The sequence below is a fragment of the Pelodiscus sinensis genome, chromosome 1, assembly GCF_049634645.1.
Source record: "Pelodiscus sinensis isolate JC-2024 chromosome 1, ASM4963464v1, whole genome shotgun sequence".
Classification (NCBI taxonomy): domain Eukaryota; kingdom Metazoa; phylum Chordata; order Testudines; family Trionychidae; genus Pelodiscus; species Pelodiscus sinensis.
The window spans coordinates 86368673-86440583 of NC_134711.1; the positions used below are offsets into that span (position 1 = coordinate 86368673).

Consider the following 71911-nt stretch of genomic DNA (forward strand, 5'->3'; position numbering starts at 1 on the left):
GTCAGGATTTCCAGATGAAGAAGAAACTGCCTACTTAGGGGTTCTTGGATTTCCCCCGAAGCAGTTGGTGCTGAACAGGATAGACAGATGCACTAATCTGGTATGGCAATTTGTGTGACTCCAATTTCCTTTATCCGCACAAAGAGGGCTGCATATACCATAGATCTCTCTGCATGTCACTTCCCACCAGCATTGGCGACTGGTGCCTGCAAGAAGAGGGAGGGTCACTCAAAGGGACAGGAAGGAGGTACGTGGGGGCACCTTATTTACCAATTAAAATTTTGGCCAGGGCATAGAGAGGCAGTGCAAAGAGTCTCCTATGGCCACCAGCACCCCCTTCTTTGCAACTCTGGTGTCTTTGAGAGGCAAGCTGGTTCAGCACTGTCTCAGAGAAGCCATGGCACAAGCACATTGCCAGCTGCCCGATGGCAGTCATCCAGGCACTTGTAAATCTCTGGGTGGGGTGAGATGATTCAGTTGTCAAAGAGTTCTATACTCTAGCTCTCTGATTTATGACCATGTGCGCCAACCCCATGCTGAGAGAAGCATCACTCACTCCAGCAACCAGCACAGGGAGAGCAGAGGAAGGCTGCAGGAGCGACTCGCCAAAAGCCGCTATGGGGCAGGGAAGGAAATGTACCTTTCACTTCTGCTTTCTGAGACTACTAGGATATCACCAACAGAGCAGGGTGAGCTAAGGCCCCTTTAGCCTTATGTGATAGCTAGAGGACAAACCCCTGACTCCACTGAAACCAATGGCAAAATTCCCATTGACTTCAGTGGAGCCGGGACTGCACTCGGAACATGTGAGCAGTTCTCACTCCTGCCAACTGCAGTACGGCCCCATTTAAACTGGGTGCTTTGCTCTAAAACTCAAGGGAGGAGGGATCACAGGAGAGGCAGCATTGCCAGACAGAGGGAGTAGCCTGGAGAAACAGCCAGGATTTCTTTTCACCAGCTCAGACTTCAAAAAGCACCTTCTTCCTTTTTAAGAGAATACGCCAACATCCTGGTCACGAGAGATGGGAAAGCCTTCTCCAGTCATCTTATCTGTCACTGTTCTGCTCCGCAAACGCAGGCTTATTCCTTAAAGCAGAGGCTCTCCAACTCTTTCATAACGGGGCCACATTTTCAACAGAGATTGTACGGGTGCCATCCTTACCATCTCCAAATACCAAAGCAGCCAGTCAGCTACATTCCACTTCCTTGAACTGGGCCTGTCCGCAAGCTTTCTAAACAGAGCCCCAGCACACCTCCACTGACAGTGACAGCACTTTGTGGTCACGCCCTTGGACTGCTTCCGACTGCAACAAGTGGAAGGTGCTGAAGAGAAGCCCAGCGGGTGCTAACGATGCTCCTTGCCATTCACCATCACCCAGACCCCTCTACTTCCCCAGACTAACTGTGTAACAGCACCAAGGCAGCTCAGCCATGGAAAAGTGTTCCTGTATTTTTGGATGTCTTTAGTGTGATGAGTGTATTATCCTCAGTAAGCAGAACCTCAATCTGTCTCCATGTTTTAGTTCTCCCTCTGGCCTGCTCTGTCATTCTTGCCCAGAGACAAGGAGGCAAACCACCCCCATCAGAAAACAGGTGTTCACTGCTTCCAGGACTGCCATTTGGGGATTTGGACTGGATAGTATAGTTCCAAAGGGCTCGTCCAGTCTCATTCTGCAGGAGTGATCCGTCTTCCTTTCCTCAGTGCCTGTCAGAAAGCCCTCCTTCTCCTGAAGGTGGCAGAGGGGTGTGGTGAGCAGTGACTCACTCAAGCATTGCCACGCCTTAGGCCGGGGCATTTGTTTGTTTGTTTGTTTGTTTGAGTGCATTGTATCTTTTACCACACTTGTAACTATAGATTTAAAAAAAAAAAATAGTAACCAGAAGTCCATTTTTGTAAACAGCTGCTGTTTGGGCGCCTCCTCTTACTCATCTGGATGAGTGTCGTTCCTTTTTCCAAGCTGTGGTCTCTGGACTGCACTGAGTCAGACAGAACTCCACAAGAGAGCTCTTTGAATTGCTGGTTTCCTCCCAGTGACTCTTGACATGCTGCCAAGAAAGCAGGGCGTAGCTTATTAATTTTTTTTCTTTAAACTAGACTGATTCATAGAAACTCCTTTAAAACGCAGTGAAAAGACACCACCCCATTGCACATCCTGACACAGCAGCAGAGGGAAACTTATAACTCCTGGCAGGCAGGGCACTCCCTCCACTGCAGTGCTGTACGTCGAGAAGGCAGGACTCAGGCAAAGCAAGCTCCTTCTTCTAAAGGTGCCAGAACCAGCCCCACGACAGGGTAAGACCGCTTCACAGAATCCTTTGCAATGCCTTCTCTATTCGGTATCATCCATTCCTTTGCTCTAACAGCTCTGTTTTTCACTTTTACCTCATTCCCATGCTTCTCTATACCTCCGAGTGGGACCCACTCATGGCTACACTTTAAACCTTTATATTTTGCTTTGCAATCCTACTACACATTGTGCCAAGGCACCAACAGAAAGTATTACAGGGTCTGAATGCAATTGCACACCATTTGCTAAGGTAACGCTATTCTTGCCAATTGCCTTGAGGGTGTGTATGTGTGTGTGTGTGAGAGAGAGAGAGACAGCGGAACCTTCTGTGCAGTGAGGAGAAAGGGAGTTGCTTGCACATTTTTGTGCAATGACACATTTGCAAGTTTTGGAGTCGAGGGCAGGTCTCTGAAATCAATGTTGCTAATTCAGATTTACACCAACTCGACTCGGATCAGACTTTGTCCTTTGATATATTTTTTTTTTCAGATTTCCCTCCTGCGTTTGAGTATGTCAAAGCTCTCTCATTTCATTGGTGGCTAGCAAGTCAGTGGTTTTAAAACATAATGAAAACTTTTAAGTCTGTGAAGGCAAAAGAGTTGGCACAACTCAAGTCAGAGCTGGGAGGGGACATCTTAGAATCCTAGCTAGTGAGAGTGAAGCTTACCAGAAGTTCTAACCAAAGACATATGAACAATGCAATTGCATGTTACGTTACACCTTCTTGGCAGCCAAATCCTTGAGGTTGGGAGTAATGAGAATAAAAGCAAGAAAGACAAGGGAAGTGTTGCAAACAATAGGAGAGAGACACAGAAAAGATAAAGGGGATAAATGAGGGTGGAAGGCTATTGGTGGGAAGTAGAGTGTTGTAGAAACTGGCAAATTTCCCACACCTCCCTCCTCCCACACTAAGCGCCCTTCTTCAGCAATTCTCTCATTTCCCCATAAATATATTTCAAATCTGCGCTACTCCCATTTAATTCTCAGCCTGTCTGCAGAAGGTTGGCATTTAGCCCATTGATGTGCACATTTGTAACTGTTGCCTTCCACCCAAGAGGCAGCTGCCTTTCAGTGGAGGGTGAAGTGGCCAAGAGAGAGGGAGTCTATAGAGTTCTTACAGAGCCTTCCAGGGGAAAGGCACTTTTGGGAGTGTAAGTGCAGTCCTTTGGTGGTGTTAATATTAAAATACATGATTTGAGAAAGTCTGCAGGAAGGAAACAAAAGCTGAAGAGCCTTTTGCTGGAGGGCACTGGTACTCCCTGCACAGGCGCTTGTGAGAGTGGCTTTGTCTAGGCGTGCCCTATTTCAACATCTCTGCAGTGAGGCGAGAGAGGGTTTTTTTCTGAACACGCTGAGAAGGGCGTGGGACATGGTGTGCCTGAAGAAATGGGGCCTTGTTCATCCCTGGAGTAGCTCCATTGTCCCCTTACGTGTCCTCCACAGCAATCGGAAATGTTTGCCAAAAAAAATTTCAAATGTGCCAGACTTACCCTCCTCCTCCCACCCACACACTTTGCACAAACACCTGCGAGGTGTGGCGGGTAAGCACTAAGACTGAAAAGAGGTCTTTCCTGTGCTTCAATGCAGATTATTTCACATGACAATGCAGAGCAGCCCTGCTGAAAGATACCGAATTGCATGCTGCTGGAGTGATGGCCCAAAATAGGGTAGTAATGCCACTGCATGCTGTAGTGTCTTGCAGTAATTATTATTCTATTATTGTAATGCCTAGAAACCATAACCAACACTGGATCCTGGTGTGCTAACCACTAGACACAATCCGTGACCAGTGCCTGCCCCCCAAAACCTTATAGTCTAAACAGACCAAGGTGGGCAGGAAAACAAAAGAGATTATACCCATGGTCCCAGAAATGCCAGATCTCCAAAATGGCAGCCTAGCCTTTTAATCCCTGAACAACATCCCCTCTTGTAAGAGACCGTCTACACTCAGCGAGGGAACACAAGTGAAAGGAATGAATCCTGCTTGTTTTACTCTTCCAGAGGTCCTGTAGGAGTCGCCTCTGCCTAGGTTGTCCTGCAGAATTTTTGTACAGTTTCTGTGTGACCTGCAGCACATCAGGTGGGACTGACCAGGGAACAGTCTGTACCTTTTGTTCATACAATTTCAGACCTCATAAGGAGGGGAATTGAGCCCCTCCCATGGAAAAACCTGAGGGAGGTGGGCCCCACAGAGAATCCTCTGATTTTGGACAAGTGGGATACAGTGCCACAGAGGTGGCTGACACCCCACTTCTCCCTCTTTGAGCAGAGTGAGCTGTGCACACAAGGTCTTCTCAGCTTGTGTAGCACCCGCCAGGAGTATCTTTGGGGCCTTCCACTTGTTCCATTCAGAAGCGATCCAAGGGCGTGACCACACAGTACTGTTGCTGTTGGCGGATTTGAACTGGAGCATGGGCTCTACTTACAAAGCTGGATGACAGACCCAATTCAAGGAAATGAAATGCAGCTGATTGGCTTCTTTGGTATTTCGAGCAAGGCCCCGAGGAAGGGAGCTCAGGGTATGTCTGGACAGCTGCCGAGAAGATGCTTCCTGGCACATGAGAGCTCTGCTAAAGCGAGCATGGTAAAACCAGCAGTGTGGACGCAGCAGCAGCTTACGCTCGCTGCACGGGGTTGGGCGGCCAACTCTCCCAGACTGGATGCTATTGCCACAGATGTGTCTGGTCCATCTGGTCCGGGAGAGTTGGCGGTTCTCTGGGGGTCAGGCAGGATTGTACTCAAGGGACTAGCTCCAATGGCCTCGCTGCACGCTGGCTCCAGCAGCGCTCGTGCGTGTCTCTCAGCCACTGCCAGGAAGCTGTCTCCAGCTGCCATCTAGACATATGTTTGGCTAAGCTGAGCCAGTGCAGGGACATTCTGACCTAACTCTGTCCTTAACTTTGTCCACGAGGCGGCTGCAAGTGTTGCATGACTCCATGGCACTGCGGCCTGGCAGCCAGCCAGAGCCTTCCTCGATATGTGTGCCTGAATTTCTCCATACTGAGGACAAGTGAGCTCTGTGCTAACACTGCCTCCCCTGCGGCCACGTGTCATACGTCTCTTGCACAATGGCAGATTTCCAATCCTGCCCTAAATTCCCTCTGCTTGCTGGGCAGAAACTATCTTCCAAGCATTGTACCCAATGTGCAATGTGCTAAGAAACCAGAATGGGCATCCAAATGGTGGGCGTTTATACTAAAATACCCATGGGGGGCCATCTCCCACAGGCTGGCAAACCTAAGACTTTCTCAACAGTAGATACATTTGCATTTATGTTAGTGTAACCTTGTACCTGAATAGCAGCAGAAGGAAAGGCAGGCCAGTACTAAGAGAATTTCATTCCCTACTTTTCTGTCTTACTTCTGTTCTTCTGCAAAGAGGCTAATTAATGCAAGGCAGGTCACAGGAACTAGTCTTCCTACTTTTCCAGCATTGCAAAAGCCTGATGGCAGGAGGGATCCAGAGCTGAGGTGCTTTACCTCCTCCTGACCAAGGTAGAGGCTCACTTCCCATCCCAACCATTCGAAGATGGATCCCTAATTTCTCAAGGATCTTCCCTGCAATTCAAGTGCTCACAGAAACAAACAAGAAAGTGCTGAATGAGCTTCTTCTTCAGACATATCACCACCATCTTGCCTGCTCGTGTGAAGTTCCTTTCAGGGCACAAAGCATTCCCGGTCACTTCTTTTCTGACAACGCTTGTGGCTCTGAGACTACCTTTGGAAGGAACAACAGGATGAGATGGCAGCTGCTGGCTGGATTTCTATAAATCTTGTTGTGAAAAATGCCTCATAGACTAATGGTCTTTAAGGTCAGAAGGGAGTACAGCCTGCCTCCCTAGATATCACAGGCCACCAGTAGGACCCAGAACCTGCTCACTAATGCTAACCACCAACATATTACAAGAGACTAGACTATTACATGCCACAGGCAGAGAATAGGAGAGACCCAGGTGCATAAATCCCAGAAGCCCCTGAAATTATTAAGTGAAAGAGATCTAGATAACCCTGGCAAGTGACCTACACCCACATGCTTCAGAAGAAGGCAAAACAATGCTCCTGGTCACTGCCATTCTGACTTGGGGAAAAATCCCTTTCCAACCCCACATCTGACAATCAGCTAGACCCTGACCACGTAAGCAAGAATCAGCCAGCCAAGCACCAGAGAGAGAAAATGCTCAGAGCCACCTCTGAGCCCTACTGGCTCAACCTATCCCGTGTCCCATCTTCAACCAGAACACCTCTAATGCTTCAGAGGAAGGAGGCAAAAAAATCCTCCCCCCCCCCCAAAAAAAACCCCCCAAAAGCCCAAAACTTAAAACTCTCCCAGAATACAGTTGGGTGAGACGGAGGGAAGGCAAATCCCTTCCTGACCCCAGTTGGAAACCAGATGAACTCTGGAACCATGAGCTTTTGGAACATAAGACAAACTCAGCTGCTATAGCAACCAAGATGCAAAACACTAACTTCCATGATGCATTTGAAAAATCCTCCGCAAAGCTGTAGCTTCATCCACATTGGAGCAGAGGGCATTCTGAGAGCAGCTTTCCTACTTTTATCAAGTGTGGCCTATTTTATTTTGTTTCACTTTCGTGGTAGAGAAGGACTGCAGGCCAGATGAAGAAGATTCAGCCTCTTCCCCTCCCCCCGCCTTTCCCACTCTACCCCACCCCTCTTGAAGGCATGGTCCTGTATGTCAAGCTGCAGTCTGAGGTATAGGATTTTCCCCACCAAAGAGGAATCCTGATTTGTGCAGCAAAGGAGACAAGAGCCCCACAGTAAGAGTCTAATGCTGTGGTGTCCAACCAGTTCCAAAGCAGTAGCCACTATAATGGTTACAGCTATAGCAAACTCGCCACACTCAATTGGCCAAATAGTCACATGTGGCTAGTGACTAGCATGTTGGACACCACAGGTCTAAGGAATCGTTGAAGTGCATGATTGAACCATGACATTCCGGGGATAGATGCAGAATCAATGGGCCATGCTTGCTCATGCACATTGCTTTATTTTGCTGGCAAATCAATTGGGAGGTTTTCTGGGACCTCATCATCCAGGTGCCCACACCTTGTTTTACTTTCAAGCCTCAGTGATAGCTCTAGGGAGGCTGCCCTTGTGATTATTTTGGTGCTGTAGGAACACACCGGAACACACCTTCTGATTAGAAGGTGCATGAGCCAAGCACCTTTTCTTCCCCACATTGCTCACTCAGGCCAAAGTCTGCTGGGGCATTATTAAAGCAACACCTTTGGAGTCCAATGTCCAAGCACTTGTCATCACTGAGTTATATCTGAGCTGTGCCCCTTTCAAGGGACAGACTACGCCACATGGAAGGAAAGGGGGGAGCAATCAGGACAAGGGGACTGAAGTGCAAAAGAGTCTCGGGAGGGGGACAAAAAAGCCACAAGCCGATCAAGGGTTTGGTAAGGTGCGGCTGCCTTCTTTGGCAATCACCTGCAGTGCTGAAGTCTGCCATTTGACTGCTAGTAGTTTGCACCAAACATCCAGGTGCAGAGCATTTGCCATGTTTAATCAGACATGCCACAAATTCTTTCCTAACCCTTGTGGAAATCAGTTTATAATCTGGGAACAGGAGATCTAATTACCTTTGTTACAAATAACTGTGCGTGTTATTATTGTTCATGACTCCCAGCCCTCTTACAAACAGCATTTATGACCTCTTGCAGCAGTGACATATACGCTGCATAATGAAGTAATGCACTTGAATTTGTTCTAAACTAAATCACCATTCGTTTCTACATGTCCCCCTTATTCTAACATTGGGGGAGGATATTAGAAAAAGAGAGGGCTAGCGAACAGTTTGCACTTTAGCCAGCACAATCTTTCCTTAGCTAGTGTTCAGACTCAGCAGCTCTTGAGGGCACCATATCTAAACGGGCACGTGAGGGCAGGTTTTCTGGTGACAGCAACAGTTTTCACCTTTTTTTTAATTTGCAGACCTCTAAAAAATTTGTAATAGAGATGTGCTCACCCCTTTGGAAATCACAGGCATAGTCTGTGCACACTACCCTGGGCTCTGCAGGCCACAGGTTGAAAACCACTGTTCTGTGGTACCAAGAACCTTCCATGGACCCCTAAGACATGGGCTTTGTCTACACTTAACAGTTCGAAGCACAGCTGCAAGAGCACTTTAAATGAAAGCATGACCACAGCAAGAGCTCTCCCAGTGCTCAATGTAAACTAACTCCATGAGAGGTGTAGCTAACAGTGCTGTAGCCTGGTTCACACTGGCGCTTTACAGACCTGTAACTTGCTGCACTGGGGGGAAGGAGGATGTTTTTTCACACTTCTGAGCCAGAAAGTTACAGCACTGTAAAGTGTCAGCGTAGACTTGGCCTTAGTCTGACACACTTTTAAAAGTCAAAGGGCCATGCCCGCCCACTTTTTAACATGGGCATAGGAGCCTCGGGGAGGGGCTGCCCATTTTACACAGATTCCAGCACTCCTGCTGCAGTGGCTCCCAAATTGCCCAGGGCACATGTGTTACTCTACAACTGAGTCTATGGCCCTCCAGAGATCTGGAAACTGTTGCTGTAGTGGGGGAAAGGAGAGGTCATCTGACCAGGATACAGCACTCTCATTCTCTCTCTCTCTCTCTCTCTCTCTCTCTTTCAATTCAGTTTCTTTGAAGAAAAGTTTCACAAAGATCTTCCCTATTAGACCAGGCTTTGCCCTCACGTCCTCCTACCCCTTTTTTCCCTTTTTTTAAAAAGAGGAACAATTGGAGGGAAAGCTACCCACCCCCCTCCGGCTAGAGGCTACAAAACAGAATGGTGTTCCAACAGGCTTCGCTCTCAGTCTTTTGATAGTAGCGTACTGTACTATAACTCATGGACAGTTTAACGGGATCATGACTGTAAACCATTTTCTACAATACATGCACTGACATACACACCCGCATGCAGCAAAATTCAGATACACTCACACAGATGGGCTTGTATCAGCTGCTCAAGCGAAGTTCCCTGTGGGGCACAGAGCACGTAAAAAATAAAAAAAAATTTAGAAGACACAAGCGAGTAAGTTCACAGACACACCCATAGAGAAGTCATGCTAGATACACACACATGCAGTCACAAGCAGACTCACAGAGACACATGCAGAGAAATAAACATGTGCATGCCAACACACACACACACACATACAGCCTCCAGCCCATCCATTGTACACGTCTAAACATGCTCGTTTCTCTCTGTGTTCCTTTTCATTATTTTAGGATAAGTTCCAGGCTCTCCCAACATTTTACTGTTTTAATTAACCAGTTTTAGGAATAGAAAGCCTGAGACTCTTAACGTAGTGCAGTGCATAATGCTCCAACCCATATTTCCCGAATTCTCTTGAAGTACCAGAATGGAATGTCTTACTTTACCACTCACTAAGCCACTGAAACATTCACTCTGGTTTCTCCTTACACCCCCCTAGTCTTTCTCCTTTCCCCTTTCAAGCACTCAGCCCCTCCCTTTCTCCTTACACCATTTTCCTCCAGCCCTGGCTGTTGGAAGCCTGCTAGACCTCAGGCAGCTTTCTCTCTCTATTCCCCTCCCTCCTTCCGAGAGAGCTTTGGAGTTTTTATTGAGGGTGTCACATGGGTTGACGCTCCAGGGCTTTTTTTTCCTGAGAAAATGCCAATTTCTCAGCACTTGCCTTCAGCAGGGAGAGGTTCACCCACTCTCAGATGAATCATAAACATCACACAGAGGAAAAACCCTGTCAGATCATCTTTGTTATTCTTCCTAGTCTAGGACTGTTCCCTGGAGTCATTCTCCAAGGCTTTGTCCAGTCCAGTTATAAGTGACTCAAGCAATGGGGCTTCCACCACTTCCCTTGTGAGAATACTCCACAGCCTAACAGACCTCACTACTAGGAAATATTTCCTCATCCCCAGCCAAAATATTTGTTTGCTTAATTTCATCCCATCACTCTCAGTTAGAATCCCTTGGGCCATGCTGTGCAATTCCACTCTTTCCTTTATGTTTACACCTATCAGATAATTGGAAGTGGCTGGCATATCTCTGCTAGTTATTGTAAGGCCAACCTATGCAACTAATCAGGCTTTTTAATCACACCCCTTAAACCAAAGTCTCCAAAAGCACATGTACAGACAGACTCCCAAGAGATCTCTCTGCTGGGAAATCTGGCAATGGACCCACATCTTAATAAAAGGCACCTGATTTGCAAACTGAGCTAAGCTGGTGAATCACAAGCAGAATCTCAAAGTCTGATTTGTGCATGCTACTGTAACCCACACATCTTCAGGGTGTGGTGCACTGTCCCATCTAGTGGCTCCAAGACCACTATAGCCTTAGCTAATAGAAAGCTGGCTTTTAGCTCCTGCAGTAAAAGCTCATGTTCTAAACTCCAGAGGTCCAAAGTTCACACAGACGAGTGAGGGTCTGTCAGCATTACACTACCTTCACATAATGATGTATAAGCCCTGTGTCAACAGGGCCTCTGGCTTTACTTAGATCTGAAACAAGAAGCAGACCAGAGAGAAAAATGGATCCTTTATGACGTTTAACCTTGTAATCTGTGGAGCCACCAACTCTTTCAGTGGGACCAAATAATCATCTCACCGAGGCAGGATGACCTTTGCATCTTTGGGTCACGACAACTGAGTCTATCCATTGTGAGACAGCATGTGAGCATCACAGGGCCTGACAAAACAGCCTGTTGGGGTGCTGAGATATTAGGTAAACCTACAGTAGGCCTGTGCAGCAGCTCCACGAATCTGCAATTGGTGATGCTCTATCTTGAGCCCCCTGATTGTGGTGATACCCTAACTAGCACTGCCCAATGCAGATCTGCTTTAAGTGATGTGCTGGTGCCAGAGCTATTCCTTTGTACCAGCTGTAGGGTGACCCATCCAGTTTTCTGATGTAGTCTTCAGATCTTCACCTTCGTTACCAAACACTCCTGGCCTTGATTAGTGCCATTGTCTCTGGTATCTGTCCCTTTGGTGTGCACTCAATCCAAGGCGGCAACTAGTGCTGGTTGAAAATTTTCCATCCAAGCTATTTTGCCAGAAAGTTGGGTTTGAATTCAATGACTTTTCCCCCAAAAGAAGTGTATGCTCTCTGCAAGTGACTTTTTTTTTTAAGGTAAAAAAAATCTAATATGATTGTCTTCCCGCCTTAAACTGTTGTGTAGCAGTGCTGTGTGCTATGAACCAACCCCTATGTTCTCCCTAGAAGAAGCTATCTTGCAGCAGCTGGTGAAATGATCCCCATATGGACAGAGTTTGTAAAAGCAATTTAGGATCTGTCATGACAAAAAGTGCTATGGGAATATCAGCTGTTGTTCAATGCTATGCATTGATAGCATTCACTCCATCCATGATCTTGGAGAGGTGGCGTGGGGGAAGCTCTTCATCTACCATTGCCAGTACTAAGTCTCTCTTCCGTCTCAAGCCATCCAATGCGAAAGCCAGGCAGGTGGGTTCATGTCTTCTCTTTTCAAGTCTGGCGTCTTCCTGTAACCATTCTACCCATTCACCTAGGCCCAGGCCCTGATTTCCCATCATAAAAGGTCTGCAGGGGGCTGCTGGAGGGTTTCCTGAGAATTTCACAGGCTCTAGTTCCTGGGTATGACACCACCCCAGATCTCAAGAGGCAGCACTGGAAAGGACAGGCTCTATACAGAGCAATTGTAGGCTTAAGTCATTGAAGTTTTGAATTCTTTCGGATGAGCCAATGGAAAAACTGGCAACTCCAAGAACATTGGAACTGAACCACAGCGCAATAAAAGCCGGATAAACTCCAATTCCAGTTGCAACCAGATGGGGGGGAAGGGAGAAGGCTATACATGTGTTGCTCTAGCAATGTGACCCCGCCCTGCTGATGAGACATATGCCTCACTCCTGCAGAACAACCCAGGCACTTTCTATGGTGCCTTGAGAAGAAAAGCACAGGTAGCACACTCAGAAATGGAAAAGACCTTTTATTTTGCTCTCCCCTATCCCCAGAGCTCACTGTATATTGAATGGGCCACAGGTACAATGAATAGAGAGGATGGTCATAAAAGACTGAAAGCTAAATACAAATTGACATTCCCCGAGGAGCTCACATTAGGTAGCATGTCTAGTGATAGTAGCCATCCTACCTGGGAAACAGGAATGCTAAAAGTGACCTAGCCAGGACTAAGCATGAGCTGCACACTAGATGTGAGTCGAACTGGTCAGAAAAAAGAAATTCACAACAAACAAAAAATGAAAATTCCCAAATCAATTTTTGTTTGACTGTTTCATCAGTGATATTCTTTTGGGGTAGGGTGGATTGGGTTTGGTTGGAGGGTATTTTTCATTTTGGGTGGAACATTCTTATAATGGAAAGGTATCGTTCAGTTATTTTCAAGATTTTACAAAAGAAACTTTTAAAATGAATATTCTACTTAGCTTGGTCAGGTGACATTTTTTTAAAAAATTCCATTTTAAAAAATTATGTCCTTTAACAAATATAAACTTGAAAAAAAAACTTTCCCCAAAAATATTTTAAATTATATTTTCCAATGACAAATATTTTCTAGTTGAAAAAAATGTGAAGACCTGCAGTAATGACTTCCTATGTGTTATGGCAGTAAAGAAAACGAATGCAGTTTGGATCACCATACACAGATATCTGAAATCAGGAAGCAAAGAAGCTATGATTTCTCACAGCCAATAGCACTTGGGAGTCCATGTTCTTTTTTCCCCAGTTTCTGTAATTCTGGGATTTCCTGTTGGTTATGAGCTAATGCCGATTTTGGACAAATGGCAAACAAGTCGGAAAGTTTGGCAGCCCCGAGAGAGTGGGAAAATTGTATCATCACAGTGCAAATGCCACCTCGTAATCTTTAAAAGCAGCTCTCTCACGCACAAGGCTGCAATTAGGCAAAGGGGAAGACGTGAGGAAGGTGGGGTATATGAGTAATGCATGCCATTTGTGTAACTCTAAAAAGCCTTTCTGTATGACAAACGTTATTTAAAAAGATAGCTGCCGTGTTCTATATTGCCTTGTCACTGCTCCCCTCCAGAAAGCTACAGCTGAATTCTTCACCTGACTCACCTGGCCCAGAGTAACTGCAAATACAAAGCAGGTGTTTGACACTGCTCTCACCTAGCAACAAGAGAGAGGGAAGGAAGGACAATAATTTAGTCCATTTATTTAACCTCCACATTTTCAGAAGCAGTTCTACTGGCCAAAGAAGATAAACGAAAGGGCCCAACACATTTTTGCTGTGTCTTATTTCTGTGGCTCTAATTACAAAATACTGATAAATGCCTTGTCTGTAGGTTAGACTGAAATTCTAATGCTCTGCACTTGCCACTTCTGTCCTCAATATCATGCTTCTGCCCCTTGATTTTATTATTTCAGTAAAGAAAACAGTAGCCTGGTTTACAGTAGTCTGAACCCACCAATGCTAATCCTTAAATCTCTCTTCTTTTTAAATCACATATTCATTAGAAACACGACAGAGTGTCAAGTCTTTCTTGCATATAGGGGAGCAAAGCAAAGGAATCAGAGGCATTACACATGAAAGGTGTCTTCACACAGTACTATATGGAGCAGATTTCTTTGAATTTAAAAATAAATCAGGAGCAGCCCTACTACAAACCAATGCTTGAGGGGCGGCGGGTGTTAAGGAAATGGCAACCATTTCCATTTTAGGAATAAAGGATCTGAGCAAAGCACTCCAGCTCTTCTTAGCATATGCACACCATGCTTCTGGTGGCACATGACCAGGATTCATCACCGTTTTTGCTCCCTTGGTTAAATCATTAACTTCCCCAACCTGGGCTGGGTACTGATGAGTAGCATGACATGAATGCTGATCCATTTACCCCGTCATTTACCCATCCTTGCTCACTGATTCCAGTTATCCCATCTCCCACCCTATCAGATCCAACCAATAAGCCACTAATGCAGCAGTCTGTTTTCTTTCCCTCTAGAGCAGCCCAGAGGTTCCTCAATTCTGGTATTCTCGTTTAACAAAACAGATCAGACCACCAGCCTGCATAGTCCTATATTCCCTCCAAAAGTGCCCAAAACAGCCATGTCAGAGGAAGACAAATCTCTGCCCTTACCAACTCATAACACACCAGGCTAACCGACTAACACTATTGTCGGGTGGCGGATGAGGAAAAGGAAATCCTTGCTGACGTCTATGGCTCCAGAGGGCAAGATGATCAATTTCCTGGCATGTGAAACTGGAGTATCACTTTTCCCTGCACTGTACCTAACCTTATTAATGGTCAGACATATATTCCGCCTATTTTAAATAATTACCCACAGTATTTTCAAACCCTGCTCTGCATTTCCCACAAGACTGGCTACAGAGCCTCTCTGACTGCTCTGGCTGATTTGCTTGGGGGACAGGCGGTGCTGTGACCAGCATTTTTAGAAACATTCTTTAACACAAGGCCAATGTTTCTGAGGTGGGTTTAGACCAAACCTGTCTACTTTCTTAGCCATGTAAATACTGGTTTATTGTTACAATAATCTTGATTCCAGCACCCACCTTTATTTCTTCTCCAATACTTTTTTCCCCTCAGACTCATCTGCATTTGAGACCCTCCCACACACGACTGAGAAGCCAAGATGTTGGTGCTACTGGCTGGTATTTTTGTGGTCCACATTGCCACTGTGATCATGCTGTTTGTCTCCACCATTGCCAACGTAAGTAATCCTGCTTCTGAACAAGATGGTCTGGTTGGAGCTATCTCAGTCTCTGTGCAACTGGAAAATTTGCCTCACCCACTAACAGAAGCTGAAGATATTATCTCACCCACCTTGTCTCCCAGATAGACTTCAGATGCCGAACATTCAACTCTTCCACACGGAAGGGTGTGTCTACACTACAGAGAAAGATCAAAGCAGCCACTGTCAATCTTCCAGGGTTCGAATTAGTAGTCTAGTTAAGACAGCTAATTCCAAGTGAGAGGGGCACTCCGGTCCTGCTTTCACAAGGAGCGAGGGAAGTCGAAGGAAGAGTGTTCTTCCTTCGACTTCCTGCTCTGTGGACAGCGCCAAAAGCTGAGTTAAGGTACTTTGACTTCAGCTATGCAATTAATGTAGCTGAAGTTGCATTTCTTAATTCGACTTTGTCCTATAGTGTAGACATACCCTATGAACCTCAGACACCATTGAAAGGATCTGCCATAGAGTTGCCAGATTTAGGGAGTACCATGGCAAATGTTAGCCAGTGGGGACATGGAGCCTCTGCCCAGGGGCCCTGACAACCAGGGAACTTTGGAAACATGGGTGTCCCACCTCCAGCAGGCATGGAGGGGAAGTAGCACCAGGCAGCAAGGGACGCCCCAGCACCTGAAGCCCAGCTGTAGCCCAGGACTGGAGGATCTTTGGCTTCCTGACACAACTTCGGGGCCAGGTTGGAGGAGCTCTCACTCCCTGCTGTGGCCCTGGGACCTAGTGGTGGGAATGCCAGAGCTTCTCTGGTCTTGAGGCCGCACTGGATGGGGGTGGGGAGGGAGAAAGGAGCAAAAAGAGGGCTGCAGACAATGGTGGTGGGAAGAATAGGGTGGGACCATGGGCGGAACAGGGGGAGGACCACAGGGGGAGGGGCAGAACAGTGTGGGCTGTGGGTGGAGCCACAGTCAGAAAGTGTAGAATGGGGACAGGGCCTCAGGCAAAACACATGAGGAGGCACCCCCCCACACACACACTTGCTCTGGCCTAGAGCCCCATGAAACCTTAATTTGCCTCTAAGGGATTAGGACACCCTCTTTCAATAAATCATAACATGCAAAGGAGCAACTCAGAAACCATAAGGAGCCTGATTCATGGCTGTGTTACTCCAATTTGATGGTGGGGTAACTCCCTTGAAATAAATGTATCTCTGAAAAAAACAAAACAAAACAAAAAAAAAGCCACTTTAATTTAGATGCCACCCTGTGAACAGAAAAGCTCGTAGGCTTGAACTCAAACAAAGGCAGCTTCAAGGTGATATTTCCACTCCCATAATTTTTAGTAGGCATTGGGAACACCCGTACACGCCCCACTCAAGAACTAGTTGAGCAAGTGAAATTAATGGAGGATAGTTTGGAGCTCAAATTTATCATCCCATCTGCCAGACAGTCTGTTGTATAATTATAGGGTGGGTGCTTGTCTCTTTCTGAAATTAAAAGGTGTTTTATGAGCTATCTGAGAAAAACTAAATACAGTTATTGGTAGCATTCATTGCTAAAACACTACACACAACACAAATAAGGACCGGTCCCTGCCCAAACCAAAAGCACTTTATAGCAACAGAAATATGCAACTGATCTATAAACATACTGCAAAATTGCAACCACCAAAACACTCCCACCCCAAATAGTGAAAATGGACTAATACAGTTCATTCCACATTCCCTGACACATAATGGCATCTCATTTAAAAGAAACAAAAATAAAGATTCTTTGGATAATACTCTAATCTCATTGGCTGCACCAGTTTTACATGTTTCGGAGCAGATTAGTGCCACCTATGGCCAAGGAATAGGTATATTAAGTTGGCTGCATTCTGCCCTCACGTAACTTCATGCAGTGCCACCAAAGTCAGCTGGGCTGTGTGACTATAACTGATCACAGGTGACTAACATTCTACAAGGTATTATAGCAAACCTAGGAGAAAAAAAAGTTATATAACACATGTAGTTCATCTCCTGCCAGATTACAGTAGTTGGCAGCCAAAAGTTTATGCACTGAAAATTCCCCAGATTACACAGAGCATGTGATCCAAAAGTATATCCATACTGCACAAAAAGGCCAATTATTGCTAGGGATTTGTGATTGTAAATTGTTGGGCTAATGGCCAAGTAACTCACAGCAGTGTGAATACAGAAAAGATTTCCAGGGGAGAGTTTCTTGAGCTGGAAAGAACTGATAAAAATTCTGCTTGGTGTCAAGGTACTACTGTCGAGGTAATTATTCCCAACATGCTCTTACTCACTAAGTCAAAAAGGAAAACTCTTTATTTGAGTGAATTTTTTTTTAAAAAAAATCCTTGTTAAAGAAAAAATACTGTCACATTAGTGCAAATGGGGATAGGAGTGCATTGTGTCCAGTGCCCTGTAATACCAACAGAAACAACCTCCTGGGAAAGCCCAGTGCTCCATCTTGTTGGGCATATTGTCTCAAAAAAATGTTCATTCATCGTTCAAAAGAAAGTGCAAACTCCATATTGGAACTCAGTGTGCAATCCTGTCTCACAAGGGGAAATTTCTTCCTGACACTGCCAGCTCCATTTCAAATTTCAGAACCTAATAAACGTGACGAGGTTTCCTGACTTTCAGAGACTTCACCTGCACAGGCAACAACCACCATTTATGTAACACAGAGCTGGTTCCTGTGCTTTAGTTTATGCTGCCCCTTTGTGGCAGCTCCTGTCTGAACATTAGAGCTCCCAAACGACATGGAAAGGGCAGACTTGAAAACCAACAAGACAGAAGACACAGAGCTTAAAAGCACAAGAAACCCCAGTGAACTCTCAGTTTATCCTGCCCCCCCTGGTGGTCAGGACCCCTCTTTGAATGGGTTCGCCAGGGCTGGTTTAGATTTGCTGGGACCCAGGGTGAAGCCCAAGCCCCTGGGCAGTGGGGCTCAGATTGCAGGAGCCAGCCTGGGGCTAAAACCTTTGAGTGTCAGCTTTGGCCCTCCCTGCCCAGAGCGGTGAGGCCCCCACAATGGGACAGTGGGACTTGGGCAGGTTCTGGCTTTGGTCCCTACTCCTGGGGCAGTAATTTTTGTGTCAGAGGAGGGCTGAAGTGCAATGAAGTTTGAGAGCCTCTGGTCTAGAGAGGCTGGCCCAGCAGAACTAGATAGACAGCTCCACCTAGTAGACTCTGCAGCCAAAAGAGGAGTTAGGATCTTTAATGAAAGAAAATTGGACGCATTTTAAGAAGTGTGCAAACTTATATGCAAAGTCTAGAGTTCCCTAAGGAGGTCATCGTACCAATGACAAACTCAAAGCTTCACGCTTCAGTGTGATGCTCCTGACACATCACGGCTTCCAGCTAATTGCCACCTTCAATCAAGTGTCCACCTATTCTGAGGACACCTCCATTTGTGAATTAAGTCTCCATTCAAGACACTGAAACTGCTCCCAAATGGTTTCAAAGCCAACACAGCTGCAGCATGTGTGAGCACCCACTGTGCAGTAAGGATGTTAAGGACTAGTTGACTATCGATAAGTCAGTCTACTAGTTCAGTGTTTCTCAACCTTTTTTTTTTTAAAGAAAATACCCCTTTTCCAATAAATAAATAAATACCCCCAGTACCTATAGTTTTCAGACACACACAATTTTTTTCTACCATTGTAACACATTTGTTTAAAAAACGTAATCATAGCCACACATTTTTGGGTGTAAAAAGTACAAAAACAATAAAGCGCTGTAAAACTTAAAACAAAAATTCAGTTTTCTCCAAATTTCAGTTGTGTTGATGTACACCCTAGATTTCTCTTGAGTACCCTTAAGGGTTTCTGCCTGAGAAAAACTAGACTAGTCGACTAGTCGATCCCCCCTTCCCTTGCTGCCTCTATCAGATAGAGGCAGCAAAATGGGAGGGAGGGGATACTTCAAAGCGGCAGCGCCACACAAAGCCAGTATTCAGGCTCTGTGCGGCGCTGCCTCTTTGAAACGCTGCCACAGTGTTTCAAAGGGGCAGCACTGTACGGAGCCCAGGGTCAGCTCCATGTGTTGCTGCTTTGAAACGCCAAGGCCCCCGCTGACTCCAGGCACCATGCTGGCACGTCTGCTTTGAAATGCACAAAAGCCCCCGCTGGGACTAGCCCTGGGCTGCACAGGGAGTTCCGCATTCCTCCTTTGAAATGTACAAGAGCCCCAACGGGAGGAATGAGGAAGGAGGAATGAGGAAGTGCCTATCGACTAGTCGAGTAAATTAATCGTTAGTTAACAACCCCAATGTGCAGGTGATCACAAAAGAGATGTACCCCACTGCATATGTGCTTTTCTCTTATCATCTTAGCTGCCTTAGCTAATAATACAGAAATGTGAAATCATCCAGGCCTTTTCAAAGTTCAGCCAATATTCATCCAGTGACCTCATGTGACTGTGAGTTCCACAGGTTAAATATTTCAATATGCTATTTGTTCTTAGTGTACTTCCCTTTAATTTCATTGAGTGGCTCCTTATTGCCACATTACAGGGCAGCACAGAAAGGAACCTAAGATCAATTTTCACTATATTTTGGTAATTAAGTCCCCCTCTCCCACCGCCTCAAAAAAACCCCTCTCTTTTTCATCTAACGATCTCAAGTCTTTCAGATCTCTTATCCCAGACTACCTTAGGTCTTTGTTGAGTTCCATGCACTCAGTCAAGGTTTTATTGCTACAGAAGCTTCCAGCAGTCATTGTTCTTCTTAGGCCAGATCAGCTGATAGGCTGGAACAATCATTCTCAGAATTGTCAAGAGTAAAAGATTGACATGACTGTTTTGTTCCATTTCAGGTCTGGTTGGCAAATGCCAAGAACTCAACAGGACTCTGGCTAAGCTGCACTGAAAGTCGCTGCTCTCCAGTATCATTCAATGAAGGGGATATGTGTAAGAGATATTTTCTTTAGGTCGTGATATGACGTGTAGTTTGAAGCCCTATAATACATTGTGGTACGGTTATTGATAGTGTTTTCACATACACACTCTTTCTTTCTCTCCCCACAACCCTCTATGTTTCCAGCTTACCTCAAGGCAGTGCAAGCCTTCATGATCCTGTCAATCATCTTCTCATTCATCTCATTGGTCATGTTTGTGGTGCAGCTCTTTACCATGGAGAAAGGAAAACGCTTCTACATCACCGGAGCCGTCATGCTGATTTGCTGTAAGTCCAATCTCTGTGTGTCGTGTTACTAAAAGGCTTAAACATTCATGTGGGTGCATAGGTAACACACACCCCTTTCCCTCCCCATCTCCCACACGGCAGCTGCTGGAGCCAGTAGTCAAGTGACCTTGAAAGCCAGGTGATCTGGGGATTGCATGCAGTGGAGAGAGGCAGGAACAACGGCTGGGCACCACAGGGAAAGGGTGTGGCTTTCTGGGAAAGGAATCTGAATATAAGGGGGAGACCTGCCTACGGTAGCCATGATTCAAGCTATTTGAGGGCATCCAAACCTTTAAACTGTGCCTCCCTATTATCAGGCTATGTCTAGACTGCAGGCTTCTTTCGGAAGAAGCTTTTCCAGAAGAGATCTTCCAAAAAAACTTTTTCTGAAATAGTGTATCCACACTGAATGGGTGCTATCTCGCATTTAAGCTGTAATTACTACGAACGGAGAGGCCACCAGGAGACCTGTGCTTTTTCCTCTTCCCTCTTCTTGTGAAAGAACTCCTTCTTCCCCATCCACACACACCTTTTTCTGAAAGAGCTCTCGGAAAAAGGCTTCTTCCTCATAGAAAGGGGTTTACCAATGTCGGAAAAACCCCTCTGTACTTTCGATTTTTTGTCAAAAGAACGCAATTGCAATGTGGATGTAAGTGAAGATTTTTCAGAAAAATGACCGTTTTTCTGAAAAAACTGTAGTGTAGACATACCCTCAACATATACTGTTATTTTGGGGGAGAGGCAACAACTCTCATAACTCCCCAAAGTTGGCCCATTCTTATGCAGCTGGCTGAAAAAAAGTGTCCCTCAAAACTTTTCTAACAAAAAAATAGCTCTTTCCTAAAAGGAATTTTTTGTTGAATGTTTTCATTTGAAGTTTTCTAGTTTTATACTGAAAAACTGAAAATTGAAACACTTTTAGCATAAAAAATTCAGTTTTCAAAAAACTGAAAAAATCAAAATGATTACATTTCTTTTGCAAATATTTACCATTTTCAAACTAGTCATTGTGCATGTGCACATGCGTGTGCATGCACACACACACACACACGCACACCAGGGCTACGTCTAGACTGGCATGATTTTCCGGACATGCTTTTAACGGAAAAGTTTTCTGTTAAAACCATTTTCGGAACAGAGTGTCTAGATTGGCACGGACGCTTTTCCGCAAAAGCACTTTTTGGGGAAAAGCGTCCATGGCCAATCTAGACGCGCTTTTCCGCAAAAAAAGCCCCGATCACCATTTTTGCGATCGGGGCTTTTTTGCGGAAAACAAATCTCAGCTGTCTACACTGGCCCTTTTGTGCAAAAGTTTTGTGCAAAAGGGACTTTTGCCCGAATGGGAGCAGCATAATATTTCCGCAAAAAGCACTGATTTCTTACAGTAGGAAGTCAGTGCTTTTGCGGAAATTCAAGCGGCCTTGTATAGACAGCTGGCAAGTTTTTCCAGAAAAGCGGCTGATTTTCCAGAAAAACTGGCCAATCTAGACACAGCCTATATATATATATATTAAAGCAATCAACCCTACTACTGTACCAGTAGAATGCTACTGGAATCAATGGTAGTATATACTGTCTGGGATGGCCGTGTCCATTGTCTGCAAACTGCTTTAGTAAACCTCCTTCTGGATTCAGTGGGCCCTATCAAAATCTCTGAAGGTTTTATCACTGACTCCGCTCTGGGGCAGAATGGTCTCCACTGCATAAACCATACACTTCCAGAGTATCTTGCTCCACAGTTCAGTAAAATTCAAAAAGGTTGTTTCAGAAACATAGTCACTGCCTTGGTTATTCACAACCCATTGTCTGGAGCACAACAGGGTCTTTCCAAGAAAGAACAGGGATCGGTGATAATGTTTTCAAACTGCCAATACCCTCAGGTGGTGAAAGGGGAAGTCCTCTTATCCTGCTCCCGCTCATCCCTAATACTTTTGGAGGCCGAGGGCATCAGACATTTACATAAAGTTTAGATGCACCCAGAGGCAATGTAACTCTCCATTTCAGATTACAGTTTGGTTTATTGCTCTGCACTGCTTCCCGCAGCTCCTATTGGCCAGGAACGGTGATCTGTGGCCAATGGGAGCTGCGATTGCCTGTACCTGTGGAGGTGCAGATAAACAAAGCGCCTTGCAGCCAGTTAGTGGCTTGCAAGCCATGACTCAGCCACGACCCAGAGTTTGAAAACCCCTGCACTAGTAGGTGCAGCTTGAGTACTCCTGAGGGAGCCAACAGTAATAGTCCAGCAGGCCTACCAACAGGGGGGGCAAAAGGAACAGTTGTCCCAGGGACCAGAGATTAAAAAGGCCCAGGGTTCCCAGCCACTGCCGCTGCTACTGCAGGAGCAGCAGCAGCTCCAGCCCCAGGCCCTTTGAATTGCTGCTTGAGCGCTGTGTGGAGTGGTCCAGGCAGCTCTAATGGCTGGGGAGGAGGGACCACATTGAGCTCCAGGTGACCTTAAATGCTGGCTGCTTTCCAGCCCCACCCCTTCCACTGAGGCCTCACCCCTTCCAGGAGCACAGAACCAGGTTCCTACATTTTGCCCAGAGACCGGCAAGTCTGACAGCACCCCTGTACACCAGAAGCTGCATTTTTATACCATTTCCCACAACTCTGGAATCTGAATAACTACAGTAACCTTAGCATATCTCCAGCTTATACTCCACAGAAACCGTCCAGTACCAAACCAGGATGCACAGTGCCTGTGCTCTTAAGAAACCCTATGCCAAAAAACTAGCATACAGTGCTAACGAGCAGTCCTACCACAATGCACAACCGTGGGCTCCCACAAATCCCACAGTAATAAACATAAGGAGGGCAGCTTCATCAGGCATATGCCACAATATCACTCACTGCAGTATCTGCAATGTCCTGAAATGATTCAGGTTTTCAAATATCTTCCAATTCTTTCTTCCCTCCTCTTCTCCTACAGGGTTGTCCATTTTGATTGCTGTCTCCATCTACACCGCCCGATTCCCACCGCACTTCACGCAGCCTGCCTACCACCATGGCTACTCCTTCATACTGGCCTGGATCTGCTTTTGCTTCAGCTTCATCATTGGCATCCTTTACCTTGTCCTGAGAAAGAAATAAGGCTGAGAGGAGTTCAAGGAGTTGGGGGAGGGTTAGAAATTGGGGATGGGGAAGATGAGGAATCAATCAGCTGGAAGAACTGTTTGGCCAATAACACCAAAAAAAGCCCACCACAAATGAATCCACCAAAGAGCAAGAAACAGCTCCTGTCTAGCCAGCACCTCCTTGATCCTGAGCCTTAAAGTTACAGTCAAATGGCCTTGTCACCAGATGCTGCTCTCCTTCCTCGCAAAGTTGGGCTGTGCCTTAAGGAACCACCAGACTCCGCATCACCAACTTGGCAGCACATCAAGGAAATGAGAGCTGCATCTTCCTTCCTCCCCCTTCCTCCCTATTTCTCCATAGCATGTGTTGTGGGTGGGGCAGTGTGGGATAAGACATTTTGCCTAAGAGAACAATGGGATAGGCCCTTTTTGTTACATTTTTATAAAGGTTAAAGACATTATATCTGGAAACAGCCCAACTAGACTAAACTTCAAATTTTAACAAATATTATCATTGCAAATTTATTGCCATCCTGTTTCCTACTTAAGAAAGAAACTAATTCCCATGAATAAATTGGGGAAGAGGTGGAGGGATGGGAGGAGAGAGGGAAGGAAGGAGACAGGCAAGGATTATAGTAACAGAGGATGCAGTTATAACTCAGCGGTATCCACCCCAGGGAGTAATCTGGTGGGGTGGGGGGTGTCTCTCCACTATAGTTGGCTGTGTATCTCTTAACACAGCAGCATGATGAAGAACTCAGGGAGTCCCTATGAAGCCATGAACAGCCAGATTTGTGATGCATGTGCTCTATAAGCCACGGGACTGAAGGGGCTTTCCAAGCTGATCCCTGGGGCAGCCTGTTTAGGCTTGTGGGATCTCACTGTTCAACACTGAATTGGGTTTTTATAACTATCTGTAGGTAATAGATTTTTCCTCCTCATTGTATGGGTCATTAATCAAACCCCACTGTGTCAATGTCAGTCACTTCAAAGTAAGAGCCATTTAATGGCAGAAGAAATAAGGCCTAATAGTTAGAAGGGGAGGAGAGGGAAGTGGGGAAATTGAGAATCAGGAATCCAGCATTCTGTTCCCAGCTCTGTCACTTTACCTGTTTGTGACTATGTTCTTCCATCTGTAAAATGATGTTAGTTATTCCTACCTCCCGGGGGTGTTGAGAGGCTTCATTAATTAATGCCTATACAAGGAAATCCTCACACAAAAGGCTGTTTGGGAAAAAAATAGCATTGTTGTGTCATAATTGCAGGAATAGAGTTACTGTCTGCATCAGGGTATCCAATCCAAACATTTCTGTCCCTTTGGAAAGCTTAAATAGTAAATGGAGATTGCTAGTGGCAAGGCCTCAGGACTCACTGTGGTTATGTCCACAAATTAGAGCTCGGTGGCAACAAGAAATTCATGGGTGCAGGGTTAGTTGGAACAGTATTTTCTTTCACGCTTTCTCTGTTACATTCTCTTTCCATATAGACTTTGTTAATTCGGTGGACATATTTTAGTACTGTACGCGGCTGTTTCTTTGACAGAGTAAGTGTTTATTTCTACAGTCATTGTAAATATTTTGATACAAATGTTTCTAGCTTTAGGGATATAAAATACAATCCAATTCCCTTTATTTTACACATTTTTGCCTCTTTATTATTATTTTTTTAAAGAAGTGCTTGAGAGGATTAATGAAGGTGTTGCTCTTCCTGCCAAAGAAAGCTCACTCTGCTCTGATGCTGAAAAACGACCAGATGGTGGCTGGTGCAGATTATACAATTTCTCTTTGGGTGTATGCCAGGCTATTGTTTTGCAGGTTCTCTGCAATTCAAGCAGACGCCACTGTACTTGGCTATGCTTGGTTCCCATTTTCAAGCTTTCTTCATAGCCATGAGAACTGGATACTTAGTTACAAAAGCAGAGGTTCTGATACAGTCCCATGACTCCAGAAACTCACACTCAAGGCAAGAGCCCCTCGTGCTTATGTTTCAGTTTCACCCTGGGCATGAGTAGGACCCAGTTCCAACACCAGCATTGTAAAGATTTACTATGTACATCTTTATTTTGGAAGCTGGGCAAGATGACTGACTGGAGCCCTGTCCACCTTCAACTTCCATGATTTAATGCCTGGTCAGGTCTAGGACATAGTTAGAGTGTGGTACATACTCACAAACGGGCTCTAGGAGAAATCAGCTTTAATGGTCTGTGACTTCTGCTCCACAAGTATAAATTGGCTGAAATATCGCTATGGGACATGAGAACCAACTGGAAGGAATACTTGCTCTATGACTGGGTGTTCAAAGGCTTTTCTCACCTCTTGGAGAAGCCCCATTAGCCCTACAGTCTGAGACATGCCTGGGAGGAGGCTCTGCCACCGCAGCTCAGGAGGCTGTGAGCTAATTCTGTGTAACTCAACCCGTTTAGGCTCAACACCTGTAAAAGGAGAAGGCCGTTGTTAATAGCTTATTTCAAAATAGCGCGTCTACACTGCAGGGATGCCTCAAAATGAGTCCGAGGCAGGCTTCCCCAATGTAGACGTGCTATCTTGATTTAGAGCCCCAGGAGGAATAACTTAGAATGGACCTGATGAGGGGCTATTTCAAAATAGCAGAAGTGGAGCATCTACACAGCCCCTATTCCGAAATAATGATTTCAGAATAAGCGTTATTCTTCATAGAATAAGGTTTACAGAAGTCAGAAGAAGCCATCTGTTACTTCAAAATTATTTTGAAATAACGGAATTGCTGTGTAGACGCTCGCATAGTTATTTCGGAATAACAGCCATTATTCCAGAATAATTTTGCTGTGTACACACACCCTCTGAGTTTAGTGATAGAAATGTAGCCGTGTTAGTCTGGGGTAGCTGAAGCAAAATGCAGGACAATGTAGCACTTTAAAGACTAACAAGATGGTTTATTAGATGATGAGCTTTCGTGGGCCAGACCCACTTCCTCAGATCAAATAGTGGAAGAAAATAGTCACAACCATATATACCAAAGGATACAATTTAAAAAAATGTATCCTTTGGTATATATGGTTGTGACTATTTTCTTCCACTATTTGATCTGAGGAAGTGGGTCTGGCCCACGAAAGCTCATCATCTAATAAACCATCTTGTTAGTCTTTAAAGTGCTACATTGTCCTGCATTTTGCCTCTGAGTTTACTGCTTGGAAGTGGACTGAGTGTAACTGAGGGCTTTCCCTAGTTGGTGCCAGTTTGGATTAAACCAAAGTCACTGCAATGTAACCCCGTCCAGAGGGGGGTCTCTCTATTCCAAATACCTGAGTCTCACATCTGATGAACCCTCAACATGTGGAAATGAAGAGCCACAGACTCACCTAGGGAACTGGATATAATACATCTTGTAAGATATGTCACAGATATACGAGTACTGTACCTGGGGGAAAAAAGGAAGCTGAAAAAGTGAGAAACAAGCAGTATTACACGTCGTCTGGAAAAGCATGCTTTATCAAATTGGAACAAATGCCCACTGAAGGTTAATACATTGGAACACAAACTTTTGCTGGTAAGGCATTAATCTAGAGCCTATTGAAAGTCCTTCTGTTGATTTCAATGGACTTTGGATCACACCTTAAAAAGGCTAAGAGAAACACTGGCCTAAATAGCTAACAATATGAGAATAAACAAGGAATCCTTTAAACAAAACTGTAAGCCAGATGAAGCCAGCAGCATCCATGGTTGGATTCAATATCTAGGGGTTCCTCTCCATCCAGCCAACACAGAACTGGCTTGAGTCCCCACCCAGGAACCTGGGAAATTCACACACCAGCCTGGGTGCCTCTGAGAGGCAATGCTTCCCTACTCCCAAGCAGAGTCTGAGTGTAGAAAAGAAACTTGTAATAAAAGGGAGGGAAGTAACTTGGCATTAATTTGGGAAAACACCACAGACAGGGTTCATAAACAAAACCATGAGTAACAGTCCCACCTCAATAGGCTGCACAATGTCCTTTTCCTCTCAGATTCTTAAGTCCAGTAACTCAAAAGTCCCCTTCACATGTCCAACTCTTCTCTGCATCCCACTCGCAGTTGCTGTCCTCCGTCAGTGCAGACCCAGAGTTCAGAGGTGCAGCCACAGAGCTCACTTGCCATCCTGGGGGGGGGGGGGCGGGATTTCAACGCACCTTATTCACTCTGCTGTTTGGGCACCTGCTCACTGCTCCTCGCTGCTAGTCACCTTGCTGGTCACTCACTGGTCACGCCTGCTAGCTGCCTGCTCACTGCTCTCACTGAGCCTCTTCACCACCATGCTGCCAGCCACCTCCACACCAAGCTTCTCCACCAGCCGTTCTGCTGGCTGCTCACACTTCTCTCTTGCCATCCTGTTAGCCACATGTAACATCTCTCCAGCCACTCAATAACCAGGTGACTGTCAGTCACCTTCTGGTACCACTGGCCTGTCTTCTGTCACCTTTGCCCATCAGTCACCGGGTCACCAGCTCTGGGCAGAAACACAGTCTCACCACAAGTGGTTGCAGCTCTCAGTGATTTCCAGGCAGGGTAGAAACAGTTTTATCACAAGTAGTTTCAGTTCTGATTGAGCAATTTAAAATAACAAAACAGGCTCCTGATGAAGTCTATTTAGTTCTAGTCTTTGAACAATGGGGAGAAACAGGCTGAACAACTCTTACAGAGGCCTCTTGTTGAGGGTGTGCAGGCAGGCTCTTAGCTAGACTTGTCCCCACCCCTTTCTTCTGCAGTGCTCTGCCATTCCAGCCCTTGTCTTACTGAGTTTATTTCAACTGAGAGTGATCCCCTTCCATGGGACAGGTTAAGCAAAACCCTGCTTTTCTGTATTCCCGCCATGGTGGATAAAAATAGATTATTTTAAAAAAATGGATTTTTTAAAATTTAAATCACTTTTTTTTTAAGTTTAAAGGATTTTAAAAAAATAAATTAAAATAATCAATAACCTGTTGTCATTTTTCCCTCTGTGTGTGAGACTTTGCACTTTTATTTTTCATCTCATTTATATTACTCCAGTTTTGAAGGTCATCCAAATCTTCTTGTATGACATTCCAGTTCTCCTCCATATCAGCAATACCCCTTACTTAGTTTCATCTGGAAATTTTATTACCACTTTCCCACTTGTGCTAAAATCATTAATGAAAATGTTAAATAAGATTGATCCCAAGGCTGAACCCTGAGGAACTCCACTAATAACCACTCTCTAGCCTGACAGTTTACCTTTCATTATGACTCCTCATTGACTCCCCTTTAACTGGTCCCTTGGCCTTGACCCACCTTTCAATTCTTGTGCTAATCCACATTTTGTCCAATTTAACTAATAATTTACCATGTGCAATGGTATGAAATGCTTTAACAGAATCCAGGTAGATTACATCTACTGCATTTCCTCTGTCTAAAAACATTAATTATCTTCTCAAAGAAAGTGGTGAGCTTGGTTTGGTGAGATCTAACTTTTGTAGAACTATGTTGTATATTATCCCACTTTCCATTTTACTAACTTACTTTCTGTTTCAAAAATTATTCTAAGATTTTGCATCCAACTGAAATCAAACTAACGGGTCTGTAGTTTACAGATCACTTCCCGCCCCTCCCCCCTCATAAAAATAGGTACTGTAATAACAATTATTCGGTCATAGGTACAAGCCCCAAGTTTATGGATACATTGAAAATCCTTGCTGTCGGTCTTGTAATTTCATGTCTCAGTTTCTTTGATAATCTTGGCTGGAGATTATTTTCCTCTATCTCCCCAATTCGGTCCCATTAAGCTGTTAGAGTTTGACTTCCACATCTGAAGTGGTAATTTCTACTTCTAATTCCTCAGTTATGTTCATCTCTACCCCAAGCTCCTTTCATTATAACAAGTATCCATGTTAGTCTGTATCTACAAAAACAACAAGTAGCCCTGTGGCACCTTAAAGACTAAGGATATGTCTACACCTGCTCCCTATCTAGAGATAGGGATGCAAATGTGGTGTACCGGAATTGCTAATGAAGTGCGGGATTTAAATATTCTGCGCTTAATTAGCATAATCGTGTCTGGGTGATGAGAGAAAACCCTTCTCTCAAAATAACTGTAACTCCCCATAAACTGTTATTCCATTTTATGAGGAGTAACAGTTATTTCGAGAAAAGGGTTTTCTTGAGGCGTTTTATTTTGCAATGACACGATTTCAAAATGGAGCCTGGACGCGATTATGCTAATTAAGTGCAGGATATTTAAATCCCGCACTTCATTAGTAATTTCGGTACACCACATTTGCATCCCTATCTCGAGATAGGGAGCAAGTATAGATGTACCCTAACAGATTTATTTGGATATAAGCTTTCATGGGCAGGCTTGCTTCATCAGATGCACCCTAATTGCAGAGCTGTTCTTGCTTATCTTTCCATTTAGTTTAAACTGAATTAGCTCATTAATTACTTCAGGGTTTGGCTTTGGTATCTATTTAATTGCTGTTTTAAAACAAGAAAAAAGATTATTTCTTCTTAGAATGCACAGTAAACTTGTGTAACTGCTTGCCAGACTATGTTATGAAGGCCAAAACTATAGCAGATTTTTTTTTAAAAGAGTGAGATAAGTTAATGGAAGATAGGTCCATCAATGGCTATTAGCTAGGATGGGAAAGGATGCAAAGCCATTCTCTGAAGTATCCTTAGCCAGAACACTTCTGTTTGCCAGACCTGTGAATGTGGGGCAGGGAATGGATCGCTTGATCACCTGTTCTGTTCATGCCCTCTGAAGCACTTGGCATTGGCCACTGTCAGAAGACAGTTTACTGGGCTGGATGGACCATTGGTCTGACCCAATATGGCCGTTGTCTTCTACAAACAGTACTTCTAGGAGGCCCTTGCTTCTTACCAATACTACATCTAAAATGGCATCGCCTCTTGTTGGTTCAGTGACTCTTTCATGAATAAATCTGTCAGCTACCACATCCAGGAATAACTGGCCCCTACCATTATTAGTAGCACTTGTCCTTTAATCTATATCTGGGAAATTAAAGTCTCCTATAATCACACAATTCCAAGTAGTGTTTATTTAACTAAAATATTAATGATGCCTCTGTCCATATCTAAATTGGATCCTAGGGGGTGTCTGTTGCATACCCCAATCACTATCCCACTTAGAGCATCTATTACCTTTCTTCCACCAAGTTATTTTGACCCAAGCAGATTCTGTTTTATCCATTCCATTACTTCTAATTTCTTTACAGACTAGCTTGTCACTAATATACAATGTTGCTCTGCCATCTTTACCCTTATTTCTGTCTTTCCCGACCAGCACATACCTTTCAATACCTGAACTCTAGGAACTCAGCCAAACTAAAAGTCATTTATGAGAATTCCTTTGATAAAGTCTCACAACAAGCTAGAGAAGGACACGTGGGGCATTTCTATCCTACTCTAGATATTGTATGACAGCTAGCCAGGACAAATCAGACTAAATAGCAACTTCTCAATATCCAAAGAAGTTAACATCATGGGATGTCCCAGGGACTAGAGCAAAGAGCATAGCTGTATTAATAAAATGCCAAGATGAGAGATTATTTTATTAGTGCACACTAGGGAGGACTGGGAGGACCTTTGGGAAGATCTGCAGAGATGGATTAGAGTTATAACAGCAGGCTGACACTGATCTTAGATGAATGGGCAATGCACATTGGAAAGAATAGTTCAAACTGTGTGTACTCAGGGATGGGTTCTGAATTATTTGTAAACTCTCAGGGAAGAGATCTAGGCCCTGTTGTTGACAGCTCGATGAAGATGCCTGCTCAATGTGCAGTGGCAGTTCCAAAAATATGATTCAGAGGCTGGGCTGTATTTATCAGGGGATTGAGAATAATACAGAAAATATGACAGTGCCATTCTGTAAAATGATGGCCTGCCTTCATCTTTAATACTGTGGTCAGCGTTTGGTCACTTCTTAGCCAAGAAGACAGCAGAAACAGAAAAGGGGCAGGAAGGGGTAATGGAAATGATTAGAGGCGCAAAGAGCTTTTATCTGAGAAGATATTAAAAAAGCCTAGCAGCTAGATTCAGGCCTGGAGTAATTCTGCTGTCTAGTGGAATTACACCTGTGGCGAATTTCACAGTAGAACTATTCAGAGGAGGAACATTAGAACATAAAAATAAAATATTGCTCCATGCAAAACACCCACAGCCTATGGAATGTCCTAGCCTCAGGGGCTACCAAGACATTCTTGTTACTTCACAGAGTTTTGGAAGAGGCAAGTTTACGTTCATAGTCATACCAGTTAAGATAATAAGAACACTCAGGGTCTGTGCTGATTGCTTGAGGAGTCAAGAAGGAATTCTACACCCACTCCCTTTTTACAGCACTGCACAGTTGGCAAGGTGTATTATTGTGGGTTTTTCAGTTCCCTTTGAAGCATCTGGCACTAGACACTGTCAGAGAGATGATACTGGACTAGACGTGCCACTGAGCTGATGCGATATGACAAATCCTATGTTCCACAACTCACCCAAAGTACGTGGGTATCTAGGATAAATATACACCTTGTCATTTGTTATATTGCTTAGAAAAATGACTGCCTTCCTGCTCGACTGCTGTGATTGGCATGGATGGTCATAAGTAGCAGCTCTTCCCCATTCACCTACTCTAAATTTCACAGGCTTTTATTGTGGTTCAGACTATGCAGAAGTGGGGAAAGTCAGCCCAAGGGGAGACACTGTCCTCAACAAATACTTCTTCAGAGGTGAAGGGAGAACATGCTTTTAAAAACTGACTTTGGGGACACCTAACTACTCTGTTTTAACCACTGGGCCCCAGACACTGACCATTACCAGGACTCAGTGTTAGAATTTGGATGGGAGCCTAACTTTTGGGGCTCTTGACCGAGTTTGCTCCGAGAGTAGTTTTTCAGTTTTGCAGAGCAGCAGAAGAAACATTTTTTTCTGGAAATAATTCCCGGTCTGAGGTTTTTGTTTGTTTTTTTATGCCTGACAAAGAAGCTTTCAGTTACCACTCTGATATTACCCTGGGCTAAAGGCTTATCTATTGGTTGATTCACCATCCCTCCCAAATTTTAAGTCAAGATTGGTTTTGTCTAAAAGATATGCCCTAGTTCAAACATGAAGGGATTCAGGGAAATCTTATGGCCTGTAATGTACAGGTCAGACCACATGACTACTGTAGTTCCTTCTATCTTTTAATCTATAAGGGTATGTCTACACTAAGCACTAATTCAAACTAACTTAGTTCGAATTAGTTAATTCGAACTAAGCTAATTCAAATTAGTACATCCAGACTTAAAAACTAGTTCAAATTAGCTTTTGGCTAATTCGAACTAGCATGTCCACACTGAGTGGACCCTGAACCGAGGTTAAGGCTGGCCGGAAGCAGTGCCGGCAGGGCATCAGCTTAGGACTTAGAGCATGGAGCTGCTGCCTCAGGCTAGCCGAGGGCTGTGCTTAAAGGGACCCGACCCCCATCCCGGACAGATAGTTCTCAGGGGTGCCCCGCTTGCAAAGCAGTCTTGACTTGGAGTGCCCTGAGTGACCACACTGGGCACATCACAGCACTCGGCCATCAGCCTGGCTGCACTTGCCGCAGGCTGCCATCCGGGGAGAGGGAGCAATTGGGGGGCTGCAGGAGAGTTTCCACCCCGAGGAGCCCGCAGAGCCACCCCAGTCCTCCCCATCGGGGGCTCGTACCCCATTCCTCCCTCACCTCCTTCCACTTACCCTTCCCTAGCCCCCCTTCCTGATGTACAAAATAAAGGACACGTGTGTTCAAAAATAGAAACTCTCTTTATTGAACAAAACTCGGGGAGACTGGGAAAAGGAGGTGGGAGAGGGGAAGAGAGAGGGTGGGAGAGGGGAGGGCAACTAAAATGATCAGGGGTTTGGAACAGGTCCCATATGAAGAGAGACTAAAGAGACTGGGACTTTTCAGCTTAGAAAAGAGGAGACTGAGGGGGGATATGATAGAGGTCTATAAAAGCATGAGTGGTGTGGAGAGGGTGCATAAAGAAAAGTTCTTCATTAGTTCCCATAATAGAAGGACTAGAGGACACCAAATGAAATGAATGGGTAGCAGGCTTCAAACTAATAACAGAAAGTTCTTCACAAAGCAAATAGTCAACTAGCAAATAGTCAATAGTGGAACTCCTTGCTGCAGGAGGCTGTGAAGGCTAGAACTAGAACAGAGTTTAAAGAGAAGTTAGATAAATTCATGGAGGTTGGGTCCATGGGGTGGTATTATCCAGGGGGTAGAAATGGTGTCCCTAGCCTCTGTTAGTGGAAGGCTGGAGATGGATGGCACGAGACAAATGGCTTGATCATTGTCTTCGATCCATCCCCTCCAGGGTACCTAGTGTTGGCCGCTGTCGGCAGACAGGCTACTGGGCTAGATGGACCTTTGGTCTGATCCAGTACGACCATTCTAAGCTCAGGGCTCAGGGTCGGGGGTCTCACTGGACCACCTTGATTGTCATGCACACCTGCTCCTGGGTGGCCAGGCTGGCAGCTCTCCTGCCCTAGACGGCCACTTTCCTGTGCCTAGTGCGGAGGTCATGGACGAGGTCCATGATGTCCGCACTAGACCAGGTGGGCGCCTGCCTCTTGCGGCCCCGGGCAGGCTCCTGGGAGCCGCAAGCCTGGTCCCGGGAAGAGGCGGAGGGCTGGGTAGCAGGGGGTGGCTGGCTCGTGCCGTGCCAGGTGCAGGGTCTGCTGGCTGGGTGCTGGCAGGCTTGCACCTGGCATGGGCACCGTAGCCAGCCCATGCCCCTTTAAGGGCTCCGGGGCAGGGAGGGGGGCAGACGAGTTTCTCTGGTGGTGCCCAGAGTGGCCACCAGGGAAAGCTGGGGAGGGCTAGCCTCCCACTAGTTCGAATTAAGTGGCTACACAGCCATTAATTCGAACTAATTAATTCGAACTAGGCATTAGTCCTCGTAGAATGAGATTTACCTAGTTCGAATTAAGCACTCCGCTAGTTCGAATTAAGTTCGAACTAGCGGTTTGCATGTGTAGCGCCTATCAAAGTTAATTCGAACTAATGTCTGTTAGTTCGAATTAACTTTGTAGTGTAGACATACCCTAATTTCACAAGGAATATAGGCAGTTCTTAGGGCTTATGGGCATGCCGAAAGTTGGACCACTGGGGCCTTAAAATGGGGTGCATAGCCATTCTAAACTGGACTATATATTTAATATGGACCCTTGTGGGTGTGGAACTACAGATCCCACAATACCTCGTTGCAGAGGAAGGACCCAGTGTCTGAACTGATGTGTATAAGAAGAATGCAGATTAAATCATGCAATATGATGTCATCATTTCCATAGAGCCATAATTGTGTGCTCCAGCCATGCACAAGAACACTTAGCCATACAAGCACGAGGCTCAGTTCTGCAAGGTGCAAAATATCTCCTTTGAGATAGGGAGGTCATTGAAATCTGAGGGTTCTCAGCACCTCATAGGAAGCACCAACCAGGAGTGGGCACAAAGTCCTGGCCCAACAGAGTTTATAGAATCAATGGGTGGGAAGGCGGGGAAATGCTAACTAAAAAAAAGTCAGGTATCGTCTTTACAGCTGGAACCCTTCCCTGAGTAGGTGGGTTTTCAGAAGTTCTTCTGAAGGAGAAGAGACTTAGTGTACATTAAGTGGAGGAAACTGTTCTGACCATACTACATGTCCTGCCACCTCTTGGCAAAACATCACTGCAGCCTTTATGGGAAAATTGTGAGCAACCCCGAGAGCTCTGGATAGGGCTCAAAAGCATTACATGAGCAGGAGAGATGCAAGGGAGAAAGAAACAATTCTTCAGCCAAGGACATCAAGTACTCAGGGCTAACATGGAAATATGAAGGTATTGTCTGTCAAGTGTCCAATTAAACACTGTTCTCAAAATCCAAACGACTTGGTCTGTGATACTAAGCATTATGCAACATACCTTTCAAACCAGATTGCACAAACCACTGGTGGAGAAAATGTAGGGAACCATCCTGCCTGGGGAGGAGGAAAAAATCAACAAGTAAGCTCTTAAACATCTGCAAGTATCTGAAAGTCAGAAACCCAAAAAGGGGATAAGAAAGAAGCCAAGATACAAGATCTTAGAAAACTGTATTATGAATTACTACGCTACATTGTACATAATGACTCTCATAGCTATAACTAATATAATGGAATCTAATAGAGCAAAGGTTTGTAAGTCAGGGATGTTTTATAATGGTGAGAACTGTTAAGCTGCAGGGGTAACGGCTAAAGTCCCATTGCTTGACACCAATGAATATAAGACTGGACAAAAGCTCTGGAAAATATATTGAAAGGAGTGATCCCGAGCTGCTCAATGTAGAGACGAACTCGCTGATCTAGTAACTTTTGTCTAGAACTAATTTTTATGGCTTCACTTTTCCCTGAGCTCATCAAGGTTGGGTGTGAAAACTGCTGTTTTATAAATTGCCACTAGAGGCCAGTGAAAGACCAATAATAATTTGCTGCCTCCTACAGCTCGGCAACCAAGCTTTAGCGATTTGGCTGTCAGAAGCTGATGAGCATTGATCTGCAAATCATGGCAGAAATCTGAAATCTCTTCCCGGAGTGTCACCCCCACTAACATTGCACAAGTCCTCCAGGGTAGCATGGAACTGGACTCAGTGAAGAATGGATGTGGCTGCTGTTCCTGCTGCCTGTGGCTTAGTGGGAGGGAATTGCCCTAGGAATGTGTTGAATATTCTCAGTAGAACATCCTTGCAGTTGTAAAGGGAAGGTCAGCTCCTTATTAAAACTCAGTGGGGGGTTTTGGTTTGTTCACTCCCAGTATCAAAAGGAAGGGAAGGGTCTTTGATAAATCAGGCTCCTGAGACAGACAGCCCCCAGGAAAGTAGGAAGATGCCAGTGCTACAGGTCAGCCCGATGACAGAGTGGGCAGGCCAATGAGGGAGTGAAAAGGCTGGGGAGAGTCTGGTCTTCTGTGTCAGCTACATTTCCTGGGTCTGACGGAGGCTGAGCTAAGGAGAGAGCAGGGCCCTGAGCTGAGCTGCGAGGAGAGCCTTGCCAGCCAGATAGCAGCAGATCCATGTTGGAAGCAGGGCTGCAACCACAGAGCTAGAGGGGCGAGAGAAGCAGCCCAGGAGCTGGAGGAAGCACAGCAGAGAGTAGGGCTGGATCTGGAGCTGGGTGTGGTGAGCAGCAAGGGAGAGCAAGGGAGACCCTGGGTAGAGGCTCAGTGCAGGGCAACTCCACCAGTCAGGAGGCCTAACAAGCCAGACTGGGAAGGGGCTGATGCTCGGGAGAAGGCTCCTGCCACCCAGAGCAATTGTCTGACCCACGGCATCCCTGTAGCACAGCCAGAGCCTGAGGAGACGGCCTGGGACCTACAAGGAACAGACTGAACTGTCCTTACACTCCAGAGACAGGGTGTGTGAGGTCTCCATGCCACAGAGTGGAGCAACGTGTCTTCCAGTGACTATTTCCATTTTTCCCGATTCTTTCTTTTTTTAATTGATTGTTGTTTAATAAACTGTATTTGCTTTGAACTGTACATAATCATCAGTGGTCCAGGGAAGCGTTCAATGTGAAGAAAGCACCCTGGAGTGGGGACACCCTAGCCCCTACTCTAGATGATTACAACAAGGTTAGGGGTTGAGCCCTGTGACAGGGTGTGCATACCCTGCACTGAGACAGGAGGGGTTAAAACACTGTGGGCAGAAGAAGTCCCATCCCTCCACCCCGACTGAGTATGCTCCAAATCAGGGCTACTCAACCCACGGCCCATGGGCCACATGCGTCCCATGGCCTGTTTGTTTGCAGCCCGTGGCGCATTTAGGTTTACGCAGGGCTCAACACGCAGCCCACAAGTGGGATCCTTTGAACAGGGCCTCCACTGGGAACACGCTCCATAATGGCGAGTCAATATAATGGTCTTCTGTTGATATGAGTTTTAGTAGTTAAATTCCTAGACTGTCATTGGTCATTAAAAGTGCTGTCATATGGTGGAAATTGGGTCAATATTGCATTTTATTAATATCAGCAGAACTGACTTAAATGGGGCCTGCGTGTTGTGTAGTCTTGCCTTAATCTTTGTATTCATGCCCGTCAGTGTGAAAGAAGCTATTTTCATATATTTGCATATATATTTGCATGTATATGCAACCACACTTAAGTTATGGCCCTCTGTATGTGCTGTGAGTATCATTGTGGCCCCCGGGGCTTCCAAAGTCGAATATCCCTGGCTTAGAGGGAACACTGGTCATGGCATAGCTTCAAAAGAGCACCGCCTGGGTTTGTTGCCTGTGGGTGGGGTGTTGGCCACTCTTACAGTTGAATCAGTGTTTCTCACTGCTTAGTGAAAGCCAGTGAAAGTTTTGCTATGTGATGAGCCGCGATCCTGAAGAATTTTCTATAGTGTTAGACTTGAAAAATGTTATAAGAGGTTTTAACAAGATTGTAAAAGAAGAATCACAAGTACTTGTAAGATTACGATTGTGTATTTATTTGTGTATTATTGTTAAACTAATAGTAAAGCCCTGATTTTCAAACACTGGACTACTAATGTTAACAAATACCACATAGCATATACATTCCTTTCCATTGTAATCACAGTAATGTTCAATAATAATAGGAATTCTGGCCTTCTGTGTAATTTTTTAAAATCATTTTAAGTGAACATTGAAATGATAAAATAAATTATATTTACCAGACTTACATTACTATGATACGATCACATGCGCAATAACTCACCAAGAAAGGTTTCACTAGGTAGAGAGCTACCATGCTCTATTGTTTCATTGCATTGAAATTAATGTTGGAGGGGGAGGGGCAAAGTCATAGTTTGTGTAGGGCACCAAAAACCCTTGAGCTGGCCCTGGTTTGAGGTAAAACATTTTGATTTTGTTTCATTACTACAATGAGTAAGGAAGGAAGTTTGGAATTTGATTCCAATACATATTCTTTCCTCGAGTGCAGGAGAGTGGATTAAAGGTTTTCAGTAGGCTCCTTCCAGTCCGACAAGTCTATGATCCTTTAGACTTTGGATGACAAAATCTGAAACAGGCTTGGTTCCAGTCCAGGATCCATTTCAGCCAAGCCATCAAAGTGTATAGACTTTGAGTAAGAAGTCTCTGGTTCTGGCCAGGCTGTATTCTAAGAAGAGCACTTGTGAGCATCACCACAGTTGCCCAACAATTTCCATTATAGCTCTCTGTTTTCAAACGCTTATTGCTTTGACAAGCTTTTCCCATCTGGGCTGAGCTTTTCCATGCTGGTTTAAATAAATAAATACAAGTGAGCAAAAATAGTTCATCTGTTTCCAAGCACAAGGTTACAGAAAAAAAATGGTTTTATTCATGTTATATTTTCTCACCATTCATTCCTTGAACAGCTCTGGCACCATCACACTATGAAGAAGGTGGTGAAACCTGGAAGGAAAGTGGTCCTGGAGTCAGACAGGTGCCTTTTGCTGTTCTCATGAAAAAACATTCAGATTTGCTCAAGTCATATGTTGCCTAAAACCACAATTCTGCACGTATGCTATAGACATGATAAGAGGCTTGCTCTTTATTTTCTGAATGTTCATACTGCCCTGCATACAGCTCCCAGTGAACACTCTTGTGACAATACATGCACAGCACAGTACAGCACTGGAGCACCAAAGAGAACACAGGCAAACAGACAGCAAACAGAGGACAGGCAAACAGGAGTTTGCCTGGGAACAATCCGAGAGAAACTACAGTGAGTGCTGCATTGGGGGAGCTGTGTTTTGAGAAGGTGGGGTGAATATGCAGGTGTCTGTCTGCTGTGACCATTATTTGATGGAGCTAGTTGCAGGGATTGTTTGTTTGTTTGTTTGTTTGTTTGTTTGTTTGTTTGTAAAGTGGGAAGTGGGAATGCTTTGTTCCAGGTGGGCCTTGAGTGGTTGTTTAGAGGGAGGGCTTTGGACCAGGCCAACTGCTTTGTAAAAAACAACCAGTTGCAAAATGAGGGTACATCTCCACTGCACACTTATTTCAAAATACACTATTCCAGAATAGTTATTCTGAAATAGCTTTCTTCAAAATAGCACATCTACACTGCAGGGAAGCCTCAAAACTGGTCAGAGGCAGGCTTCCCTAAGGTAGATATGCTATCTCGATTTAGAGCCCCGGGAGGCACTAGGGAGGAATAACTTACAATGGCCCTGGTGAAGGGCTGTTTCAAAATAGCAACAGTGGAGCCTTATCTACACACACCTTATTTCGAAATAGCTATTTCGGAATAGGCATTATTCCTCATAAAATGAGGTTTAAAGATTTTGGAATAAGCCGTCCATTATTTCGAAGTTATTTTGAAATAATGGAATGGCTGCGTGGACGCTCACATTGTTATTTCGAAATAATGCTAGTTATCTCAAAATAACTATGCAGTGTAGACACACCCTGAGAGACTGGTGAATAGAGGGCAGGCAAGCAGAGGGAGTTTGCCTGGAGGAGCTCCTCACAGAGTGGGGTTTTTTTTCCTTTTCGGATTCTGTGAGCAGGAAATACAACACCCAAAGAGGCTCCTAGCAGGAAGGCAGTGTGGATAGGGAGCAATCAGCTGTTGTGACCTTCACGGGATGTTTCATGTTTGTCTTTCTCTCAGACGAAGTGACTTTGCCTGTATGAAGTGCAAGCTGGTCTCCATATTGAAAGAAAAGGTTACAGGACTCAAGGCCCAAGTACCTACCCTGCATTACATCTGAGAAAATGAAAACTTTCTGGATAGAAGTCAGCGTTTGCTACTGAGGCACAGCATGCTAAAAACTCAGAAGGGCACCACACAGCAGAAAAGAAAATTGGCAGCATTTGACCTCCAGAAAAGAGAGAGGAGAACTTACGTACCTCCTATGCAGATAGAGGAGATAAGCAATTTTTTTTCAGACTCTCTGCACAGGTACTACTTTGAGAATGGTTTGGAAGAATTATCCATAGAAAGGAATCAGAAGAAGATTATATTACCTGGAAGGCCAGGGATGCATTGTCCTAAGTCTGGGGGGTTCTACAACCACCACTTCCAAGAAGAGGAGATGAGTGGTGATGGTTGGGGACTCCTTCCTAAGGGGAGCAGAGTCATCCATCTGCCTGTCAAACCAGGAAATTCAGAAAGTGTGCTGCTTGCCTAGAGAAAGAATTCAGGATGTGATAGTGTTTGGTGAGACTGATCAAGCCATCAGAGCATTTCCCCTTTCTACTTTTCCGCATGGGCACCAATGATACTGCCAAGGATGACCTTGAGTGGATCACTGCAGAACTGCTGTCTCAGGGAAGAGGAATAAAGGAGTTTGACATTCAAGTTGTGTTTCTCCTCCTCTGTCCTCCCTGTTGAAGGAAAAGGCCCAGATAGGTACCATCAAATGGTGGAGGTAAATGTGTGGTTGCACAGGTGTGTCAGAGGGTGGGCTTTGGATTCTTTGACCATAGGATGCTGTTGCAGGAAGAAAGATTGCTAGGAAGAGATGGGCTCACCTAATGAAGATAGCATCTTCACAGGAAGGCTTGCTCATCTAACGAGGAAGGCTTTACACTAAGTTTGCCAGGGGATGGTGATCTAAGTCCTGAGGTAAGTGAGGAAGTAGGATAATGGGAGGAAACCCAAGGAAGAGGGTGCAGTTGGGGAGGGCTCCTGATTCAGACTTGGAAAGCAGGACAATTGACTAGTTATCTTAGGTGCCTGCACATGAATGCAAGAAGCCTTGGAAACAAAGAGGAAAATTGGAAGTCCTGGCACAGTTAGAGGTGAAAATAAGGGATCGTGCCCCAGTGCTCCGCTATGGCAAGAGCCAGCCCAGAGTGTGCTCTTTAGAAAGCTGTCCTACGGAAGGCACCTTAAAGAGCTGGGCATGGGGGGAGAGAGGGAGGGGCAGAATCGGCCCTTGTTTGGTTGCAGATACAGCAGTTTGGCCCCAGCCATGATCCCATGGTCTGGCCCCCATCTGCCGTAGGAGGGGCTGGCAGCGGCCCCCATTGGCTATAGCAACCTGTCCCTGACCTTGCTCCTGCCTTGGCGGGGGTAAGAGGAATGGTGGAATTGGCCATGGTGATCTTAGCTCAGCCCCTGTCCAGCTGCGACAGCCTGGTCGCAGCCAGGTAAGCTAACCCTGCCCCAGGGCCCCACACATACTCTTCCCCCCACCCCAACATTCTGCCTTGACTACTGCACCCCCCCCATGCCCCAATCCCTGCCCTGAGCCTGTCATACACCCCAACTCTGACTCCTGCATCCCTCCACATCCCCAGCCCTGTGCCCTGACTCCTGCACCCCCCACACCCAACCCTCTTCCCTGAGCCCCCCACATACCGCACTTCATCCCACACTTACATTTCTTACAGATGCTGTTGTATCACAATACCCCCTTGCCTGAGGCACTCCCAAAGGTGATAGGATATTACCTGTAAGAATTTAAATTACTTTCATCTCTATCAACTATGATGTGATAGAGACTTGTGGGGGTAACTCACATGGCTAGAGCACTGCCATGGATGGGTATAAATGTTCAGGAAGGACATGCAGGGAAGAAAAGGTGGAAGAGTGGAGCTGTATGTAAGGCTTCGTCTAGACTGCTCTGCTTTTGCAGGCTAAGGGGTACCCCAGAAAAGCAATGTCACATCCAAGGAACACGTCCACCTTTTTGGACAAATTTTTGAAAAAGCAGATGCGCTTTCACCATCTCAGTAAACCTTGTTTTACAAGGAATAAGGGATGTGATGAAAGAGCACTTTTTTCCAAACTTTGGCTCTGTGCAGATGTGCCAAATTTCAGAAAAGCCTCTTTCGACAGCAAAGCAGAAAAAGATACGCAATTTGCATCCCGCAAATTGCGTTTCTTTTTCCAACTTACCATTGCAATGTAGACCTAGCCTAACAGAGCAATATGATGGCTCAGAGCTACAGTATGAAACTAGACATGTGGGGACGGGGAAGAAGGGTTTTTTTCTAAAGAAGAGGCCTCCAGGAAAAAGCACAGGTGTCCAGGTGGCCACTCTGTCCACAGCAATCAGAACTTAAATGCGAGATAGCGTCCAACGAATGTGAACACTGTCTTTCGAAAAAGCACATTGCTTTTTCATTGTGCTTTTGCTGCATAGATACTCTCTTTCGAAAGAAGTTTTTCTAGAAGATCTCTTCTGGAAAAACTTCTTCTGAAAGAAGCCTGCAGTCTAGACATAGCCTTGGAGACTTCCTGATGCAAGTGCTGGAGGAACCAACTAGGGGTCATGCCAGGGGAGGATGAGAGTTTTGCGGAGCCCAGGGCATGGGGCCTATTGAAGCACGGGGCCCAGGGCAGCCGCCCCGCTTGACCTACCCTATATCCGCCACTGGGTCATGTTCTTGTTGACCTACTGCTCATAAATAGGGAAGAATTGGTAGGGGAAGCAGAAGTAGATGGCAACCTAGGCAGCAGTGATCATGAGGAGAGCAACAAAATACAGACCCAGGACTTCAGAAAAGCAGACTTTTGACTCCCTCAAGGGTCTGATGGACAGGATCCCGTGGGAGGCTAATATGAAGAGGAAAGGCGTTCAGGAGAGTTAGCTGTATTTTAAAGAAGCCTTATTTAGGGCATAGGAACAAGCTATCTTAATGTGCAAAAAGAATAGCAAATTTGGCAGGCAACTACCTGGCTTAGCAGACAAATCTTTGGTGAGCTTAGACACAAAAACAAAGCTTACAAGAAGTGGAAACTTGGACAGATGGCTAGGAAGGGGTATAAAAATATTGCTTGAACGTGCAGGATATAGTCAAGAAGGCTTAAGCACAATTGGAGATGCAGCTAGCAAGGATGTGAAGGATCACAAGAATGGTTTCTATAGGCATGTTAGCAATAAAAAAAAATGTCCGTGGAAGCGTGGGAGCGTTACTGAATGGGCGAGACAACCTAGTGACAGATAATGTAGAAAAAGCTGAAATATTCAGTGCTTCTTTTTTTTTTTTTTTTTTTTTTTTGCCTTGGTCTTCACAGAGAAGGTCAGAGAAGGAGGTGAATAGACCTCGGGGTGAAGTAATGGGCTAGGGACTGTTTAGAAAAGCTGGACATGCACAAGTCAATGGGTGCTGATGTGATTGCAGAGCCATTGGCCATTATTTTTGAAAATTCTTGGTGACCACGGGAGGTCCTGGATGGCTGAAAAAAGGCAAATGCAGTGCCCATCTTTTAAAAAGAGAAAGAAGGAGAATCCAGAGAAATACAGACCCGTCAGCCTCACCTTTGTCTCTGGAAAAATTATGGAGCAGGTCCTCAAGTAATCTATTTGGAAAATACTTGGAGGAGACGAAGGTGATCAGGAACAGTCAAAATGGATCCCAGAGAGCAAGTCATGCCTGTCCAACCTGAATGCCTTCCATGATGAGATAACTGGCTCTGTGGATTTGAGGACAGCAGTGGATTGTTTGAGTTTAGCAACACTTTTGAGACAGTCTCCCACACTATTCTTGCCAGCAAGCTAAAGAAGTATGGATTGGATGAATGGACTACAAGGTGAATAGAAAGCTGACTAGGTCACCAAGCTCAGTGATGAATGGCTCCATATCTAGCTGGCAGCCAGTATCAAGAGGAATGCCCCAGGGGTCAGTCCTGGGACTGGTTTTGTTCAACAGTTTCATTAATGATCTGGATGATGGGATGGATTTCTACCTCAGCAAGTTTGCAGATTACACTGTGTGGGGGGGAGGTGGAAGAGATAGATATTCTAGAGGGCAGGGATAGGGTCTAGAGAGACCTAAACAAACTGGAGGATTGGGCCAAAAGAAATCTGATGAGGTTCAACAAGGACAAGTGCAGAGTCCTGCACTTAGGATGGAAGGCTCCCAAGAACTGTTACGGATTATGAATTGACTGGCACAGGAGAATCTGGGGATTACTGTGGACAAGAAGCTGGATATAGGTCAATAGTGTGCCATTGTTGCCAAGAACACTAACGGCATATTGGACTGCATTAGTAGCAGTATTGCCAGCAGATCGAGGGAAGTGATTACTTCTCAATTCGGCACTGCTGAGCCCACATCTGGAGTACTGTGTCCAGTTTCAGGCCCCCACTATGAAAGAATGTGGACAAACTGGAGACTTCAGGAGAGAGCAATGAAAATGATTAGGGGGCTCTGGCACATGACTTATGAAGAGTAGCTGAGGGAACTAGGCTTATTTAGTATGCAGAAGAGAAGAATGTGTGTTGGGGAGGGGGAAGGTATTTAATAGAAGCCTTCAACCACCTGAAGGACGGTTCCAAAGAGGAATGAGCCATGCTTGGCAAAGAGAGTTGGGACTGGTCCTGCTTTGAACAGATAATTGGACTAGATGAGCTCCTGAGATCACTTCCAACCCTTGTCTTCTATGATTCTATGAAAATTGATCCTTCTCTTCCTCTTCCATCAAAATACTCTGGTCTGGAGAAGATGTGAAGGGCTAGACTATGGAAGCTCATGAGTTTTTTGTCTCACCTCTTCCCTTGACTGAAACTGATCTCTGCACTTCACAGCCTTTATTATTTATTAGCAGCTGGTACTCAACACAAGCAAATTTAATTTCTCCTGTTCTACAGATAAGGCATTGAGGATCTGAATACAGTCACTTCAAACTGAGCTGTGAATAGGACCTAGGTGTCTAATATGGCAGATCTGGGTCTTATCAACTCTGCCTCTCAGAATGAATTTTCATAAACTATGTGCTTACTGTGCTGTCTGGGCTACTTCTGCATACTCATCTTCACAAAGTAGTTTTGCACGAATGCACATAGTAAAAGCCAAGCACCATTAATTAAAATAAAACTCAGGAATCCTAACAGCTGATTGTTGCTCAGCAGAATTAGGTTCTATTCCTTGCTTCTGTCAGAGAGTTCTAGTGTGATGCAGGGGAAGGCCGTTAAACTAAGCTTTTCAAAGATGATCACTTTGATCCTCCTTTTTCTGGGTGCCCGATCTGAGGCCTGTAGTCTGATGTGCAGAAGTCCTGAGAACTCACAGCTGCCGCTGAAGTCAATGGGAGCTGTGCTTTGAACATAGCAAGTGCTATATAACACTCACTTCTCTGGAAAAAAAATCAGGTCCCAGACATCTCAAATTGGACACCCAAAATTCATGGATAATTTTGATCTTTCTCTGACCTTGAGTTCGCCATCTGTAAAATAGAGAAATAACCCCTCTTCTTAGAGAGTGATACACACATACTTTAATTATGGTGTAGCATTCAGACACTATTGTGGAGAGCATCACAGAAAAGCCCATGGGGAAATTGATTACTCTGTTTGCAGAGCATGGTGTGAATAGTTTGCAGGAAATACGGCCGAGGGCCACACAGGGAACAAAACAAAATATTGAACAGCTGCTTGTTAAGTTAGCACCATCCTTTGTAGTGAATGAGGTAGGGATCCAGTGGAAAAAATAGTAGGTGATCATCATATAATTCAAAACTGTATCATAAATGCATTCACAGAAGGGGGCCTAATTAATGCACAGGCAACCTTCATTCTGGCATTTCTGAACTTCAGAGTGTGACTCTGCAAACTTAATTATGGCCTTTTCATGTATGTTTCTTCCTTGTGTTACACAGCTAGGGTGTAATTTATCCCTGTGAAAAAAGTCAGCACAAGTCCCTCTTCTACATCACTTCAGCATCGAGGGAGGTGTGGGGGACCTAAGACCCAAGGGCTAGATGTGGCCCCCAGCTTGCCTGGATCTGGCTCCCAAGGCTCGGGGCTCTGGCTCAGCATTGGGGAGCCCATGCTGGCATGGCATTCCAACCCCTGCTATAACTCTATGGGGCTGGAACACACAAAATTTACTAGCCTGGGCCCCTCTAGACTCTGGTGTGTGAGAGGAATATGGGGAGTGTCTTCCTCCTTCTCAGTCAAGGGCCACATTAGTGAGAATTTGCTTCTCACTTGTGTGCAGATCCTGACTGATTTTTCTGTGGGTTAGCAGCCCCTGACCAAAAAGAGTTTCCCCATGCTTTATATAAGGCCTCAAAATAATACTTAAGTGATGTATATGTATTGAACTGGGGCTAGCAAAGGAGTAATTACCATCCATTATAAGTTTGTGTAAGATACAATATCACACACACACTATAAATATGTATACATGCATCCAGAAGAGACATTTTAAAGCTATTTCACAAAGAATATGGGAGTGTGGGATGGAGGCCAGAGAAATATTTTTCAGCTTTTAAGTGACAGACAGTGGAATTGAGCCAGTCCTACAGATCAAAAGCACTGGCTGACTGACAAGCATTTTGAAACAAAGAAATTCTTTGTGCAAGTCTGTTTTCCAGCAGCAAGCTTCTGTCCACAGGGCTCTTCACATGTTTCTCTCTCCCACATGTATTTTCCCCTGAATGCAAGGGTAATGTATAAGTACATGAGACAGTGTGTGTGTGTGTGTGTGTGTGTGTGTGTGTGTGTGTGTGTGTGTGTGTGTGTGTGTGTGTACACTCACGTGGCTAAAGAGGCAACAATGTGGCAGTGTGTGGGTGGGCAAGGTAATATTTTGTATTGGACCAACTTCTGCTGATGAAACAGACATCTTTCAAGCTTACACAGAACTCTTTCTGAGCTGAACTGAGGAAGAGCTCACCTTGCTTAGTGTGTCACAGATAAGACATGGTGGAACAGATTGGTAGAGCCCTGCAAATCTGTGGGTTTCCGCCTTATATCCATGGCCCATTCCTGCAGTTAGCAGCACAGAGGCAGATACAAATTTTGTATCTGCAGGGCAGGTGGTGGGTTCATCATGGGTTCCCACAGTTGCCCACCAGGCTTTTATTGTGGCCAGGTTGCAGCGCTGAGCACACCCCTCTCCCCTAATCTGGGACAGGGAGAGCTATGTTATAAGCTGGGTGGGGGGGTCCCTCCACCTGACCTGGGTAGGGGCTGCTTGGGCCCTCTTCCCAGGGCAGATGGAGGGTCCACCACAGCTCCCCACAGCAGCTAGCACAGCTCTTCCAGACCTAGCTCCAGCTGGGGAGATGGCTGGCTTGGAGCTGCAGCCTGGCCATGGTAAGAGCTGGTAGACAGCTGTGGGGAGCAGCAACTCTCCCTCCACCTGTACTGGGCTGGGGCCCTGTGCAGCTCTGGACAGCTCCACAGGTCACCCCTCTCTCCCCCCGCCAGGCCAGCAAGAAGCCTAGCTGGGAAGCCACAGGGACTGTGGCAGACTCTCCACCTGCTCATGGAGAGGTGCCCCCGCCATGTTCCCACCCTGTAGGCTCACCGCCCGGCTGAGGGCAGGTGGAGGGTTTGCGACTCTGCGCAGGCACCTCACAGATGCCCGTGCAGGTCTACCCAACAAGCCTCGAGGGATGGGATGGGAAGCCTCAGAGCTTCAGTCTGGGCCCTAGTGTAGAGCCCTGTAAATCCATGGATATCCGCACTTCTTCAGGTAATTTTTATGGATCACTGATTGCATGTTGATACACATTTGTGCATCTGCTAGGGGATCTACAGATTGTTTAGCATAAGCAGTTAACAATATATATATATATTGAAGGACCAATCAAAGTGAAGCGGCCCATATTATTGGGAGTGGTACTTCATTTTTAAAGTTGTGTATTCATCATGAATGACACATAGTGGGTATGCATTTATGGGGGGTGGCATAAGGAAGTATTAAAATGTTAAAATAAAATGCTACATATGCAATATAAACTACAAACCCAGCCATTTTTAAAAAAACATTTGTTGCATTTTTAAGCTTAAATTATTTATTTCTACCTCACAAATATCTGGCAGTATAGTTTGTTCTACACATGATAGGTTAATTTGCAACTAAGGTATGCTAATGAAACTGACTATCAAACATACTAAACCATGGATAAAAAGCTTATTTGCAACTTCTGGGTTACTTGCTTTTCTACTCCTAAGTTTCTCATTGGCATTCTTTCCTCCAAGACACACAGTAGCTACGCATTGTTCTAACTAATATTTAATTTAGACTGACACACTTTCATCTCTGCAGGTATCAGTGCCTAGCTGTTCACTCTGACTATTCCTTCAAGTTGTTTTACAGTTTTGTTTCTCATTAACAAGGCTACGAGTCAGTCACAGATTCCATGATTTTATTAGACCTCCATGACTTCCCCCAAATTCCACTAATTCAGCCCCGGGCGGCAGGGCTTAGGTTTCAACTTTGCCATAAATTAACATCATGGGGTCCCCTGTAGTGTGGGGCTCCAGGCAATTGCTCTGCATGCTGCCCCTTAATGCTGGCTCGGTGTATTGTTTATCTCCTATGTCCTGTCTATAACTTTCCATAAAAATACCCCTGCCAAAATTTCGCCTGACTTGTTAGCCAAGTATTAAGTTTTTGGGTGGAGTGTGGGATGGGAGATTTTCCATTTTTTCACTACTTATTAATTCCCCAGTGTGATGAGAGATACACTGATGTATCCATGAGCTACATCAAAATACCATCTTATAATCAGTACAGATACAAGCAACAAAGTAATTAGTGACCTGAATAATCGCATCAAACTCAGCCCCCTGGCTTTCAGCACAAAAGCACCCAAATCTTTTTTAACTTGAAAAAATAATAACTCATTAACTTATTAATCTAGTTGCCTACATGCCCCTCACCATGGTAGCTGAACATACATTAAATAGGGAGGAGACAAACAAGTATTATCCACATTTTACAGGGGGGAAATGGAGGGACAGAGCTACAAAAACCCTACTTCAACAAAGCACTTAAGCATCTGCTTATGTGCTTTGCTGAACTGGGGCCTAACTGAGCTGTGGCCTAAATTGTACAAAAAGTTACACAGGTTTGGTAATTGAATACAGATCTCTAACTTCCACTCCTGCACTTTAACCAATTTCCAACCATTTAAGGTTACTTGATGGAAGTAATTACATGAACTCTCCCCATCCTTTGATCCATTTCTGGTTTTCATCTCATTGGTGGTCCCTGATCCAGCTATAAGATGGAATCATTTGATTATTCAGAAAAGGAGGAGAGTTTTCAGCACTAGTGAGGGGTGAGTTTGGGCTCTCCCGGATAAGGAATTCAACTTATCCAAGATACTAGTAACTCTTCCTCCTACTATGGCCTGCAGCTTCACAAGAACAAAAGAGAAATCTAACATTGGGTGAATAATGGATTTTCAGTTCTGTGGCTAAATTAAATTACATTAAATATCACAGGTTAAATGAAACATTTTCTTGAACCCACACTGCATTGTTTAATCTTTTAAATATTTTGGGGTTTGTTTTTTTTGCTTTGTTTTTAGATAAAACTGGCTAAATGAAACATCATTTCTAAACTACAAGTTAAAATGTTTCATTCTGAAAATCAAAATGATAAATTTTAGATGCTTCTGGCATTTTTTTAACCTTTTTTCCTCCCTCCTAAACTACTCTCTGAATTTGCCCCAATTTCAAAATCAATTTTGCAAAATAAATTTCTCCCCCCCCAAAAAAAATTCACCCCACATAGAAGATACAGTTATTCAGTGTCCTTCACATAGGAATGGCTCACTGTTGACAAGATTAATATATTGCAGATTAGTTTGCATTCAGATTCATTTTATTTTACATATTCACTGTCCTTCCAAGCTCACTTTTCATTATTTCCAGATTTAAAAAAAAAAATCAATATTTTTACTGTAAATTTATTTTCAAATCTACAAAAGTAAATTTATAGCGACACTATTTTCATTGCACAGTAAATACATAATCAGGAGACTGGGCTACAGCCCCATTAGTCTGATTCCCTTGGGTATCTAATAGAGGACCAAGGGTAGAGTGCAGAAAGTGTGCTTTGAACTTACAAAAGTCACATCTGTATAACTACACTCACACATATATAACATTTCAGCCTATGCTATGGTACTGAAGGTAGACAGAGAAAGTGACTGGTAAATATACAGGCTGGGCTTGGGGCCATAAATTTAAGGACTCCAGACTGGCACAATGTTTGATTGCCATCAGCCTCAGTCTGCATGGGAGAAAGAAAGCAATTTCCTCCCACCCTAATGATTCATTCTTGAATGGTTCCACATATCTCACTGCTGAAGCAGACCTTACTTTTTCCAGCATTTGCGCTCTCATAATTAAATGCAGATCTGGCTCCATATGGGCAAGATTGTCTTCCTGATTGCCAGAGCTGACTGGAATCACCAGTTTGGGGCCTAGTTGAATCTTCAAGGCTCATAGGAGGACTGGTCCCCTGACAATTTTAACTCTGTGTGAATCATCTCATCTCAAAACAGAGACAGCAGAAAAAGAAGTCGTTTAGACATGCAGAAGCAACACGGGTAAGGGACAAAAACGGTCTTATGCCCCTCCCCAGACACCAAGGGAAGGAGCCAGCAGCCAGAGCCAGAAGGAAAGAGGCAGGATCAAAGCCACTCTCTCCTCTTCCAGAAGCTGTGCTCTCCTGTGCCAGAAGCTGTCTGGGGAGAGTGCATTAGTGGAACCCCATGCCAGGGGGACCGTAGCTTGTAAAGCAGGACAGAAGAGCCTCCCACCACCAGGTAACGGACGAGTGGGGGAACAGGGACTGCAGAGTCCTGGTCTGGGGCTGAATTGGTGCAAGTCATGGGGGGTGGGGCTTACCTTCCCCTGCTCCCTTTAGCTGATGCCCCTTCTGTCCCCCTCACCACTAGCTGCCGCTGCAGACATGGATGACTAAAATGATCAGAGGCATGGAGAGACTCTAGAACACGGAGAAATTAGAATGACTGGAAGTGTGATTTACTGAAAAGTCAAATAAATAAGGTTGTGATAGAGAAATATGAGTTTGCCCTCCAAAAACAAGGATTGTCAATACAACTGAAAAGTTACAATTGATAAAAAGGAAATATTTGAATACACCTAACTGACCTGTGGAACTTATTGCCACAAAATATTGAGCACAAGATTTTAGCATGCAAATAAGGTGTTTATATGTATAATATGAACCCCTACTGTTACATTTGACAGGATTTTTTGAAATGGGATATAATTTTTCCCCCAGGACTTAAACTAAATACTAACTGACAGGGATTAGGAAGAAGATATCATATGGGCAGGTTATTCCACAATTGTTTATTATGGTATTTTTGCACCTTCCTCTGATGAATCTGTTACTGACCACTGTCAGAAACATTGCAAAAGTAATGTTTAATTATTACAAGTGGCCAGAATCTTGGTTTCACGGCTCATTTGTGAATCTGTGTTTGTTTTAATTTGAGCCAACTGAAAATGATTATAAGCATCCAAGGCTGCACTATCAGAAGAGCAATTACTGTGTTGGTGAACAGAGTTAAAACCTCAGGAAAGCAAGAGCCCTAAAAGAGAAATGCAAAACTCTGACATACTTTTCGGAAAGAAGAAAAGAAGAGTGTCCAGACCAAACTCTCACAGGGTGCAGCTACACTACAGAGAAGATTGAAGCTGCCACTGTTGATCTTCCAGGGTTCAAATTAGCTGGTCTTGCAAAGACATACTAATTCGAACTGAGAGGGGCACTCCGGTCAATGCCGGTAATCCTGCTTCCACGAGGAGTAAGGGAAGTCAAAGGAAGAGTGTTCTCCCTTCGAATTCCCACAGTGTGGACAGCACCTAAAGTCAGGTTAAGGTACTTTGACTTCAGCTATGCAATTAATATAGCTGAAGTTGTGTATCTTAATTCGACCTTATCCCGAAGTGTAGACATACACGTATGATGCATTGGAAGGGAACATTAAAAATGAAACACCCACAATGTAGGGTCAGACCAATGGTAAACCTCACCTGATAATCTGTCTTTCGACAGTGGCCAATGCCAGATTCTTCAGAGGGAACAGAATAGGCAATCATGGATTGATCCATCCGCTGATATCCACCCCCAACTTCTGGCAAGCAGAGAATAAGGACACTTAGAGCATGGGGTTGCATTCTTGGCCATTAGCCATTGATGGACCTATCCTCCATTAACTTATCTCATTCTTTCGGTTTCACAACATCCCTGGCAATGAGTTCCACAGATTGACTGTGCATTGGGTGAAAAAGTATTTCCTTTTGTTTATTTTAAATCTGCTGCCTATTAATGCATCCAAATAGACAATCTCTGCTCAGTGTTCCACAGGGAAATCAACATGTTCTTCCAGTTCCCAATATGCAGTAGGGGAAAATTCCACAGGGCCAAAGGAGCTCTTTCAAGAGATCTCATTCAATAAACTAAGTCTGGTGGGCTAAAGTCACTGCTACTATTTGCTCTTTCATGGGATTGGGTAAATAACTCTGTTACGTCTCATCCAGACATGGGGCAACACAAACTAACTCTTTGTGAGGGAATTTTTCTCTACTGCATATTCATGGTTGAGAGAGGTTACGGTGACTCCTAGATGAAGCAGGCAGCATTCAAGCAGCTCAATAGTTATTCAAAGAAGGAGTGTCCTGGAGGCAGGAGTTGGGAACACACAATGACTTTGTGCAGCAGCTCACTACAGAAGCTCTCCAGTTTTGTTTTATTAAAGTTTTATTCCTTTCTAATTCTCTGGTTTGTTGTTTAATGACCCCCAAGATCATTACCTGGTGTCAGGGGTGCTGAATGAGAAGGAAACCGTGGTGATTTTGAATTTAACTCTTCTGTGTGCCACTGGAAAGCAGAGACAAAGGGAGGCACCAGAAAAGCATGTGGAGTGCCCAGCACAGAGATTTTTGCTTGTATTTGGTGAGCACAATAGTAGCTTGACTAACGTAAGGAGGAAAAAAAATTGATGTGTTGCAACCTCCGTTTAGTCTGCAAATGTCAGGCAGTGCTGCAGAGAACTGGAAAATAGCCAGGCAGAGGTTTGAATTGTACTTAGCAGCCATCGGGGCAAAATTGAAAAATGATAACATGAAATCAATCTTTTTGGATGTTGCTGGGGAGGCAGCATTGGATATTTATAACAACTTACAAGTTTGAAGAAGGTAAAAGCATGAAGATAAGCAAAATACTGAGTAAATTTGATGAACATTGCATGCCAAAATGGAATGAAGCTTTTGAAAGACACACATTTTTTACATACATGCCAAAAGTAGATGACACCATAGAGCAATATGTCACAGAAGCTCAGTAAAAGGAGCTTCAGTATAACCTTGACTTGGTGAGCCAACAGAGTCCAGGTCTAAATTACAAGTTCAGGCTGAATTTATTAAGGTCGACATTTTAGCATCCAGTTTTGTAAAGTCGAATGTGCATGTCCCCATTGTGCACAAGAATTCAACATAGTTTGAAGTAGCTAGTCTCCAGCAGGGTGGCTACCGTTGATTTTGAGAGCAATGCACTGTAGGTAACTATCCCACAGCGCCTGTGCCCATTTGCATTCTGGGTTATGCTCCCAGTGCATGCTGGGATCAAAATTGTGCAGCAGGTGGTGTTTGGTATATGTCGTCAACGGCCCATAATGCACTCATTTCCTCCCCCCACCTCACGATGGCAAACAGTCTAGTCATGCCCTTTTTTTCTTGTTGGTCATCCATGCAGATGCCATAACAGCTGGACTCGGTTCAGTGGCAAGCATGGTAAAGGACAGGCTGGGGCATGAGCCTGTGGGAGGAAAGGGACAAGGGGTCCAGGAGTGGCGGTAGAGCAGGGCAGGGCCTCATGTGGTGCCCTTGTGTTTGGCACCTCCCCCCATTTGCCAGGAGAGTGCAAGTTACCCTTGCCACAGGAGCAAGAGAATGGGCAGGAGGGGAGAGGAGGTTCGGGCATGATGGTAGGGCAGGGACTCATGAGATGCCCATGTTCAGCATCCCCTATTTGCTGGGAGAGTGCAACTTTCCCTTGCCATAGGAGTGAGCGAATGGCGGCAGGGCAGGGCAGGGCAGGAGCTTATACCAGGCTTCACTGGTGATGAGCAAACGGAGATTTACTGTAGAGGTATCAACTAATACAGGACTACTCAACTTTAGAAGCCCCGGGGGCCACAATGCTACTCACAGCATATGTCAAGGGCCACAACTTAAGTGTGGTTGCATATACATGCAAATATATAGCTTCTTTCACACTGACGGGCATGAATTCAAAGATTAAGGCAAGACTACACAACACGCAGGCCCCATTTGAGTCAATTATGCTGATTTTAATACAATGCAATATTTACCCGATTTCCACCCATATGACAGCACTTTTAATGAGTAATGACAGTCCAGGAATTTAACTACTAAAACACCTATCAACAGAAGACCACTATTTTCACTCGCTATTATGGAGCATGTTCCCAGTAGAGGCCATGTTAAAAGGATCCCACCTGCAGGCCACGTGTTAAGTCCTGCATAAACCCAAACTGCATCACGGGCCACAAACAAACAGGCCACGGGCCACGGGCCACGGGCCACATGTTGGGTGGCTCTGAACTAATAGTTTCCCGGGCTTCATCCAGGCTGCCAGGCAAGATAACAGTCTTCTCCAAATCACACCGAGTGACAGGGAGCTGATGCCGACTGAATGTGGCCAGAAACCTGGGCCTTATGCTGCACTGCTTTGTGCTGCTATGATGCCAGACCGCTTACTACAGGCTTGACGGGAGAGGGTGTCTACCATGGAGGATGGAACAAAACAGTCCTCCCCAGAAGCCTTGTGAGAAGGATGAAAGAGTGACTCTATGAGAGCTTTATTGTGATGTGCAGGGGGGATTCCCCCTCCATCTCCAGACACATTAACAAGCTTCTTCTGGGGACCCGCTGCCCACCTCAGCCCAGGCACAGTGGCTGCCACAGATCACAACCGATTTCTTTAACCCACTTTTAGCAAAATTAAATATGTGAACTCACCAGACGTGCCCTCCCAGAGAACAGTGCCCAACTGTGCCTGACATCCTGGGAGGAGACAATTGTCTCCAAAGTTACAAAAAGTTCTTGGCTCTTGGTGACGTTGGTTGTCCCACTCACTTTCTGACCATTCTCCTCCTTATCCACCACCACTGCTTGAGGCTACCTGTGTGTCTTGGGAGGAATCCATGAACTGGCTAGGGAAATTGGTTGGGTTTCCCACAATGATTGCATGGAGCTGCTCACAAAAGCAGCATTTTGCAGTGGTGGTCCAGACCATCCATTTGCCTCTTTTGTCTTTTGATATGACTGCCTCAGCTCCTTTATTGTCATTCAGCACTGCTGGGTATCCAACGAGAAAGTCAACCATGTTAGATCAAATTTAGTGGTTACACCCCGGAAAAGCAGGAGCACAGAAATTGACTTTAACAGCCCTTTAAGTTGATGGAATGGACTTGGCTGTGTGGACTCATTGTTTAGAAAAATCAAGCTAATGCAGCTAAGTTCAACCTAAACTCCCAGGCTATATCTACACTGACGGCTTCTTGCACTGTTTTGCAGAAGAGTTCTTGTGCAAAAAATCTTCCACAAGAGCACATCCACATTGTCATGTGCTTTTGTGCAAGAGATGTACTTTTGCGCAAGAGCAGCCATGGCAGTGTGGATGCTCTCTTCTGCAAGAAAGCTCTGATGGCCATTTTAACCAGAGGGGCTTCTTGCGCAAGAAATTCATGTTGCCAGTCTACACTGCCCTCTTGTGGAAGAGCTCTTGCGCAAGAGGACTTATTCCTCATGGGGAGAGGAATAACTCTTCTGGAAGAAGCCCTGTTTTCCGACGCTGTACTGTAAATATACTTGCACAAGAACACGCGTGCAGTGCAGATAACCAGCAAGCTTTTGCGCAAGAACAGCTGTTCTTGCTCAAGAAGCATGCAATGTAGACACAGCCCCAGTGTAGACTAGGACAGAGTCTCTGGTCAGAGACAGAAACATTTGTGACATCAAAGGCAACATGTTAAGAGAGAGGTACTGCTCTGTAAAGAAGACTTCACTTTAGAAAAAGCTCTCCAAAGATGCAGGGCAGCTAACATTGACTGAAGAAAGCTCAAAGCTATGCATATTTAATACACCAGCTTCAGCACCAGAAGTGTACCACAGAACCATGCATATGATCTATGAACATATTAATGGTGTTGTTGACACCTCAGTGGGTAACACTATCATCTGGGGTTCAATGAAAGAGAAGCATGATCATAGACTTTGGGAAGTCCTGGATCCAAGTAGTATTGCCAACCTCACACTAAACAGGGAGAAATGTGTTTTATGGGTTACAGTACTGACTTTTGTTGGGAGCATTATTTCCAACAAAGATGTAAAACCTAATAAGAAACCAGGTTTACCTGTGCCGATCAAGAAAGGCTTCTTTGTCGGCATGTCGCGTCCAGACTGCCCCGATCTGCCGACAAACAGCTGATCGGCAGAGCGGGGCAGCCATTTAAATTTAAATGAAGCCGTGATTATTTTAATCGCGGCTTCATTTCCCTCTGCCGATCTGGCTAATCTACATGCCTCCGTCGACGGAGGCATGTAGTCTAGACGTACCCCTAGGGTGCATCTAGACTGGCAAGATTTTGCACAAAAGCAGCCGCGTTTGCGCAAAAACTTGCCAGCTGTCTCCACTGGCCGCTTGAATTTGCGCAAGAGCACTGACTTTGTAATGTACAAAATCAGTGCTTCTTGTGCAAATACTTTCACGCTCCCACTCGGGAAAAAGCCCTCTTGCGCAAGAATACTTGCACAAGAGGGCCAGTGTAGACAGGGAAGAACTGTTTTGAGCAAAAAAGCCCCGATGCCTAAAATGGCAATCAGGGCTTTCTTGCACAAAATCTTGTCTAGACTTGCCACAGATGCTTTTGCGCAAAAGCACTTTTTGCGCAAAAGCTTCTGTGCAAATCTAGACACGCTTTTGTGGAAATACTTTTAACGGAAAAACTTTTCCGTTAAAAGTATTTCCGCAAAATCATGCCAGTCTAGATGCTGCCCTAGGGTATGTCTACACAGCAACATTATTTCAAAATAACTAGCATGCAGAATAACTTAGTCCATGTCTCCATAGCAGGCAGTTATTTCAAAATAATGTCGAAATACTGTCAAGCTGGAGGACTTCTTATTCCAACTCCTGTAACCCTCATTGTGCGAGGAGTAAGGGAAGTTGGAGGAAGAATGCTCTATTTCGAAATAAGTGCTGTGTAGATGCTCCCAATTTTGAAATAACCTATTTCAAAATAAGATACACAATTGACTTAGCTCGATTTGCATAGCTTATTTTGAGTTAAGCCCTGCTGTGTACATCCACCCCTAGAGAACAAAAATCAATGGTATTAGAGTACTGAACAGAAGAATTTATGGGAACGTTTTAACAAAAATTCATGCAAGGCCCAGTGTTGAAGTTCTATGCACCAGGAACATCTATTAAAATTTCAGCAGATTCTTCACAGTCTTGGGTTAGGTGCAGTGATTTTACAGAAGCATGAGGACTGTTGGCCGACAGTGGCCTATGCATCCAAATCACTGACTGAGGCAGAACCCAGATACACACAATTCAAGAAGGAGCGTTTAGGAATATTGTTTGCCTGTGAGAGAGTCAATCAGTATATTTACGGCCAGACAGTGGAGGATGAAACGGACCACAAGTTGCTGATAGCATTATTTAGCAAACGGCTAAATGACTGTACTTTAAGGATTCAAAAAATGAGGATGAAGCTACAAAAATATGACTTGGTCGTGCCCCTTACACTTGGTAAATTCATGTTCAGTGCTGATTCATTTTTCAGAGCAGTGTCTCCCACAAAACCAGAGAAGACTTTAGGGACAGAGAAGCAAGCCTATGTAGATTGGATTGTACGGTCAATTCCAATAGCTAACAGAAAAGTGCAACGAATAAGAGCGGAAACGGAGAAAGATGAATTGCTGAGAACCCTGAAAGACGTGATAATTAAAGTGTGGCTTCAAGAAATAAACAGTTGCTGTTCAAATGTAAGAAACTATTGGAATTGCAGACCTGGACTGACTTTGATAGATGGGGTGATTTTCAGGGGCAGAGAAGTTGTAATTCCAATGAGTCTCCAAAAGGAAATGCTACGGAAGATCCATGAGGGTCATTTAGAAATTGAGAAAAGCAAACAGTGAGCATGAGAGGTGTTGTATTGGCCGCAGCTCAATCATGACATTACTGATGTGTCAGGAAACTGCTTTCCACGCTTGAAATACAAGCCATGACAAGAGCCAGAGCCACCAAAACCCTCATCCAGTCCCACAAAGGTCTTATGAGAAGGTAGCCACAGACTTATTTACCTGGCAATCAAATTATTATTTAATAGTCACAGATTATTATTCTCTGTAACCAGTAATTTGCACACTGCATAGTGCTAATAGTAAATTAGCAATAGCCAGGGGTGAAAGTAGATGCTGGGACTTACCAGTGTGCCCTGTACCAAGCCTGGCCTCCTTAGCAAGGAGGGTGGCTCTGGGCCCACAGTAGGGACCCTGCAGGAGCTGGTTGGAGGCTGTCTGGAGGCTGAGACTCAGGGCTGGAGGAGCCAGCAGCAGGGCTGTCCCCAGGGGCAGAGACGCTGGGTGCAAAACCTGGGGGTGCTGCAACACCTCTTCTTCCCATGCCTATGGCAGGGTCCATGGACAGCCAGTATGGTAGGTGGGGGAAGGCACACCCACATTCCACCCCCACTGCCCACCCTCCCTGTGCTCTGAGGCCAGGGAGGCTAAAGCTGCACATGCACCCTCCTCCCCTCCCTGTGCTGGGGGGCGGGGTCTTGGCAGAAGGAGTGGGGCTGAGATCTTGCCTCCCCCGCCCTACCTTCACCCACTGTCCATGGCCAGGACAGCTGCCAGTTGTTACCAGTGCACCACACCACCCCCATTTTCACCTCTTTTAATAGCCACCTCAAAGCGAATTTTCTCCAGACATGGAATTCCAGATGAAGTCTTTAGCAAGAATGGGCTGTAATTTTTCAGTGCAGATTTTAGGCAATTTGCCAGAGATTTCATTAGAAAACATCAAGTCCAAATTACCAGCAATAAAATGGATTTTTGGGAAGGTTTGTGAACAGTAAAGAATGTTCTGAAAAAGACTTGATAGGCAGGGTGTGTAAGCCAGCTCTCGCTAGGGTTGCCAGATAGTTGAAACAAAAATACCGAACACCCTCCTCCCCCAAAAAAAACAACACTGAGAAAAAATTCTGTTGAAGGAAAAAAAGGGGGGGGGGGGAACCAAAATTGTCGACCAAAAAAAAAAAAAGATTCCAAAACCATTTTGTGCCGGCAGCCTTCCAGAACCAGGTAAGTATGAGGGCTGGGGTCGGGGGCTGGGGGTGTTGGGACCTGGGAAGGGGCTTGGGGGGGGGAAGGCAAGTTGCTTCTCTGTTTAAATCTCTGTGGTAATCACAGGGATAGGATCGTTGCTAGGGTTACCAGGTAGTCATTACAAAAAAAATACAGGACACACTTCATGGGGGGAAGGGGAGAGGACCAGCCAGGAGGGGAGCGATGCTGGCCGGGGGGAGGGGCGGGAAACAGCGCTAACAGGGGCAGGCAACAGGGCTGGCTGGGGGGAGATGGGGGGACCAACGGGAAGCAGGGCTGGTTGTGGCAGGGGGTCAGTGGAAAGGGGCTGGCTGCGGGATATTGGGGGGGCAGCTGGCGGGGACGGAGCTGGCAGGGGGATCTCAGGAGGAGGGGAGAACTGTCCGCCGGAAGCAGGGCTGGCGGGGGGTGCAGCAGGGCTGGCCGGGGAAGATCCGGAGCAGGAACTGGCCAGCAGGACGCAGAGCTGGCAGTGGGGGTAGGGGAGCAAATAAGCCAGCAGGGAGCAGGACTGACCCAGGCTGTGCAGATCTCAGGGTGCTCCCATCCCGCACGAGTCAGTCCGGCTGCGGCTCTACCACGCGCTTGACCAGTGCGCAGGAGCATGGACCGGGCTGCCCCTCCTCCTCTTCACACACAACCAGGGCTCCCAGCGCCGATCGCGCCCCGCCTCCCAGTCACTCCCCCCGCCCCCGCCAGGTTTCCGTCCGGCACTGAGCCGGAAAACCAGGAAATACCAGACATTGCACATGTCCAGTATTTTCTGGATTTTTTTTACCAGACAGAGGGTCCAAAAACTGGACTGTCTGGTAGATAACCGGGCACCTGGCAACCCTACAAACTGACCTGCCTGTTTGCAGAGCTCGAAATGTTTCCTAGCCAGACAGCCATGTGCTTCAAGAACAACTCAGCCGAAGAGAGGGGGTGTGATTATTCTTGGCTGCCTGTTATTCCAACAAACAGCTCCTATTGGCTGGATCTGCCAGAAACCAGCCAATGAGAATGTGCTAGGGGTGTGACGGCTCCTAAAACATCCCCCCTTCCCTCCATTTTCAAAATCAATGGAGCCCTGCAGCTGCATGGCGGGTGGGCTTGCGGGGTGAGCTAGGGACCTGCCTGGGTCTCCCGCTGCCTCCACAGTTCGGATCTGGTGGCTTGGTGGACTGGATTCAGTCCTCGGGATGTATTTTCCCCAGGTTCGCTCTAGCAAGACTGGCTTCCCTTGGGGAGCTCTCTGGGGTCAAAGACAAGGCCCTTGAGCACAGCCTGGCAATGCCTGTAAGGTAGGCCACCACCTGGTTCCCCTTTTGTTCCATGCAAAGGACTAGGAGAGGCTAAATGAGCTGGCATCTGCATTGGAGGGGCGCAGCGGCCTTGTCTGCGGGTGCTTGGTGGCTGCCATTGTTGCACTAGCTGCTGTATTTCAATTTTCCATGCAAGGTGCTTATGGTTCCAGGCTGGGATCTGGGACACCCGGCTCTTCAACCGCCTCTCTGTGTGATGTTGGATGAGTCCCTCAGGGCCAAGCACCCCCCACAACATGTGCAGGGACCAAAACCTGAGTAGGGTCAAATCAGGCTGAGGCCAGGGCAGTGACATGGAGCCATCTGGATCCCTTGGGAAGCTGGACCCAGGCCAACAAACCAGGTTTTCCCAGTGCCAAAGGCAAGGCCCTGCCCCATCCCAGAGCAGGCAGGCCCCACCCCAGAGCTGTCCCCGGCAGGCAGGGACTGTGAGACCGATTTTGGGGACATGCAGGACAAGACGCTCAACAGGCACCCACAGGGCTCTGCTGTGAGGAATGCGTCTCCAGGCATCACTAGGTACATGGGCAGAGGGGTGAGCAGGCCGGGAGGCGACACAGCTTCTGGGAGACGGAGATTGGAGGTCACGGCTGCCTCCAAGGCTACATGGAAACAGATGTTGGAAAACTGGAGCTGGGGCAGCAAAGAGCCCCATGTTCTGAGGGCTGAAGCAAAAACACCTTCTGTTTAGTGTCTGCCAAAGGACGCTGAGAGGGGACTTCACAGACGTGTCTAAAGGCTTCCTGGAGCGACAAGGTCCCCAGTGAAAGGGCTGGTTCCTATTGCAGAAAAAGGCAGAACAAGGCTGGTGGCTGGAAGGGGCAAACAGACAAGCCCATGGGAGAAATGAGGCACAAATATTTCCCAGGGAGGCTGATGCACCATTGGCACAAACAGGCAAATCCAGTGAGGGATTCCCCCTTGTTTGGTGTCTCCAGTGCAGCCGAGCTGCCGTTCTGGTGTGTGCAGGGTCAGAACATAGCAACTGTGAGGAGATACAGGGGGCTGGGATGTGCAGGGGGCAGACCTGATGCTCTAATGGGCCCCTCTGGCCTTACAGTCTGCTAACGGCTGAGAAGCTGGGTGGGGCTGAGGGAAGCAGCCCCTGGGACATCACTGCCCAGCCCGCTGGGCCCCAGACCCATGTGCCATTCAGTGGGGCTCCAGGGGAACCCCTCAAACACCCAGAGGGGCCAACCAGGGCCAGGATACCAGCCTAGCAGAGGATGGGTGGGGAGTGGCAGTGATATCACAAAGGGCCCATTGCATGACCACAGCCTATTGGGGACAGCGATGACCTCACAAAGCATCCCTGGTAACAGCCACTCAGGATGGAGGTGCAAGGCCGGGGCAAGCGCTGAGTTTCCCGCGGCTTGGCAGCAGTGCGGCCCCTTCCCAGGCTCTCTGCGGGGGCCAGATGGAGAATCGAGACCGAGGGGCGGGGGCAGGAGGAGTCTTGTTGGCGTTTTCTCCTTCCCTGTGGCCAGTCGTGTTGGCTCCTTCCCTGTAGCCAGTCGTGTTGGCTCCTTCCCTGTAGCCAGTCGTGTTGGCTCCTTCCCTGTAGCCAGTCGTGTTGGCCCCGGTGAGACGGTCGGAGCCTCGGAAAGGTTTGGAGCCTGCTCAGTCTGGTTCCCGTTTGCCCCCTGTCCTCCCTTTGTCTCGCCTTCTCCTGCATCTTTCCCCCTTTCCCTGTCCCCCGCCCCACCAAGCAGGGGGGTGAGGTGTTGGGGGGTTGGAGCAGTGGGAGGCCTCACACAGAACTCGGGCTGGCAGAGAGCTGGGAGCAAGAGATGACCTGGGCCCTCCGATTGGACATGTGCTGAGACCCATCCCCCAGCTCCTAAGTCTCACTGCTGAATGGCCGAGCAGGTGGTTACTGACAGGGGAGACTGGCGGCCTTTTGTTCTCTTTCAAACCGTTCTCAGGGAGTCGTTATGATCGGTGCTAGCCATGTGGGAAGGGCCTAACACCTGGGGCTCCGCAGGGGTCTGTTTTGGTACTCTTCCCTATCTTCATCATAGCTATTGGCATACAGAGGGCGCTTATTAAGTTTGCAGATGATCCCAAGCTGGGAGGAATGGCAAGTGCTTTGGGGGACAGGGTCATACTTCAAACTGATCTGGACAAAGTGAAGAAATGGGCAGAGGCAAACAGGATGAAGCTGAATGAGGAGAAATGCAAAGTGCTCCACTTAGGAAGGAACAACCATTTGGCACATGCCGAATGGGAAGCGACTGGCTAGGAAGGAGTCCTGCAGGAAGGAATCTAGGGGTTCATAGTGGATCACAAGAGAAATAGGAATCAACAGTGTGACACTGTAGCAAAAACAAGCAAACAGGATTCTGGGTTGCATTAACAGGAGTGTTGTGAGCAAGACTCGAGAAGTGCTTCTTCCGCTCTACTCTGCACTAATTAGTCTTCAGTTGGAGTCTCGCTGCTGATTAGGCCTCTGTTGGATTATTGTCTCCAGTTCTGGGCGCCACATTTCAGGAGAGTGTGTTCTATTTCTAGAAAAAGTTATGGAATAGTGAACCACAATTTGAGTCTCCCCCCCTTTTTTGTGTGTGTGTGAAAAGGCACTTCTGGAGTCAAATGTCAGTAAAAACCCTCTTTCAGAAGCTCCCTTCTTCATGATGGACGGAGGAAGACTGGGCTTCCAAAAGAGTGGGTTTGCACTTCCACAAAAAAATCAGAAGAGCAAACGCATTCCTTGGATGCAGCGCAGAAGGGGGTGGTTCTGGGATACCACTGTATAGACAAGGCCTGAGATGGGACACTGGCCGCCTGGGTTTTCCCAGCCAGGACCTCGTCTTTGGGCCTCAAATCTTCCTCTGGGCAGATGTTTGGAAATATTAAAAACTGTCAGATTTCTCCTGGCTTTCCCAGCTGAATGGCTGGAGAGCAGCAGCCAGTGTCTGGGCCTCCTTTGCGGATGACAGTACCACTGCCAGCAGCAGCAGAGGGGGAAGGGAGGCAGGGTACTGTGTTGCCACCCTTCCTTCTGCACTGCTGCTGGCGGTGGGGCTGCCTTTCGATCTGGTGGCAGCAGAGCAGTGGCCGCTGGCAGGTCACCCAGCTCAGAAGTCAGCGCTACACCCAGCCGTAGCCCAGAGGGAAGGGGGCATGATACGGTCTTGCCTCCTTCCCTTCTGCACTGCTGCAGGGCGTGGGGCTGCCTTCAGTGCTGGGTGGCCAGAGAGCAGTGGCTGCTGGCCAGGGACCCAGCTCAGATGACGGTGTCCCTGCCTGCAGCAGCACAGAAAGAGGGTGGCTCCGTGTGGTGTTGTCACTCCTACTTCTGCACCACTGCTGGTGGTGGCCCTGTCTTCCAAGCTGGAGCAGCCACGCCACTCTCTGGCCACCCTGCTTGGCAGTCAGTGCTGCTCCCAACAGCAGTGCAGCAGGAAGTGCAGTAGGGGGGCGGGATTGCAGCACTTCCTTCTGCACCACGGCGGGAGTCAGCCCTGCCTCCCACATGGGATGACCAGAGAGCAGGTGCCACTGGCCAGGGGCTACTTCAGAGGGCAGCGCCGGCACCAGCAGCAGCACAAACTCAGGATGTCAACATGTGTAGTCGGCTACACAATTAACCGACATGCCTGGGCCTATTGGTTAATCCTGTTGACTTCATGCACCCCTCCCCCGGCTGCTTCAGTAACAGAAGCAGCAAGGGGGGGGGAGGTGGGAGCTGGTTTCTGTGGGGAGCCGGCTTTTAAGCTGCCTCCCCATGAGCACCAGATCCCACAGAGCTGTCTGGCCCCCCTCTCATAGAAATGCAACAACACTGAGAGTGAGGGGGGCAGGCGGGAGCTGGTCCACACGGAAAGCAGCTTTTAAGACAGCTCCCCACATGTATCATCTCCTATGGAACCACTTCCCTACGTCCCCCCATCCCCTGCTGCCTCTCTCTCAGTGTGGGGGCGGGGCAGACAGGAGATGATCTGTGCGGGGAGCCATCTTCTAAGCCGGCTCTCCACACATGCCAGCTCCATGGAGCCCCCTTTCCTCCCTTGATGCCTTGCACAGAGGCAGTAGGGGCGGGTGCCCTGAGGGAGCCGGCTTAAAATCTGGTTCTGCGTGAGCACCAGCTCTACAGAGCTGCCTCCTCCTGCCCCTCACGCTGCAGAGGAGGCTGCTGCAGAGCAGCCTCTGTCCGGGGCTGGCACAAGCTCTCGTTGCACAGAGGCTGCTAGGTGGGATGCCAGTGCAGCTTCTGTCCGCAGGGAGCTCAGACTCCCTGTGGACAGGGGCTGCTGCTGCCCCGCACTGCTGACTCATTATCAGAGGCAGCATCGTGGGGTAGCCGGGGGTTCCGCGCCAGTGGGGCAGGAGCGCACTGGCTGCCGGCCAGGCCCCGGGGACTATGGAATAATTGTGGAATTGCTACAATTTGATGCAGTGACATGATTGTTCAAGGACTCCCTCTCTGACATCCCTGGCACAGAAGGGAGGGTGGTCCTGGACGGTGCTGCGCTCGTACTTCTCTGCCCTTGCTGGCGACGGCACCGCTTCTCACGCCGGGCAGCTAGACAATCCGTGCTGTCTCCAGTAACAGAACAGAAGGCAGATGGGCTGGTGCAGCTTTGCCTCCCTGCCTTCTGCGCCACTGCTGCTTGGTAAGGATGTTAAATAACAATTCATCGACAAGTCGAGTCGTCGATGGAATTTCCATGGGCTACTCGACTAGTCAATGGGCACTTTCTGCATTTTGTGCACTTCAAAATGGGCATTTTGTGCCCAGCAGGGCCTTTTGTGCACTTCAGAATGGGAACTCTGTGTGCAGCCCAGGGCCAGCGGGAAGTCCCACTGACTCCGGGCTTTACGAGGGTCCTTCCGCTTTGAAACACACAAGATCCCGGAGGCTCTTGTGCATTTCAGAGTGGAAGCACCTGCATGGAGCCTGGAGTCAGCAGGGGACTCTGAGACCCCTGGCAATCCCAGGCTCCATGAGGCACTGCTGCATCGGAGTACCCTCTTTTCCCCCCTTTTGCTGCCGCCATCTGATAGACGCAGCAAGGGGAGGAGAAATTGACTAATCGACTCGACTATGCAATAAGCATTTTCTTATTGGATCGTCAACTAGTTGTCTAGTCTTTAACACCCGCAGTGCTGGCAGTGCTGGATTCCACACTGGGAGGCTTCAGGGCAGCAGCCCCTGGCCAGGCACCTGGCTCGGAAGGCAGCAGGGCCACCAGCAGCAGCGCAGAACACAGGGTGGCATCTGATGATGTCGCTGCCCTGCCTGCTGCACCCCTCCTGGTGGCAGCTCTGCCTGCCATTGTGGGCAGCTGGAAAGGCAGCGCCAAGCCCAGCAGCAGTGCACGAGAGAGGGAGGCCTGGCATGGCTTTGCCTCCCTTTCTTGTGCACCCCTGCTGCTGGGAGCACTGCATTTTAAAGGGGAAGGGTGGCTGGGTAGCAATGAAATGGGTCAGAGACCTGAAAAGGGCAGCAACTCTGGCTCCATCAGCAGTACAGAAGGAACGTGGCATGTTCTGTGAGTGCCACCTTCCTTCTGTGCCACAGCTGGGGGCAGCCCGGCTTTCAATGCCAGGGGGCTGGAGTACAGTGGCTGCTGGCAGGACATGCAGCTCAGAAGGCAACACGGCTGCCAGCAGCAGCTCAGAAGGCAGGGGAGTGGGATCTGTTATTGCCACTTTCCCTTCTGCGCTGCAGCTGCTGTTGTGCGGCCAGAGCGTGGGGGCCACTAGCCAGGTGCCTACCTGAGAAGCCAGCGCCAGCAGCAGCACAGAAGGGAGGGCGGCCTGGTGTGGCGGTGCTTCCTTTCCTTCTGCACTGCTGCTGGCAGTGTCACTGCTACTGAGGAGGAGGCCGGGGGCAGTTATAAGGGGTCAGGTGCCCAACCCGGATGGCAACCCCACTGCCAGCAGCAGCACAGGAGGGAGGGGAGCTGGTCTGGTATCGCCACCCTCCCTGCTGTGCCACTGCTGGCCATGCCTCTCACTTCTCAGCTGGGTAGCTAGAGGGCGCAGGCACCATGAGCACAAGGCCATCTGCCCCCAGCAGAGGCACAGAAGGTCTGTGACTGTCACCTTTCCTCCTGTGCCACTGCTGAGGCAGCCCAGCCTGCCATACTGAGTGGCCTGAGAGTGGCCGATGATGGCAGGATGCCCAGCTGCAAAGTCAGCGTCACCGCCAGCAGCAGCACAGGAGGAAGGGAGGCCTGGTCTGGTATCATCACCCTTCCTTCTGCACCTCTGCAGGCGGTGGCCCTGCCTTTGGACCTGGGCAGCAGCAGAGCAGTGGCTGCTGTTGTGGGGCCCAGTTTGGAGGGGGCCTCACTGAGCAGCAAGGGGGGGGGTCAGTGACGAGTCACCCAGCTCAGAAGTCAATGCTGCCCCCAGCAGCAGCGCAGAAGGCAGGGTGGCCTGTCATGTTGTTGGCACTTTTCCATCTGCGCTGCTGCTGGCAGGGTGGCCTTCTCTGCTGGGGGACCGCAGAGCAGCGGCCACAGGGAAGGTACCCAGCTCGGAGGGCAGCTCTGTTACCAGCAGCAGTGCATAAGGAAGGGGGTGTGGCCTGGCATTGCCGCCCTTCCCTCTGCACCGCTGTTGGTGGCATCACTCCCTTACAAGCTGGGTGGCCAGAGCAAGTGGGATCCCAACTGTGAAGTCAGCACCAGCAGCAGCAGCGCAGAAGGAAGTGCAGCCAGCGATGCAGTTGCCACCCTTCCATCTGCGCCGCTACTGGCCAGGTTGGGGTGCAGAGATCAGCTGCCCCTTCAGCCGCCCAGCTCGGAAGGCCCAGACAGATCAGGGACATTTCTTCTTATTTCCAAACTCCGCCGGGACGGAGACCTGGACACTGAAGATGAGGCCATGGCCGGGAAAGTCCAAACATCCGGTGCCCCTGCAAGCGACCCTCCTGCCCTCGCCTTGCCGCCCCCTTCTGGGCAGGGACCCTCAGGGGGAGAAACACTGCACTAGGGGATTCCTCTATGACCCCGAGGGCCAACACGGGCAGGAGTTCCTGGCAGCCCCTTTCCCACCATTTCCACAGAAGAGGAGGTAGCTTCTCAGTGGAGGTTTCCCCAACTCAGAGATCTGCCTGGATGGAGAGTGGAGGAGCAAAGGGATGGCCTGGCCAGGAATGTCCAGGGCCAGGGCAGGGCTCACACGGCAGCACCCCAGCAGGGAGTGGCCAGAGACTCGTGGATACAGACCGGTGTATGAAGAAACCTGCTGCTCAGTCAGGCACAAAACACCGTGTCTGCCAGCCACTGGGACCAGCCCAGATTTATCCAGCCTCCTACTGACTCTGGAGTCCCTGCTGCCTCCTCCTGCGTAGCCTGGAAGAGCAAAAGTGAATCGTGGCCTCCGAGAGATGCTCCCTCGATGCCAAAATCTCCACCCGCCTCAGGTGTAGCAACAGCAGGAGCCAAGTAAAAAAATTGTGAGACTGGTTTAAAATAAAGAGATTGAAGAGAAATAAACCAATCTGTGTTTTTATGAGCTTTGCTTTCTGGGCCTTAAGCACACGCCCTGGTCTGTTTCAGCCATTCCCTGCAAACCAGAGGACTTGAAACACTTTTCCCATGATGGCCGAGGGGGCCGCTACACCCCAGGGCCAGTGGGGACAGAGCAGTGCCAGCTGAGCCCCCTCTCTGGGATGCAGCCCACAGGCACAGAAGGAGTGTTTCTCTTGCCATGACAACAGCCCCTCCCCAGGCAAAGCCCTCCCAGACGCCTGGCTGGAGCAGTCATGCCTAGCAGTCAGAGCAGTGACTGTCAGAGCCCTGGGTTGGAGCTGGGGCCAGGAGTCCCACAGCAGCCCAAAGGCCAGTCTCCTAGGCTCAGACTTGAATGGCCGAAGGGACCTTCATGAGCATCTGGTCCGACCCCCTGCACCTTTAGGTCCCAGAACCTTACCCAGCCCCTCTGGTCCCAGCCCCATTCTCCCTGGCTGAGCAATGTCAAGGGATGGAGACTCCCCCACTGACATGACTTGAACCTAGCCCAGGACCCTGCCCCACACTGCAGAGGGAGGCAGCCTCATCCACCGAACCCCCACGGGCTTTGCACATCTGACCCCTTGAAAATCACTTCCCATCCCCAGACATGGGGTCAGTCAGAGCAGAAGTGTTCTGGCCAGAGCCCCCAGCCACATGTTAGGGAAAGAATTGTCTGGAGCAGCTCAGCACTGGGGAGCCCACGTTTCCCTCTGCTGAGCGCAGGGCAGCTGGTCAAATTCCTTCCACTCATGCGAGTTCAAGGGCCGTCAACGGAAGCTGGGCAGCACAAACACTCACACTGACTGCCTGTTGCCTGAGCCCCTGTGTCGGGGCACAGCCACGGGGTAGCTACCCCTCGAGACGAGCCCTTCCAAAGGCATTGTTCAGCCTTTACTCCAAGACTGTGCCAATTCCCCACACTCTGTGCTAACCTGGCCAGTCAGCCACGTCCGTAGGTGTGTCTGCTAACACCTATGCCACTCCGTGGCCTTGCACCCAGACGAGTCCCCTCGGTTAGAGGCCATCAGGCCCAGAGGCCTAGTTGAGAAGTGAGTCCCCTCTTCCTCCTGAGAAATACGGCCCAGAGGCCCCGTCCATAGGTGAGTCCCGTCTGTTGGGAGCAATAGGGCCTAGCTCAGAGGTGAGTGCACACTTCCAGGGCATTCTCTTGCTATGGGCGGTGGGGTTAACTGGACCCGGGCCCTCCCGCTCCACTGGGTCCAAGCCCCCGGCCCTGTTGGTCATGGAGCGGGGATGCCGACCGCTACACTCTGAGCTCGCGAGGAACAATCCCCCGCCCTGGGCACCTTCCTACCAGCTCTGGTGCTTCTCTCCCATCGTGCGACCTCTGGGCAGCTTCCTGTCTGAGGGCTTCCATGGCCGCGGCTCTTGCTGGAGTATCCCACCACATTGTCCCAGTCACTCAACCATTAACCGTCCCAGTCGCTAACCCCCACCCCGCACCTCAGCCATTGACTGTCCTGGCCTCTAAACCCCCACATCAGCCATTAACCCCTTCGACCTCTAGCTCATTCCATCAGCCAATAAATGTCCAGGACACCAACCCCTCTTACCTCCCCCACCTCAGCTATTAATCCCTCCACTTCAGGCATTAACCTCGCTAGTCACTAACCACCCCCCTCACCTCAGCCATTGACCCTCCTGGCCACTAACTCCCACCTAGCTCAACCATTAACCATCCCAGGCACTAACCCCCCACCTCAGCCATTAACACCCCTGGCCACTAACCTCACCCCGCCATAAATTGCCCCAGCCACTAACCCCCTCACCTCAGCCATAAACCCTCCCGCTATGTATCCCCCTTTCCCAGCCATTAACTGCCCTGGCCACGAACCCCATCCAGCCATCAATCACCCCAGCCACTAACCCCCTCCCCTCAGTCACTAACCCCTCCCACCACTAACCTCCCTCACCTCTAAACCCCCACCCCAGCCATTAATCCTTCTAGCCTGTAATTCCCTTCCTCAGCCTTTAATTCACCTGGCTATTAACAACCCCAGCCACTAACCCCCTCCCCCCCACCTCAGCCATGAACTCCCTGGCCACTAACACCCCCCACCTCAGCCACTAATCCCTCCCCCTCAGCCATTAACCCCCTGGCCACTATCCCCTTGCCACTGTGTCCTCTCTCCTAGGGTGGGGCAGCCACGCCTTTCTCCTCAGGAGGACAGAAAAAGCGTCTGGCTAGCTCACCTGCTGGGCTCCAACTGAGCTCTCCGCCGGCTTTTATAGTCCCGGCCTCACCTTTCTGCTCCCTGTGGGTGGGGCTGGGTTGCGCTGGCACCATCCATCAAGGGTTCTTAAGGAGTGGTTCCCCTTCTGGGTCAGTAGGAGTCTAGAGAGACTCACTACCGGGTGATTTGTATAAAACATTACTGATTTACCAAACTACACCCTTGAAGAATGGCTTTTCTCTAGAGTCGCTGTTAATGGGAAAAAGGATCAGATCTAATTTGCCAATTATTGAAAATTTGCTCAAATCTCAAAACAATGTAACTATCCAGAAGGTGAAAGAAAATTAGAAGTGGAAGTCTATTATTTTGATAAAAGGGCTCATGAGCTCCCAACTCTTAACTCAGGCACTAGAGTGTGCCTTAGGAATCACATCTCTAATAGTGAGGGCCAAAGGGGTACCATTAAAGAACAGCTGCATCTGAGGTTTTGTTTAATCCCAACAGACCAGGGGGACACATTTCAATGTAACCAATGGGATTTATAAGTAATCCCAGAAAGTTCCAACACATTGACAGTAGATGTGGACTCTGGCATTTCCCATCCGATTGATCCTTTCCTATAAGTGCACAAAGGAGAAACTGTCAAGGAACAAGAAAACAACTCAGACTCTAATTAAAGAAAGGTTGATACTGAGAAGATGAGAGGGGCAGATTAAATGTCCTGAAAGACTCAGAGACTTGCTAACCTGCCAAAAGAAGAAATATCTGAGAAAAGTGAGTGGTAAATATTCACTCAAAAATGATGTGCTGGGAATCTCTCCTTTCTAGGTATTTGACACATTGGGTTTGTGGAAATGTACTGCATAGGTTGAGAATTTAATGCGTGAGTTGTTGGACAATTGTTAGCTCTTTATATATATGTATAGTAGAAATTTTTCTCAGAATTGCTTGGGTGCTTCAGGGAAGGGGGTTGGTGTATGGGGGTGCAGGACTCAGGATTGGGGGGTGAGGAGATGCTCAGGGCTGTGGGTTGGAGGTGTGAGGGATGCAGGCACTGGCGGGGGGGCCACACTGCCTGGGCAGCAGCTCTCCAGGGCTAACAATGATGGGGGCTGTGCTGCCCAAGTGATGGCTCCCTGGGGCTGGCTGTAGTAGGGGCCGTGCTGGTCAGTGGTATGCTTACCTGCACCCCTACCACATACTGCCCCAATGAGATTATAGATGTCTGAGTCCCTGTCTCTGGCTTCTTGCTGCCTCCCTCCTCCCGCCATGGACATTACATAGTATAACTGTCCCTGCTAGCAGACCCCTCCCTTTCCATGTTATGGAAAACAATGGAATTCCAGGCACATCCCATTGTCCTGGCACAACCAACCCCTGCCCTTGCTTTAAGTTATGGTAAGAGGAAGCTACACAACAAATGTGGTGGTCCTGGCTCTTACCATTTAGAAGTTCTTGAACAAATAGATAGATGGACAGACAGATTTACTTGCTTGCTCACTTGCAGACAGATAAACTCTCTCAAATATACAGTAGATGAGTACATTTGTTTTTTCTTTAAGAGGGAAGATGTAGAGATGCTTCCTCATAAGGGACAGGATTATGAACATAGGCATTTGGAATTGTGCCCTGGAGGCAGTGTTGGGAACACTGCATGGCTGTGCGCAGCAGCTCACTTCAGAAGCTCTCCAGTTTGTTTTATTAA

General features: G+C 47.1%; 1 protein-coding gene across 1 annotated transcript; it reads left to right on the forward strand.

Annotated features, from left to right (window-relative positions):
- The first annotated feature begins 2113 nt into the window (after nt 1–2113).
- On the forward strand, nt 2114–24824 carry EMP1 (epithelial membrane protein 1). Its single transcript, XM_006110410.4, has 5 exons — nt 2114–2293; nt 14832–14955; nt 19747–19840; nt 19974–20114; nt 23044–24824. Exons 2-5 carry the CDS (start codon nt 14878–14880, stop codon nt 23202–23204), a joined length of 474 nt encoding a protein of 157 aa, XP_006110472.1. The 5' UTR covers nt 2114–2293; nt 14832–14877; the 3' UTR covers nt 23205–24824.
- Nucleotides 24825–71911: the final 47087 nt, after the last annotated feature.

What these genes read in the sequence shown, in the direction of transcription:
- EMP1 (XM_006110410.4), top strand. Translation starts at nt 14,878, where the DNA reads ATGTTGGTGCTACTGGCTGGTATTTTTGTGGTCCACATTGCCACTGTG. An exon ending in ATTCAATGAAGGGGATATGT is followed by an intron (nt 19,841 to 19,973) that starts GTAAGAGATATT and finishes CTATGTTTCCAG; the next exon opens with CTTACCTCAAGGCAGTGCAA. An exon ending in AGCCGTCATGCTGATTTGCT is followed by an intron (nt 20,115 to 23,043) that starts GTAAGTCCAATC and finishes CTTCTCCTACAG; the next exon opens with GGTTGTCCATTTTGATTGCT.